The sequence below is a fragment of the Prionailurus viverrinus genome, chromosome A1, assembly GCF_022837055.1.
Source record: "Prionailurus viverrinus isolate Anna chromosome A1, UM_Priviv_1.0, whole genome shotgun sequence".
Lineage (NCBI taxonomy): Eukaryota > Metazoa > Chordata > Mammalia > Carnivora > Felidae > Prionailurus > Prionailurus viverrinus.
The window spans coordinates 172260499-172332587 of NC_062561.1; the positions used below are offsets into that span (position 1 = coordinate 172260499).

A 72089-nucleotide genomic window follows, 5' to 3' on the forward strand; every position below is an offset into this window, starting at 1 on the left:
ACCACAAAGGTTCCATTAAAGGAAATTTTCTCTTTGCCACATCTGGAGATTTGTGGTCATATTAAGGGCAATGTGTTATATTAAGATTTGGAATAGGTGAAACTTATATCTTCATTTTTAGAATGTGGGGAAAGGGCTAATATGGATACAGACTGATTCTCAGTAGATCAATTTTAGTAAAAAGCATGATAGGTTTAGGGGATTTGGAAATTAATTCCCTTAGAACTATCCATGAGCATATACTCCTTGGAAACAACTTCACATGCCCTGAAGCACACATACCCTAGTTTAAAAATCATGAACTTATCAGACCCCTGTGTAGTCTAACCTGACCCAGTCCAATATTTTTTTTTTTTTTTTACCTTGGTCTTCTCAGTCACTGAGGCAGGGTCATCAGAAGTTTAAAAGAGGACCTGGGAGTGCAGATGGGATGGCAGCAGCCCCTGTTCTGGGAACAGTAAAGGGAAGCCTGTTCCCAGTCTGGTGTTCATATAGAACTGCATGCTCCTCAGCTACCAAACTAAAAGGTCTCAGAAGGTTCCCTGGCCCTTTGTTGGTGAATAAGCACATCACCGTTCCCTGAAACCAGGGATTTGTGTTGCAAACCCACAAGCCAACGGTGGCAGGCACGTAGTATAAGAAAAGAAGAGGTTATGAGCACTGGATCTTGGAGGGGTAGTGGCCAAGAGGGCCAGAGGTGGCCCTCCAACCCCTCTGTTGCCAGATCTTCCAGTTTTCAAGGGAAGACAAAAAGCTGCATTTTCACATAAAATCTTCCAATTTGTAAATACTGGCAATTTAACGTTTTTATAAAACACCCAGCAGGCAAAACAAGTCTACAGGTCCTATCTGATCCATGGCTGTTGGTTAGCTATCTCTGCCCAAAGGTGACATGGTTGTTTGCCTCCAAAGAGAGAACAGAGTGGTTCCTAATCAGAGTTTGTGTTTCCCGCATGGACTCCAGCTAGAGCACTAGTTTTTTACCTCTGCCTCAGCAGTTATTAACCCTTAGCTTAGCAAGTCATAGCTGGGTCCCAAAGGTTTCAAGTGAAGCGAATCTTTCAAGCTTCATGGAGGCTGAGGGAGTTGTCATCAGCAAACTGAAGTCCACTGAGTTGAATAGAACTTTAGACGTCATTTATTCTAGCTTTCCTGTTTTTACAGTTTCCAATACATTCTCCAAATCTTCCCTTCGGGGGTGACAATACTAGTCTTAATAAATGGAGGCTACGCAACCCCAATATTACAGTTCTTGGATGCTATCCTTAGACACCTTCAATCTGGAAAGTTGAAACTTCTCTCTGGAACTCTGAAGACTGTAAAAACCTCTTCAGTGAAAGTAGCTATGATTCTATTTCAACCTTCTCACTTGCAGCCCCTGGCTTACAATTACCCTGAGTGCTTTAACTTCAGATGGTATGCTGCTTTTAAAATGTGGCCATAAACTCTTCAATATTTTTCTCCTTAGGAGGTAGAGCATAATTTCCTCCCTGTGATTGTGGGCTATATTTAGTGACTTGCTTCTAATGAATAGAATATGATAGATGATAGTGACTTCTGAGAATAGGTCACAGGCATTGTGGCTCGCTCCCAGCTCTCGAATTACTTGCTCTAGGGGAAGCCAGAGGTCATGAGGACACTTAAGTAGCCTTGTGTGGAGGCCCGTGAGTGGAGGAACAGAGTTCTCCTGCCAACAGAGGATTCTCCAGCCCTAGTCAAGCCTTCAGACGACTGCAGCTTGGTAACATCTTGATGGCAAGCTCATGAGATCCTGAGCCGGAAGCACTGGCTAAATTGTTCCTGACTAGACTAGAATCTGTGAGGTGAGAAAAGTTTGTTGTTCCAGGATGCAGGGTGTGGATGTCATGTGTTACGTGGCAATAGATAACTAATAGAGATGGGCATAAAGCAGCCTGGGCCGTACCCCCTCCACGGCCGGCCTCATCACTTCTGTTTCCCCTTTAGCAAGGGCAGGGAGACAAGATGGATCCCCTCCCAGCTGTGATAACATACAGGTGATGGGAAGCTGTTGGGCAAGGAAAATGGCAGTTGTTTATAAGGTGGAAGGTAATTAAGTTTAAGGAGGACTTCTCTTATGTTCAGAAATAGGAACCTCTGGACGGAATTACCAAAAAAGGTAGTGGTAGCTCCGTTTTAAGACTTTTCTTTCAGATTGGACAAATTCTGAGTACATGGAAGGCAGCTGGGATTTAGTTCTGCCCTAAGGCTCCTTTATCTTAATAAAAGTTGAGGGTAAATAGGACACTTCACCAAAATCTGAGATGTGCATTAATTTCAAAAGTAACTCCCCAGTGTAAAAGTCCTTCCTGACACACACATGTCAAGACTTGAGATTTCTCAGAGAGCATCGGATTGCCTCTCCAGAAACTGATCACCCAGTTTGGGGCAAGGTCACCTTCTGCCCCTCTCCCTTCTCTCTGGCCTTTATCTCAGAGGCCTGTTCCTTAGCCTCTGTTCAGGTGAAACTCAAGTGTCTGAACCCAGCCCGCCACTTTCACACCTTGTGGTGAGGCAATGAAGTTTCACTGTCATTGGAAGGAGGAGAGCAGCTGTGTTTCTCATACAGGGAGAGGATGAACCCCCTGAATTTCTGGGTTTCAGGGTCACAGGAGACCTCCAGGAGTTGTGATGCCATTTTACCATGTGCTAGATTCCAGGTAGCTGGACCTCTATGAATTAGTGACTTAAAATCGTGTCTCAAATTTGTATCTTCTTCCAAGCATAAGCCTTTTATCTGTGTATTAAGTGCAAATATGCCATGAAGACGTGAGGGCTGGTATCTTTGGGATAAAGAATGCCATAAGGTAGGTCTTAATGGCAAGGAGTAAGAAAGAGTAAGTTTTGAGGTGTGTGGGAGTACCCTGAAAGGGGAAAGAAAAAGTGTAGAAATAAAAAGGGTCTTGGTTTAATTCTTCTTTGTATCCAGAGGCAGCTCTCCAAAACCATCCCGACAAGCCACTGCCTCACCCCTCATCTCGTAAAACCTTCAGAAAGGAACGCACATGAAAGGCAGAGCAGATTCTATCTCTTTCCAGATTTGCCCTTCGGTCTACTTTCGGGGCTCTGAGAACACATGAATTAACATGAACCAGGGAAAGCATTCAAAAGTAGGCCTCTCCAATGATGAGCCAAGCCAGTTACCTTACAGCTTGCATATTTATTGAACAAAGACTACTAAAATAGCTAAAATACACTGGGTACTTGTGAGTGCATCAGTAAAGATCACATTGTTACAAAAGCCTGCATTTTCAGCAGCGCACAACTGCAACTCTACATAAATGCCACAGATGCAGAATACTGTTTTCTTGCTCTATTTACACAGCTGATATACCTATTCTAACAAAGGAGGGAAGAGGAAAATGCACAAGAAACTCAGGCCAGTGGGGGAGCAAGAAGAGAAAGAAGAAGTTACATGCATCATCTGTGTTAACAGTCAGAAGCATGACAGGGCGGGACAGAGCCTGCCTTGTCAAAGGAAGAGCTACAAGACAGTTATATAAAAATTAAGGTGGGCTTTCAGACTGGCTAACACAACAACAATCCATGAGAAGATGGTATTGTCTGATTTTATTTTTGTTTATCCATTTCATTGGGAGCAAGGACAAAAATGTAAAATCTACACCTTGCTTCTCAAAACTGCCGGAAAAGAGTGCTCTGCCTTTTAAAAAAAAATTTTTTTTATAGATAGGTTTTCCAACTTGACTTTTGGGAACGGTGTAATTTGCATATACCTACTTAGATGCCAGTGTTTTGGATTTTTTTCTGGAGGGCATGTATTTTAAAAGTTTGCCCTTCCCCACCCCCACCCCCCCATATCCTTTCAAACAAAAAGAACCAAAAGAGACACCTAAAAATGCCTGTCAAATTATTGCTTGTCTTTCTCTAAGCTAGGCAGGCGAGGCTACCGGAAAGAAGAGATTTGGTAAGTAAGTTACAGTTTTGTGATTGCTCCCGCTCCACTGACTGCATGTCCATGAGCGCCAGCCAATGAGACGTGAGTCTCTTACTCTCTCTGGTAGCATTCGCCAACCTACCACGCTGAAGAAGAAAGCCACACTGAAGACACGAGGAAAACAAGTCAATCCGGTCTAGAGAACAACATTCAGGGAAACAGAGTACCAACACCTTCTTAGAACATGGAAATAAAATATAACTCCGTCAGAGCTACCTCGCCAAGGAGCATGTTGAAAGTCCAAAATAGCACCATTCATCAGTGTCTCAGGTCCTGTGGCAGCATCTCGGTCACTTACCACAAGGAAACAATGAGTTTCAAACTACTTCTATACATCAAAAGAGTACATGGATAAAATATAGAGATATACAGACAATTGATGAACATAAACTACTAGGCTTGTTACATCTAAATGAAAAAAAAAATGGGGACTCTCAGCCTCTGCAAGAAGCAGTAGGGAGCTGTGTGAGTGAAAAGGCAGGAGTGGACCGGTTGTGTGACAGCAGAGGGAGTCTGAGTTGTGGAAGACATCGTCATCGAGAACCAGGCCTGAAGGCCCACCTGTAAGGGTTGTAAACGTGGATTCACAGTGTGAAATTCTGAGCGTTTTCACTTGAGTCAGAATGATTAAAAACTGGTTTGATGATACCTATTTGTCCACTGTAAATTCTCTAAAGCAAGGCTCAGAGTCCCATAGTTTCTTCTTATACTTGATGATTTACACAGAAAAAAATCCCATATATGATACCATGACCTCATCAATACCCATACACCATATGTAATACAAATGGAGGTGTTAACGATTAAAAAGAGTGGAGGTAACTGATGCCTGGGGAGTGGAGTTCACTGCTGCCAAGTGGAGTCAGGGAGGCAGCCTCAATCTTGTCATCCTTCTTGCGGTTCACCTCCTTGGGGACAGGAAGGCTTCCCTGAAAAGCAGGTGGACCCACACACAAACAGATGGACACACACACACACACACACACACACAAAAGGCACTTAGTCATGCTTGTGAAACCATTTGAAATTTTTTGCCTCTCCCTCCCGCCTTTTATCCTTGAACTCCCGATGTTTTGCAGAGTTTACATATTAAACACAGTTCACCTGAATGTAAATATTAGGTCTGTGGGGGCATGAAGTAATTAAACACTAGCTGCCTTGGCTTCAGTAGAATCAAGTGCTTCTCTGATGGCTGTGCCCAGCCATGTGGGAGGCAGCATTCCCCAGAGTCAGGTTTCTGAGGACAGTTTCTAGTATCAGACAGGGCCCAACATGAGGTTGGGTAAGAGGTGCTCATGAGCGTTAATACATTTTGCTTAAAGCATTCAATGGCTGTGGAGGTGGGTAATTGCCTGTTTGACAACATATAATAAAAAAATGTTTAAAAGAATATCACAGCTTGTACAGATGTAATTTATGTATGGTTCATTCTCTGAACATCTGGCCCAGTCCATGTGGGTCTGATAATCAGAATCACAAGCGGTACCAAAGGTGGGAGTGGGAAAGAGGGAGACAGTGTGAAACCCAGGCCAGGAGAGAGTGAGATCAGCGAGTTTGGCCTGGGGCTATTCTAAATCTGTCCTCACAAGCCTGATAAGTGAGGTGTTTGTGCTTCTGTCTAGAATAATCCAACTGCAGTGTGACTGATGCTCCATCAAGCACCCGCGAGGAGAAGCTCTCCATCATAACCAAACAGCAAGAGGGCAGGTCAAGGAAGCCCGTTTGCCCAAGGTGTAATTGAAAAATACAGGGCTAACCCCGTATGCCCCAATCAGATACGAAAATAGTGATTTGACAACAGTCTGTCAGCCAAACCATTAATTGCTGTAGTTGTCTCAGGTACATTATCCAATATGGTTTTAAGAGATTTTTTTTTCCCTTTTTGCTCAGGTGACATATTCCAATAGGACATTTATAACAAGCTATTTTGACTGGGTATGAGTAAAGTAATAATCTTGCTCTGAGGTCTGTAAATTATGGCATTTGAATTTCTTTTTAAGAAGAATTCAGAAGTCAGGGACTTTAAAACAACTTGAAATTGAATAAATGTTTTCAGCAGCCCCAGGATGAACTAAATGTAATAGATAATTTAGCTTTAATAAGTCTTATTTACTGTATAGATTTTTCATGTTAAACATCTGGTATGCCTAAATTTGGGTTTAAAAATTTCAGACTCTGCGAGCATACTACATTTCCGGATCTATAGAAAATCCACTCAGTATGTACTTCAGTGTTCCAGTCTTAGAGACTGTGATTTAGAAGTTGTTTTGGCACAACTAAATAGCAATAGGACAAAATCAGAAAATTGAATTAAAATATAATTACCACTCACACACAATTAAGGATCTAGGTAAGTTTCCAAAATCATTATATTGGGCAGTCTTTTACAGTTGTGAAAATAAATTTAATCATGACGTTTTGGCATACAACCCCAAGATTTTTTAAAAAAATCCACTATAATCCTGGTGCTTTTAAAATGTGTGTTCTTGCTCCTCTATCAGCCATCAGCACGTTTCAAGATATGGAAGACTTAGGTTTTGGATAAATGAAGAATTCAATGGGTGCTAATTATCACAGGCCAGGAAGGGAAATCAAAAGTTCTTAAGTGTTATTTCACTCAACTGCACTCTATACGTGACTGGCCTTAAAGTTGCTTACTTTAGTTCATACTTTGTTCGTTAATATAGAGTGAATATATAGAACATTTGTCTCTACGTAAGTCTCTGTCTTACTGATCTTTTACCTCCGTGGAAAATACACAGCGTTGGGTGGGATTCTGGGTAATTTGGGGAGAGGTCTTTCCAGACCAAAAAATACGAAGGAGATTATTTCAGATTTGAAAGTACCATTTTTACTGTTTTTTTCTCTTCTGAGCCCCTCCCCCCCGCAAACATTTATGTCTTCTTTAATTTTTCATGTTCTGAGTGCCTACTGTGGATTGAGTACTCAGATTTTAAGGCTACCAAGATTAAAACAGAGGCAGAAACAGTCCCTGTCCATCCTGCCCTTCGGCAACTTGCTATATAGGAGATACCCAAGTGACTGGACATTGCAAGGAAGTGGTGGTAAGCCATGCAGGCAGGTGTGCTAGCAAAGCACCCTGAGGGACCACAACCCAACAAGCCTAGGGGGAGAGAAGCTCCTGGGGAGAAAAAGTTCTGCACATCCTCCCTTTGGAGGCTGGAATTTACTAGATTTTAGCCCTTAATCCCTGTCCCTCATTTTTTGAAAAAAAGAATAAAGTCTGCACCCACTGAAGCAACTGTAGGCTTCTGCAGCAAGGGAAGACTACAATGTAGTCTTATTTCTCCAGAAGTTAGGCCTTCTAAGAATTCAGGCAAAACTAATTCTATCTTCCTCCATTATCCAGCACATAATGGCTCCCAAGGACTGAGGATCTTCAGCAATCTAGAAGGCTGGAGAAGCAGGAACAGATGTGTCCAGTGACTTCCACAGACCGGTGCTCCTGGACGCTCCTGTGGCTCATCTACCTCAAGCTGGGTGGCCTCTCTCTGCTGAGGACTGTTAGTGTATGAATCCCCCAATTACTCAGTCATGTGGCTCGGATCAAGTAAGTCAAAATTATTTTTCTCTATTATGCAAAGATATGCTTTTCTACAAAGAAAGTGCTTGGGAAGGACAAATATGCGTAAAGTACTCTTCACATATGAAGAGAGGAAAGAGATTAACAGAAGACCTGAATCTCAGGATTCATTGTGCCAACCTCCTGGAGGATGCCTCAATGGAGGCAAGGCCGATGACCTGGGCCTTCTAAGAAAAAGGGAGGCATTGTTGACCTCATTGAAGAACTTGCCTAGTCTTGTCACTCTGGTTGATGTCACCAGTATCAAGGACTTCTGGATGGCTGAATGGGACAGAAATAATGAAAACACTATACTCTCTTTACCCCTTCCATTATCATGTCTTACCCTCAGCTGCTTGGACGAATTATGCCCTGAGCTTCTCAGTAAAGGATGTCGAGAGTTACACTACTGCTGTTGGTAAGGTGACGGTGTGGCAGTGTGGTAGGGTTGCGTTGAGGCGGTATGGTGCAGGGGCTGTGCTAGGGGGATGGTTGAGTGGTAGGTGGTGGTGGGGAGGTAGTCTGGTGAGGTGGGGTGTGTGTGTGTCGTAAGTAAAGCTCCAGTACACTAGCTCACCTCCATCCCAGCTCTATAAGACAGCACAAGTGTAGCTAGAGCATGGCCAGAATCATTTTGTTCACCCACTTTCCTAATAGTGGTTTCACTCTGCACCGTCAGAAGTTCTCTGAAAGACTAAAAGTGATTTAGAACTGTTTTCTCTTAATGCAAACTGCCAGTTGACACAATCTCTTCAAGTTCTGCCTGTCAGTAAAAGGGAACTGCTGAAACCATTTAGTGTAAGTAAGAATTTCTCAAACATTAAAAAGTCAATAAGATCTGGGAAGGCCTCACCATTTGTCAATTACACTTATGAAACTTTTAAATGGAAATTTTATTTTCAGTGCACTTTTTCTTTCTTAATTGCAAAATCAACAGGTCAGTGGTAAAAAGTACAGTCCTCCTCAAGGTCAAATTGTTATTTACCTTAACAGGAAAGTCCAAAGGTATCTACCCTAAAAACTGTTGCTGTTGGAAATGGTGCTAAAATCCAAAATGTAAATTTGACAGATTTTCTTAAGGCAGAAAATTGCCATACCTAAGATGTCAGAACAATGAAAGCATGTTTGTAGAAAATATTTTTAGGCCTAAAAATTAGAAGAAAGAAAAATAATAGTTTTTTGCGTTCCTTCTGTTTTGTTTCTTGGGGAATTTCATCAGACATTTGGGCACTATTACCAGACAAAAGTGTCATCATCTTCTACCTTTAAGATATTTTTCAGTTTAATCACCATACAGGAGTTTATCTACCCAAGTATGGAACAAATTGAAAACCTGTAAAATGTACATTGGATAAATTGATTCCACTATTCTTATATGATATATATAAGAACCTTATATATATATATATATATATATATATATATACATACATATATATATACATACATATATATATATACATATACACACACACATATAATACATATACACACATATTAGTATATTTTATTTCCAAAGTTATAACAGTATCATGTCAATGGATTATTATTGTAGACTAGATGGATATTAAAAAAGACACTGATTTTTTTTAATTGCCTTGAAATTGAAAAAAAAAAAAATAACAAAATGGTAGGTAGGGATCTTACCTTAGGAAGCCTTCCCTCCATTTCCTTATTTGGAAATGGTTCTTGACTGACCCAGACAGAGAGCTCTGGGTAATAAACCTACAGAGACATAAAAGCACACACATTCAAATTAAAAACAGCATCCACTCTGAAACCACACGGGATCAACTTCATGAGCTCAATCCCCCTCAGTGTCACTTATTTCCTGATGGCACCTTGGAGCACTGGGGAAGCCCATCACCTCTTTCAGACTGTTGTGTGCTTCCAAATGTATACTGCACTCAGGAGAGTTCTGGCTCAGTGTCTCCCAGGACTAAGTCCCAACAGAACAAAGATGTCAATCAGTGTTACCTTTAGCATGCTAAATGGCAGCCTTATGACATGACTGGCTGAGCAAACTAAGGTACTGGGGAGGCCTAACTTTCAAAGCAACCTATGATAAGTATGCTTGCAAAACTCCGTGAGATAAATGTGCCACACACCCATAAAACACTGTTAGGGGTTATTCTGATAATTGATTATAAAGTTCAACATTATGCACAAAGCATGAGGGCAGGAACAAGTGGCCTGCATTCTCCCCAGGTCCATGTGGCCCCTGGCAACACTGTCCCGTGCCTGAAAGTAGCAAAGTGTCCAAGAGAGAGGCAGGGAGATGGGCAGCATCGCCATGAATGACTCAGAGTATAGCAGCTGATGAATCTGGGGGTGGGGGCAGAGCTGGGACAAGGTGGAGAGTGTGAGTCAAACTGAGTAATTCTTGTCTAAATATACAGAGGGTATTATCATAAGAAGGTTGCTGACCAGCTGTTCTCCATCTCTGGGAAAGACAGGAGTAGGGGGTTAGGAATTAAATTACAACATGGATTTAGGTCAGCTATAAGGAAGGACTTGGCATAAGAATTGTTAAATGACTGAAAGAATTTAAAGAAGAAAAACTGTGAAATTTCCTTCAAGAAATTTAGAAACAGAATCTAACAGCCATCTGCCAGAGTTAATTCACATTTGATATAGCCTGGCTTGAAGGGAGGGGAGAGGACGGGAGAAAATTAGATAAGATTCCCTCCAGATCTGATTCACTAAATGCTCTAAATAAGCCTCACATTTAATAAATAATATTGAGAATCACATCTCACTACTAGGTTAACAAGCAGAGGTAACATCTTTGGTTTTGGAAGCAGAGATGTGGTAGCCTAGTCACTGGGCTAAGTGTAATGTTTTCAGTGTCCCAGGTAATCCGCTTGGTCAGGGGGCCTGAGGTAGGAGCAGTGGATGGCTGTGTTGATTCTTTGGGGGTAGTTTAACAGTACCCATCTTTGCCATACTCCAGTAACGTTTATGGCACATCCCAGTTAGTTTTGCATATATCACCCTAATATATCCTGACAATAAACCTGTAAATAGGTCTTCTCATTTCAGAGATGAGAAAACAAAAACTCAAAAAGGTCATCCACTTGCCCAAAGCCACAAGTGAGTGGAGGATAGGACATGAACTAAAACTAGATTTCCAGATTCTAAACGTCAGTTCTTCCCACTACCCCGATGCCCTCAAATCACCCCAGAATGCAAATTGCCTATCACCTCTCTTATATCTTAAATATTTGAGAGCTCATCCTGCAAGAACTGGACCTATTTTCGTACTTTGGACAGGTCTGCTTTCTGGGCCACGTGGTTCCCCCAGCCTGAACCTCCTTTCTTTTGTTCAGCTTTCCCCTCCTGTGCTCAGATCCTTCTGGGAGAATTCTACCACCTACCTCATTTGGGACAGACAAGTCACCCCTGACACTCCCTCTAACCGGGAATGGGGGAAGACCACAAAATTGCAATCTAAAATATATAAGCTTTTTTTAGGGCTTAAAACAATGTCACAGCATACAAAGTACCAATTAGTGCTTAATTTAAGGAGATTCCCAACTGGAATCAACTGTAGATTCACTTAATATAAATATACAATGATAACATTTTTACATTACTACCTTTAAAAACAGGCTTTAAGTACAATTTCAAATATTACACATATAGCAAGAAATGAAGTTCCATTGCAAACCAAAAATGTTGACACAAATACATGTAAAAACTTAGGCACACGGACACTATGAGAAGTAATATCAAGTAAATGTTATGTCTCTGTTCTTGAGCTTTTCTGTGACACTCCATCTTAACAAAATGACACTGCTTCCGCATTTAACTTCCCAGGTTCAAAGCATCACTATGAAAGCCGCCCAAGTCCAATCTGCAGGGATAAATAGCTTGCCTCATAAATCATTTTGCTTGTTACTTTTACAATTTGTTTTTTCTAAGAACTTTCCTTTTTTTTTTAAATAAAAACAATGATTTTTTTTTTTTTTTTTTTTTTTTGCCAAAGAACTCAGGAACATGAGTATCTGATAGTAAAACCCACAACTAAGGAAACTTCCTCCCCTAACCCAAATTGGTCCTTTTGAAACATATTTAATTTAGACATGAATTGACCAAGGGCATTTTTTAGTGTTTGAATCATAAAGTAATCATTGTATTCTTTAGGAAAAAGAAATGTCACTTTGGCCTTGTGGTAAATTCTTCCAGTCTCCTTGAGACTCAGAACTTCAAGCCAAAAATGGCAGGGATAGAGAAATCTTAGTTACATTCTTAAAACTTGCTTGGTTGGTCTCTAAGAACTCAGCATACCCCTGGCTATAGCATCTAAAGTGGATATTTAACCTTTTTTGGATTTGGAAAAAGTTGGTAGATTACTGGAAATACACTACCTACATTACAGCTTGGTTCTTTTTCACACTAGTGGTGTTTTGAGACTCTAAAACAAAGGACTTAAGGGAAAAGATCTAGGACGACCATTACCCTTGCTTTCAAACACCTCAGAATGCCTTTGCCCATGCATGCATTCACTTCAAGTATGGGAAGCACCTGCAGTGTGCCAGGACACTGCTAAATTCTAGGGATTGCAAGAAGAGAAATACAGTTCCTGCCTCTTAGGAGCGCAAATCTAGTTGTGCCGGCTGTGGGGGGGTGGGCGGGTGGGGGGGCTTGATGACAGACCTTCAAAAAAGATCATTTCATAGAAGGGTGTTCTATGGGCCGAATTGTGCATCCCTCACGTACAAAATTCCTGTCAGAAACCTACCCCCCAGTTGGAATGTGGGTATGTTTGGAGATAGGGTTTTTAAAGAGGCAGTTAAGTTAAAATGAGTTCATCAGGGTGGGCCCTAACCCAATAAAACTGGTGTCTTTATCAGGAGGAAATGAGGACACGGACACACATAGAGGAAAGACCACGTGAGGACACAGGGAGATGATGACCATCGACAAGCCAAAGAAACAGCCTCAGAAGAAACCAGCCTTGCCGACAGGTTGACCTCAGAGTTCCAGACTCCAGAACTGTGGGAAAACAAACTTCTGTTGGTTAAGCCACCTAATCCTTGGTACTCTGTCTTGACAGCCCTAGCAAATTAATAGTGTGCTTTAAGTGCAATTAGCAAAAACGTATAGGTTATGTCAAATACAATAGTTGTTGGGACCCGTCTCCACAGGCTAAAGAAACAAAACCAACACTCAGCAAACCATCCAGTTGTGCTGTCATCAGAGGAAATGGGGATGGCAGTGAGCAGATCTGGGAGGAGATCCAACGGTTACCAGACGCAAGCCAAGGAAGATAGTGGGTTCAGGGTAAGGATGTAATGAGGTCCATGTGGGAAAGCACCCGATGGCCAGGAGGTCTCACTGCGGCTCTCAGTGGCCATAATAGCAATAGCACAAATGCAACCCCACAGGCTGCTGTACCCAGTCTTTTACCTGGTTCTGAATATCAGGTGCTGGTAATATATGGGTCAGAAAACAGAGGTAAGTTGATCTGTTTTCCTGAAGTCCATCTGTTCCTGCTGGACCCTAACCCTGTTCATTCTTTTTTGGTCCTGGTCAGCTGATGCTCCAAAGGTGGACACATGGCTTCAACTCATTCTATTCATTCAGTTTTCTGAATTCAAGTTCATGTTTTTCATGAAGGCCAATTAATCGAATTTTTTCTTTTTTAAACTTCATTGAGTTCTCTGTTGTTGGTAGTGGTTTACATCTCAGAAATGTAAGCGTTCTGAGTAATACACATGGCAGTACAAAACTATTGTTTTATTAAACAAGTAAACCAAAGCTTGCCATAATCTTCCCAATAGAAGACTGCGTTCTTTTATCAAGAAGATACATATTCTTTTAAATTATTCTATATATTCCATACCTATTCTTTTAAATTATTCTATATATTCCATATATAAAATAGTTGTTTGCTCTTGGTCAAGCAAAATCCTCAAAACCCTCTGGAATACTATTCTTCCAGAAGTCAGGAACCAGAGAAACAAGCCATATCCTCAACAATTAAGAAAACCTGAGTGTTTGAGAAAATACAGAGGCAAGGAAAATTTTACTGTTTTAAACTGGAGAACATACAAAAGTTTTGCTTGAATTCTGAGAAAGGCTGAGTGTTCATGCTTGTCACTGAATATATTATTACTTGGTATCCAGATTAGAAAAATAAAATGTGGGGGGAGTCAGAGACAACTCCTGCAAGGTCCTAAAACCACACAAACTAAATTATCATTTAAATTCTTTAAACCTCTCCTAAGCGTTTCATTTAAAATCTTGCAGCATGTTTTCCAATAGTATGGTCCACACGCAGAATCAAACAAATTGACATGTTTCCTGGCTCTAAATTTGTATTTTCCTCTCTTCACTTCTCTCTTTAGCAGTAGCTCTTTGAAGAGCCTGTTATAGGAGAATGACCCTCAAAGGAAGGTTCATGGCCATTTCAGAGCCTGAACATCACATATGTATATGGAACTTATTAATTGGTTAACATGCCTTCTTAGCAACCTGCTATGAAGATGTTGCATGGCTTGGTTGTTAATGACCACAATTATTCTATCCTTGGTGGAGTTCTGTGTGCTTAAGGAATGCACACACATGGCCCTTTTATGACTTAACAAGGACAGGTGCCCACCCGCTGCAATTAGGAAAACAGACCAGGGGAGCAGGTGTCCAACCTGCATAATTAATTCTTCAAACAGCAAAGTAGCATATTTCGTAATCTCTGCCAACTAAATAGTATGTGTGTGTGTCTGCGTGTGTACATGTTCTGTTCCGACTAATTGGCTGGGAGGTCATGAAAGCGGGTACTGTATTACAAGGAGAATTTATATGCATATACATGTACTTCATTTCTACAGATACCTTTTGAAGTGGTGCTGTTAAGAATCTCCCTCAAAAGCTAGTCTGCTCCCAGGTGTTGTTGGCCATGTGAGAGGGCAGGATGTAAACTGAAACCATAAATGAGTTACAAGGATCATTTTCTCTGAACAGCATTACATCAAAGATCAGATGGTGCCAAAAGATGATGCACTCAGCTCCCTCTCTCTAGAGACCTAGTCTTAGCGATCCGCCTAACCCTGCGAGTGCTGTCTGGAGATGGAGCACACCATGGAGGAAATGCCCTGCAACCAGAAGACAGATAAAAAGACAGAACACTGGGCCATTCAGATAACATATGTCACCTGTGCGCACTCTGGAAAGCAGAGTAAGTGTTAGTTGGTGCCCAAGTTGGCAAACATTCTTGTTTGGGAACTAAATGAAACATGCAGCCACCTAAATGCCACACACACACAGAAGCTGGCTGCGGTAACAATGGGTAATTACAGAGAAAGCATTGCAAACACCTGACTATTGCACTCAGCCATAAGTGCCGTCCTGCTAGAAAGGAAACCAGGACCTTTTAGGGCACTGCTGTATTATAGCACCTGCTGACACTCTCAGCTTTTCTGTGGCCCGACAAGTTCTTAACCTGTAGAAACAGGGGTAGAGGAGACAACTGGGTCTCAAGGAACAAGATGATGAGAGCTCACACTGGCTAAGCCCACTGGCATGAGCTTTGCTTTGGGTGCGTGTGTCCACTATGGGCACGGAAAACATCCACGTTTTATTCCCATGCAGCGTGTTACTACCTGTTACAGGCAGGCGAGAGATTTAGAGTTCTTTACTTTGTGAGTTGGGGTGTCTGAGACAAGCTGTGTAGACTTTCATAGTAGAATTCTTTAAATTCACTCTGCTCGTCATGAAGCCATCTTGAGAGGCCGCTGATGAATATGTGGGAACCTGACAGCTGTGGAATTTTATTTCTAGATTTCAAGGAGGCAGAGAAAGGAAAAGGAAATCTCCTCGCTGGCAACAAAACGAAAGTGTTTACATGTGAAATTAATCGTCAGCGCAAAGAGCTTTCCCAGTCACTCTGTTCCACAATATAATATGCTGCTTGTTTAGCTGCTGAGTCTTTAAAATTTTGATTTCTAAGAATAATAGCAAAGACTTTCGAGAGGAGCCACGAATCAAGTCGGGAGCAAGCCACAAAAGGTTAACACAATGATCCAACTTTGCTTTGCCACCACTATCTGAGACTGTTGTGTGATTTTTCAGGCTTTGATGGTGCGTGGTTTAAGGCAGGCTGCAGCGGCAGCTGGCTAATTTGAGCGTGGTGAACACCGAGGTCAGCTGCAAACGTGTGTTGCGCAAACTCCTCCTCTCACCCCTGCCTCATTCCTTTCCAACAGGAACATGCTCAGCACAAAGCAATCCACGTAAAGACTCCATAAATCCAAAAAAGGGAGTTACTGATCGAGGAATTCTCAGATTTCTGCCAAGGCACCCTCCCCTGGGCTGGAGGTCAGCCTGGTACAGTAATCCGAGCCAAACTGTGGACTGGACTCAAGGAATTAAGTTGAATGCTTCAAATCTTGACTTTTAATGGACGATTTTTCTTTTCGGTGATGAAGACAAAACAAAGTACAAACAGCTGATAACAGCCCAAAGTAAACCAGAAGAGTAAGTACGAGAACAAAGCTTGGACACAAATCTCAAAAGGGATATCTAAGGAGAGATTTTTCCAAACAAAGGGAAAAAATAAAGCAGCTTTTTAAAGCTCTGGTTTGAGATTAAGCAGTTTGTGAATGAACAATAAGAAAGTAAAGGCCACAAAACAAGATATTTGCTCTTTTCAGCAGAAAAAAAAAAATACTGGCCTTTGTTAACTAGCAGCAAAACAAAAAAAAAGGGGGCCCCTCAGGCATTTAAGCACAGCATAAGTTTTTCCTTGACCCCATGACCTCAACAAATATGTTAATAAAATCTTTTACCTCCCTGGAGTGGAACCAGACTAAATATTTACTTAACACATTGGGTTTCTAAGTCTGGACCACCTTATTCCTTCATACAAATTGGGTTTTACTTGTAATTAGAAACACTATATTTTGCAATGTTTCTCCTACTTTTAAGATGAAAGATGAGAAGGGAGGGGAAGAAGAAAAAGAAGGAAGGCCCCGGGGGTGAGGGGAGAAAGGGAGAAAAAGAAGAAAACTATACTGCGCTCACTATGACAAAGGGCACTTGTGAATTTCTGCATGGTATTTTCTGTCACAAACGAGGGTAATGCTGCTGATATGCTTTCCAATATCAGACATCTGGAGCTAGCAGGACTTTTTCCAAGCACATTCCAAGGTTAATAGGAAACATCTCGTCTTGCTTTTATTAGCTGGTTTAAGTAATGTTAGGTATGCTGAGTTTCACCTTCAAATAACTATAAGAAGTCTGATTTCTACTCACCAAGAATGCCATTTTTTCCTCTTGTCCCAAAGTATGTGCTACTCACGAAAACCTTATGAAAATTTTCACCAACATAAAAGTCCTCCAAAATCAGTTTCTTTTGTTAAAGGCTTCAAAGACTAGTATTTTTTTTTTTTTATCTAGACCTAAGAATTTTGGACTTTTCTTGCTCTAGGTGGATGATGAGATAGCCAGTTGCTTTTGAGGAGTTTGTGGAAATATCAAAGCATTCCTTTTGCTGACAAGTTCAAGACTGAGTTTTCCAGAAAGTGTGCATTTTGTCCCCAAGTGCTCATTCCCAAAGAAATCACTCACTCTTCCCATCAGTGTGCCCTCTTCTACTGGCAACTGCAAATAAATCCCCCAGCCTAAGCCACTCTGCAGCTTCACGCTTGCCCCGCACTGCCTTGGTCATTTAAAGACTGCTACCTCTTCAACAGCATCATAACAGATCACCAAATTTGGAGGGAAAAAGTCATTTCTATTGCAAGAGGCTATAACTAAAAGTAGTTTAAATCAGATGCTAGCTGATTGTCTTATAAGTTTGGCTTTTAAAAAAGGAAAAATACAGTCAGATCTGTACCCACATGCTGTAAGTGCTCAGGTCACAGAGAGGCCACTAAGAAGTTTCCATAACCTGTCCTCTGCAAAAACTGGCAAAAAACTAAAAGTACCAGAGGATAAGAGTAAGATTAGGATGGATGTGCCCCCGTGCACAACCTGGATTTTCAACCTCACTGGCAGGAGGCATGGTCTGATTTAGGAGGGATGAGGGCTCAGTCAGGCAGTACTGTGGGAAGCAAATAAGACCCAAAGGGGCAGCCACCCACCCAAATTGATGTAGGGTTTCAGGGCTGGGAGTCACCAAAGACACACATACATCAAGAGTGTGAAGGTAACTGCAAAAGGAAGAGGAATGCCAACTTGGGAGGCAAAATTACCTCACTTATATTCTAATGGACATGAAAAAGGTAGTATTAGAAACTCAAGGGGTGCCTGGGTGGCTCAGTAGGTTGAGCGTCCAACTTCAGCCCAGGTCATGATCTCAAGGTTTGTGAGTTCGAGTCCTGCATCATTCTCTGTGCTAACAGCTTAGAGCCTGCAGCCTGTTTCAGATTCTGTGTCTTCTTCTCTCTCAGCCCCTCCCAACTCATGCTCTGTCTCTCTCTCTCTCTCTCAAAAATAAACATTACCAAAAAAATTAAAACAAAACAAAGAAACTCAGGCCTTGATTCTAAGTCCTGACTACATTCTCCAACAACACAATACTTTGATCTCATGTTTTTGGTTTTTTTTTTCCCCCTCAGTCTCTCTTCCCTTGTAAACCAATCATTAAAACTTGACTTCTCCAAAGGAAGAGAACTATGAACAATACACAGGAGTTGCTGGAACCCACACAGGGAGAGTATGTAAATCTGGAGACCCCAGTTTTCTGTGGAAATGCACACACGGGTTCACTATAATGTCTTTAGGCATGTTTCCCAGGTGTGCTTATTTAATCCTCGGTGTGGTTCCAAGGATGAAATTCACCAATACATCACAGTGCCGCAACAGGTTGAGGCACACGCATAAGGGGATCTGGACTGGCTGCCATTTTCCATCATCCTCATTTTACAGATGAGAATACTGAGGGAGACACATCAGGGAGCCTGCCCACAGAACCCAGCAGTAGAGAAGGCAGGATGCAAACCCAGCCTCTCCTCTCATAGAATACTGTCTGTCGATATGGACCTCCTCTGCCAGTTCCCCAGGGCCACCTAGAGTGCCGGGGCCGGTTTTCAATACCCCAAGTACAGGAGGCGCTGAGCATCTCTGCTTCGTGCCCTAATGCTGAATTTCTGACACCTACTATCAAGAGGCATTTTCTCAAAAATATTTGTTGCTCTGCTGCCTGTGTTGCCCTTCAAAAATAACTTACCTTAAAACCAATTAGCACTGTCTGAGGGCAGAGAGGGTTTGCTCTCCAGTATCCATGTGTTGCCACAGTCCTTGAGGAAAGACTGCTTTTAGACCAGCAACTCTGGCTTGGTTACGTTAAGACTTTGGATCTAATTAAACCCAAGCTACACTGGTCATCACACTTTTGTCTTTTTTCAATTTTCCGTGGAAAGGAAATGTTTAGAACAAAACAAGTATCTAGCAATGGCTGCAGCTAATTACAAAGGGCATTTACTGAGAAACCAAATTGTTTTAATATGACCCCCAAATGAACTCTCAAACAACTTCGCAGAGGGCCTAGCAATGCACAGTCTAATTCAGAAGATCTTTCTTTCATCAAACGTATTTGAAATCATGTTCACTGTAACTTTGCTTTCCAATATTTCAATTTAAAAACAAACTGCTTAAAGAATTAAAACCTTATCTTTATCAATGATCTTCAAATATACAAACCATATATAGTTGACCCTTTAACAACATGGGGTTCAGAGGCACCAACGGCTTGTGCAAAAATCTGTGTGCAGTTTTTAACCCCCCCAAACTTAACAGCCATATTAACACATTTCATATGTCATATGTACTATATGCTGTATTCTTGCAATAAAGGAAGCTAGAGAAAAGGAAATGTTATTAAGAAAATAACAAGGAAAATACATTTACTGTCCTGTATCTATAAAAAATCTGCATGTAAGTGGACCGGCACAGTTCAAACCTGTGTTGTTCAAGGGTCAACTCTACTACATAAAAATATGAAATCATCCTAGTGGAGGAAGAAACACTCATTAGCCCAGAGAGACAGTGTATAAACTACTAAGAATGGTAATTCAAGAAAGAGAAACAAATTTAACCTGACTCCGTTTGGAAACATTTAATGCAGAAGAAATGCAGATATTCCTAAAGTCAGAAAAATGGAAAAACAGAGACGGGGTAACAAGCCAATTAGCTATTATCATCATGAAGGCACTAAAGACCAAATAACAAAGCAGGTGATCCTCAGATTACACTGATGCAATGTATTCCATCCCACTCAAAAATACAGCGTCCCTCTGGCTTTGTCTAAACAGTGTAAGAACAGCTGATAAAAATTCACAATAATCAGATGAATTGCTCTAGGATGCCAAAGAACAAATTTAATTGAATCCCTGATTGAATTGATTGTGACAGTGTAGACAGTTAAGCTTCATATAATAAAATTAAAACTTTAAAAGCAGTCATCATGAAAAAAAAAAGGAAAAAGAATATGCTTAATAAAGATGAAAAGATGTGGAGACTTGGCTCCCAGACCTTGATAACAAGATCAGAACAATTTAAGATTCTATTATCAAGAAGTGAGCAAAATATGCAAGGGCCTGGGGCATTCCATGATGTATGATTAGACCCAAGTCTCCACAGGGCAGCATGAAATGGACACTCAGTTATGGTCCAGAGCATCCAGGCTTCAGAAACAGTCAAATCCACTTAAGGAAGGATCAAAATTATGAACATGAGGACTCAGAAAAGATGTGGGCAGAATTTCTGATGCTGTATTAACTGAATTGGTTGGGTATATAATCTCAATTATCCAACCAATTAATCAAAAAATATTTGCTGTGTCCTTAATTTTGGTGAGGTATTCACTATTTGGTAGGTAGCTTTCAATCCTATAGAATGAACATCTTACCAAGAGTACATCCCATTACTTTGGGCTGGAAGTGCCAAAGCAGCAAGCACATTTCTTCAAAAGAGTTTTTTTTTTTTTTCCCTTGGAACTAAGCCATCAAATCCTGGGGTGTCTGTGCAGGAAAGGACTGGACTTGTAATTAAGTCCTGTTTTCAAAACTGAATTCTCTGAACCATACAACAACTGGAAGTCCCTGATAGTGGCATGTTTCAAAGAGTGGTTCCTTTCCCGGCCCACTCTTCATTCCTTCAGCCAGCATTCACCGAGTCCCCCACAATGCAGCAGGCACTGGGCTAAGTGTTCAGCCATGTGCTGCCAAACCCACACAGCACACTGACAGGCTAAGATTCAGCAAATGCCTGGCAAAACAAGAACAGACTTTCAGATCATGATCCCAGTAAGCCTTCTGGGTAACTTTCACTACCATCATTTAATGAAGGGCATGAAACAGTACTTCTTGGAAAAGTACTTAGTAGCAATCCCTTACTTGGGTCATGTTTATTACTATCTTAGTAAGTTTTATCCATCTGACTACCAACTCTAGCTTTTCCTTGACAGTTCTGAATGTCGGTTGCCTAAGATGCAGTATCTTCTCCTAATTTCTCTTCTTTCCTGTCCAAGAACAGGTTTTCCATCCGACACTGACTTTATCCAACAAAAGCGTCCTCAAAATGCCTGGACCCACTTTAAACACAACAACTTTTGTAGATTTCTCCCTGTTCAGCCACCAGACTGCAGTACTTTTCCCCGCTGGAATTGTATCAAACGCAGTTCAGACAGGAAGGCTGTTACCTGCCCCAGTAATCAAAGGACAGTGGCGTGTGATGGTGATCTGAGTACCGGTTGGAGTGGAGAAGGGAGAGGAGCTAGAAATGGACAACCACACCAGAACTTCTGTGCACATTATGAATCTCCCTCTTGTTTTAATTACTTTTTGGTAGGAGTCTTTGGCTCATATTATTACTGGCAATGACTGCTGAGCTATTCTCCCTTTCTTTCCAATCAATGGCTCTGGTTCCCAATTTCAGCTTAAAAGGGGCAAACAGACCTTCCTTTCATTGGCCACGTTCTCTTATGTATCTTCTCTTTCTCCTTTTCAAACACGAGTCCCATTTGTATTTTTGTCTATGAAAGTAAGGATGAATGCTGAACAAGCACAGCCTAAAGTCAAGGGCTTCAAAACATCTCCAGCTAGATAATCCTAACACTTTTAAGGCACAACGTTAAAATGGGAGCCACTCGAAGGTAATAATAGGCCATGATTATATTTATGAAGATTTCATTACTTTGTGAAACCAAAGCTGATTATGCTTTACCATCATGACCGCCTCAGTCAGGTTGCTGAGACACAAACTGTGGGCCTGCTAGAAAAACAGCATTAATAACCCAGCACATAATGGATCTCCACAGCAATGTTGCAGATGAGACGGGTGACTCTACCCTGAGAGGAGATTCCTCTTTCAGCAGGCCATTCCAAGTGAACTTTTTGGACTCTTTTAGGACCTCTTCCGTCAAAAGAAGTATAAAAGAAAGCACCAAATGTAGGAGTTGTTCCTGTACTGTGTGTAGGTTTCACTTAGCTATCCCCCTACCTCCCTACCACCAAGCTACCTTTAATGATTATTGCGAGGGGCTTTTCAGTAGTAAATTCAAAATCTACCTGTGCTCATCTCATTTCCTGGGCCATAAATTTTACAACCTGAGCTGTCACAATTCTGCAGAGTATTAGGCTGTTACTAGCTATAAATCTCAAGGTGAGTCGCCTGGTTCTGCCCAGAAATAACAGATCTCCATGTTTCCCCAACTACTGACTCATTCATTTATTCCACAGACATTTATTGATCACTAAGGATGTGCCAGATCCTGGATAGGTACTGAAGCAACAATCAGACTGGTTCAGAGACATGGGATCTGTTCCAACGTCCCATTAGGACATGTCAATGAAAGTTAGGGTTTCCTTCCACTGTGCAGAAAGAGAATGCCAGTCAACTTCACTAGCTGTTCTAGAGTTCCCTCTCAGTGATGAAACTTTTCCACATCTGAATTCACCATCCTGACTAGAGAGGAAAAGGAAACAAAATAAAACAAAACACAAGGCATCACAGTCTCAACTGCTACCAAAGAGAGAGGTGATCATGCCCATGTACTAGTGGTCAGTGTTCTTGTTTCAAGTTTACAGACCTGGAGGGTAGAAAAACAGATGGGCAGAAATAAACCAGCCAATAAGTAGAATGTTGTGTGATGACTGTATAGAGAAAGCATGAGATTATTCCTACTGGATATGCAGGGGTGAGTTTCGTAGAGGAGCTGTTATTTAAACTCAGTCTTGAAGAATGGCTTTATTCTGTCAGAAGGAGCCTTCTTTCTAGGATTGAGTAAGCAAAGGCACAGAGGGACTCCTGGGGTATGTTTAGAGTAACAAGTGCCTGGTTCCTCTAGGAAAATATATTCCATTGTGGCCAGAAATAAGATTTGTTTACATGGTTCCTGACATGACTGCCCACTGACAGAAACTAAATTTATGAAGGTCTAAACACAGAAATTAAAAAATAAATTATTTAAAAGTATGAGGTGAGAGTAGGCATAAAGAATTCAAGGAATGACGTTTACCTATGTTACTTTTACCAAGAGAATCAGGTAAGTCCAGCCTCATCTGAAGGGACTAAAAGAGTTAGTGAAATCATTTCACATTGAAAATCTTGAAGCTGATGTAGTCTAAGCTATGAGTCTAGGCTGTAACCAGAAGAAATTCAAGGAAAATCCTTCTCAGTCTTGGCTTTCCCCAACTTCTGTGTGTCATGTGATGAGATTCCCTTCAAATGGTCACTAGACTATTGACCAACTTAGTAACAGCCTGTAGGCCTCAAACTGTAAACAATTTTATGATGATGATGTCAGTGTTGGCTTGAATTTTGAGTAAGTGTGTCTGACTAATCAGGAAGAAGTGGAAAGAGGGAACCAACCGGGTACATGTGGTTACAACTGATTAGCACGTGGCTCCACCCAGTTAGCCTCATGAAGGGAAGTGTGGTGCCTCCTCTCAGGCAGCAGTAACGCCCTCTCCAGGCACATGTGCGCTAATGAACCTGCTGTAATTGGCCAGTGGAAGTGGTGCTACCTTCTCAATAGAAAGGGGTTAACAGTGCTCCCTTCTTCTTTCCCAATTCCTTGTAGCTAGGGGCCAGCCTTCTCTCCACCACTCCACCCCAGCCTGAGGACAGGGAGATGCAACAACAAAATAAGCTACCATCTAGCCAGGAGTATATAGAAGTGTGTGTTCCTTTCTGTTGGGCACAATCAAAAGGCAAAGAAGCGGACAGGTTGGAACCCGAGTGATGGCCTTGGGCCAACTCTAAGATGCTGGCTTGGTGGCTTCCTATAGCTTAGCACATCAAGTCCTTGGCTTCTAGATCTAGTTTGTGCGGTCTGTGCTTGATGGCACAGAGGCCCTAAACAGGACAGTCTCTACTGTGTACAAATGCATCGTGCTTACTCTTGCAAGCATATGTTTCTAATGTATTCCCTTCATCTGGAATACACTTCTCTCTCATCTAAATCTATCCAAATATTCTTAGTTCTTCATTCACTTAATAATTATTAAGGACTAGTGTTAAGCCCTAGGGATAAAAGCTTAAGAAGGCATGACACCTGCTGTCAAGGAGCAAATAGTCCACTCCTAGGTTTTCAGTTGAGTGCCAACTCCAACCAATTATTAACGGAACTCTATACTGAGGATTCTGAAATCCGATTCAGGCTGAATAATAATAATGGGTATATCAAGCTTGATTAGCAATGTCTGCCACATGGGTAGCAGGAGTTCGTGATGGCATGCATGCCATATACTTGCCATCTCTGGGTCTGGCTTAATTTCCACCTCCTAAAAAAAAAATTTCCCCTACAATCCCCATTCCCCAGTGTTCAATAGTATCACTCTTCTGCATCTTACAATTTAGAACTAGATTCTATTGCATTACATTAATTTTGTCACACATGTTAGCCTTCTTTCCACAACTAAAATCTAAGCTGACTGAGGGCACAGGTCAAGTGTGCATCTTCTGTAACGCAAAGAACCAAGCACAAATAAAATGCTCAAAAAATACTTGTTCAGTTGACATGGGAATAGATGCACAATCGCACCAAGAACTTTTCTCATTTTCTTCAGTACTCTCTAGTCATGGCACCTTTGTGTTCTTGAGGTCATTTCCATAATATCACAGAATCTGATTATAAAGTGGGGGATTTAAAGTTCCAGTACTGGGATCAAAGCTCCTCCTGGATCCTAGAAGGGATTTTTATGGCTACAGGAAAAGTTACTGTTAGCTCTAAGTTACCACAGCTGGATCAAACCTAGCATATCACCAGGTTGATCAGAGTGTGGCTCCAAAGCTGGTAAATGTGAGCAATTGCAAGCCACTCTCTTTTGGCAAGTGGCTTTCTGGACTAACCACAATTTTTTTCTCTTGTTAGTAAATAATAGAAAATGACTGTGAAAACTAAAATTATATTCACTTCAACTTCCTACCTCTTAAGAAGAAGGTAAGGGTACAAGTTACTTCCAGATCACCAAAACTAAACATGATTAAGTCTTAAGGATGAATTTTTAAAAGTCCAACCCAATATTTATTGAACTTCTAACAGATATTTAAAACTTTATTAAGCGCTCTATGTGAAATTTATAAACCCTCTGGGAGCCTGTAATTTATTTGGTTAATGAAAGAAATGGGTATGATCCAACCAACCAATAATGCAGGAGAGTATAATCTAGTGTTACACCCAGGTTAACACCATGTCATGGCTACTAATAACTGAATTGATATTTAGAATTTAGTTGAGAGCCATGTTAATGCTTAAATCCCAAACCATTAGAGCTGCTAAACCATTAGCTGCTGCTAATCATGCCCTCACAGATCAATTTCAGGGTCACTGCTATTTTTTAAACCAGTAAGATAGAAATCTTTGAAGCTGTCCCTACCTGCAAAATATGTCTAGAAATACCCATTTCAGATAAATTTAGACCCAATAAATGGTATTTTTAGCAACCATGATTTCTACAGATGTGGGCTGAGATTTATGGTTAATCTGTTTTCCAGTTCAAAGCAAAGGAGCAGTTTAAAATTGGAATCTTTTAATATATCGTGATCAACCAAGATGACATAGTCCAAGTACATTCAATACATTTTCCTCTGGTATATTCAAATTGGATTTGCGGATATGATTTCCTTATCCCTAGTCTTTTCCCGTAGAACAAAGGAATTACACAGATAATTCAGGCAAATCCTTCCCACTCCTACATCACTCCAGGAACATTCTGAATAACCAAGATGAATCAGATGAAATCAAGCTTTTTGTTTTGTTTTAAGCGTAATTATTCTGATAACTATGTCAGTGCTCCATTTCACTTTGGCTGTGAGGATAAGACCTTAGGAGACTTTTCAGCCAGGAACAGCACTAAGGAAAAACATATGGAAGACCAAGGGAGCCGGTATTTCACCCCAGGGCTCCCCATCCCCAGTGTGGATGAATACTTAACATATAACGCTTGTAATCTAGAGGTTCCTCATCTAATTTAGTGAAGTATTCACATTTTAGAAGTTTATTTTTCTACTTCAGAAGTACTCATTTCAGGATTTCAAATAAAATGAATGTCTTTAGTATTTGATGATGATCTGCTTTACATACAAGTTTTTAAGAATTCCATCAGGTTAAAATAGAGTGAGACTCTAAATAACTGTTTATTCAAAGATTTCTGCTCAAATGCCTTCTACCTGAATTATCTATATAACTCAAGATGAAGCTGGGCTGGGGTTAAAGCCGGATAGATCATCCCTACTGTCCTAATTCCCCAAACAATCCCCAATCTCCCCCTTACAGTGCGCTGGAAGGCCTTGTGTAAACTAGCACCAGATAAAATTACCCTCCTAGGTACTCTTCAGCAACTCCACAATCAACTGAGCAACCTATAAATTTACATTCCAAAGCCCAATGGCACAGCGACCAATAGTACCTCATTCCTCCTCAATCTTTGTCTTTCTCCTTTAAATAAGAAAACCTTATGTTAATGGGGAGATTATTGAAAGAGTCTCCTTGTAAGCCATGAATGCCACTTCACAGACTGTACAAAAAGCAGAGCTCTATGAACAGTACAATAGAGTCAACTCATCTTTGTGAAAAGCTCAGCATCAGCCTTACAGAGAACTTAAATAGTTCCAATTCCTAGATCTCTATTAAAACATAATGAGTCCATGCTTATGCCACTGTGAGTCCACGCACACACATACGCAAAGGCAAGTTTACTGCACAGAGGGTAGTCATATTGTAAATCGGGACTTAACCTTGACATTGGATTACATTATTTTTTCAAGCTATTCAAGATCATCTGCTCATTCTGAATTATTTTCTTCTCATTGATGTATCTGAAGCAAGTACCTTTAAAATAAAACACCTAAATACCAAAAACCCATACAAAATATATCTTAGATATTCAAATTTAGCAAAAAGCCAAATATAAATTACCGAAAATCTCTGCAGACTTGCAATATCTTGTTAATTGCAAAAATAAATAAATAAATAAATAAATCAAACAAAACAAAACAAAACAGGCAACTGGAAAAAAATGCACATGTACCAGATAACCTAAAAAGTTTGGGAAGGAGTTATTGAAAAGAACACTCTGGTCAACTAAGACACAGCAAAGTAAACTCAAAATTGCACCTTTGACAGTACTCCTGAGTTGTATAACAATATATTTTAACTATGTAAATGGTGCCCCCAGAATTGCCCTCAGAGAGTCCCCTACACAGAATACACTGTGATCAGTGCCTGGGAGAGTTAACAAAGTGGTTGTATTTTTCTGGTAATGCAAAGACACTCTAGGAGTCTTGAGTGTCTTGAAATTATTGTTGTGAAATATCATCATTTTAGGGTATATGTAAAATGTCCAGATACTGGATCGTTCTGTTTTGAATTCTGAAGTCTACCTGTAATTTTGTACCCTGGAATGAGCTGATTATAAATTTGTATTTGGCATAAGCCCTTAACTAAACCAGATAAATACACTGAAATTAGATCCTCTTTAGTGTTTTAAATTATGTAAATGGAAATACATGTTTAACAGAAAAGGCATGTGCATATATTTTGTAGAGGTGGCCAGGTATTAAATCTGCTGCTTCCCTAGAAGAAGTTTCCATTGTACGTAGGCTAAGTCTTCATGTAAGCTAGTTACAGAGATCAGCAAAGTAATTCCAGTTCTAATCAAGGAAAGAAAATAACTCCATTTTGCCAAAAAGGATAAAAGGAGGTACAAGATGCCTCTAAAAGAATATAATGAAACTTTTTTTTTTTTTAACATTAATAGGTGCAGAGACTTTGAAGGGCTCAGGCTTCCCAGAATAAGCAAATTGTTAGAAAGTTACTTGGAATCACCCACAGACAATAACTGTCGGTGGTTTCATTTCAGGCAATGGGCTTGTGCCAAAAGGGACTGACATCTTGATGAAAGGGTCACCAAAAAGTTGTGAGAATCTTTCCATGAGTAAAAATCCTTCCAAGAGCAACACACTGTGATTTCTCATTCTGCCACCATACATAAAGGACAACTGTAAGAAATTAACAACATGTAATAATAATTCAGATTTACTCTTCTGCACTCAAATTGTTCCAACTTTCATTCTCGGCTTTGGCACACACGCTTGCCTTTCACGAAGCTCATTCCACTCACTAATACAGAAACACGGTATTTACTCTTTGAGCCTGACCTATAGTCAGTTTTTGACCTACAGTCAGGTCTGCTAGTTTTGGCAGAGTCAGTGGTCAAATTTATGTTTAACCAAACTGGTCACCTGACATATTACAGCATATGTGAACCTTTGTGGTCTGTCCACCTATGGTGGTACAGAGGGTAAGACTCTGGATAAAAAGCGACAAGACAAAGTGATGCGGCCAGTCTCAGTAAAAGAAAAATAAACAAAAATACTGTGCCGCGGTTCATTTTATTACCATCCTAGCACTCTATGACAGTGGCTAATTGGAACTTAATAGGAAGTTGGGAACCATTTGCACAAAACCTGCTGATCGGTTTACTTTTCTGTTCATCCCTTTTGCCCGTCCACCTCAAGTTCCTTAATTTGGTCACTATCCGCTAAGTCCGAGCAAGAGCTACTTTCCACAAGGCTTTGCCACCCACCTGTTGAACTGACAGGTACACACAAAAAATAGAGAGCTTACTTGCTAATAGGATTCAAACTGAACTCATTTAATTGCTCTGATTCATTCTTCTCCCTGGAAGCTTATACTTGGGTTGTTCTCAAAGAAAACACCAAGTATATCAGATTTAATTTTGATTCATTAAATTCCACCCTCGATTAAAAAAAAAATAAAACCTGAAACTAAATTTGGAAATCACACATTCTGAGTGGCAGAAAGGTGTTTTAAACAGTGTAGACATCTGCAGTAGGACATGTACTTAAAAGTTGCCTGACATTTCGATTATTTTCTTCGCAGTCCAATCTTATTTCCAAGGAGGAAATTTTTCATAGAAGATCAGTATACTTATTCAGCTGTTTTTAATGTGTATTTCATCTGTTTCGCTCTTTCCACAGTCATTCAAAATGAAACTGCCTTCTGTGTGTATCACAATGCTTGTCACAAATAGTCACCCTTTCATTCAGAGGTAATGTGCTTGACTTCTGAAACGGAGCAGATGCCGCTGAGAAGTGAAGTTATACATCAACAAAAAGTATCAAGGCTAATTATATCTGAGATACAATAGGCAGGGTATATGAAGGTAAAATAAAGTCCAAGCTCTTCACATATATTGCTCTTAAGGAGAGCAGACTGTCCAGGTGTTTGATGAGCAGGACACGGACCCCTACTCTGAGGGTGACTTCTGGTGAGCTCTAAAATAGGATCCATTGCTTTGTTTGAGCCCTACGACTGCCACCTCCCTCCATGCATGTCACAACACACCGCTCTTCTTAAAGAACAGAACGGTTTCTGTTGTTCAAGTTAAATAAATCTTTGCTTCTGAAAGAGGAATTTCAGTTTCTGTTCAAAATGACTGCAAATCAAAAAGATCTAATTCACCACATCCAAATCATATCAATTGCTGCACTGCAAAGCTTCCACATGCCAGACGGATAAAGACCCCTTGAAAGGTCAAATGGGGTAGGAACAATAAGGGGTTGAGGCGGGATGAAGGCGTGTGGTTGATATTTATATGAAATCAAGACACGAGAACCTACTGAGAATTGCCTCTGATGACCCATTCTTACCATTTTGAGAATCGTAACAGTCTTGGCCTTGCACCCTCCCTCTCTTCAGTCCAGGGAGATCAACCTGCAAAATATGTTTAAATACAGAAGACAAATCGCCTCACCGCAGGTCAGGAAATGAAAAATGCCGGTTTAGAGGTTACAGACAAATAACCATTTTCTGTGGTTAAGATAAGTTACATGCAAATTATTGTAACCACTGGGGCTTCTCAGAGAGCTTTCCAAGGGTCTATAGGCTTAAATAGGGGACAAAGAAATTCCTGGTACCTGGCTCTGCAGAGTCCTGGGCTATTCTTAGTGTTTGGTTCCTCTTTAAATTGCGGGAGTTCAAAAGGTTTAGTAACTTAAAAGTAGAACCAAGCGATAAAAATAGATTGTTTTCTGGCTGCTCTTTGTTCCCAGACATACTACTGGCAGTATATTTGCAATCAAGACAGCAGAATAGGAATCAGCCTTCCACCGTGTAGTGTAATGCCTCAGAGTGGGTATTTTTGGAAATGGCACTGCATTACATAACCTTCCGTGTCTTAAAAAAAAAAAAAAAAAAACTACACTGGCGGGGGGGGGGGGGGGGGGAGTCAGGAATATACACCATTATGCCCTTCTCTTTATACCAAATAAACATTAATGTACATGCTGCAGTGATTTTCCTCTCCACCTTTATGTCGTCAGAACACGGTTCTTTTGTTAACATAAGTTATGGCAAAAATTAAGATGAATGGAAAAACTAAAAGTTCTCCAACAGGGTATCATAAGCTCTTAGAGTTTTCCTATAATGTTATTATAGATACACATAAATGCAAATCAGATTGTTATCATCATCATCCAGCAAAAAGCAGTCATGTATTTTTAAACCCTCCCTCCCCCAAAGTTCAACTGCTTTATAAGAAAATGCAGAAAAAGTGTTGCAAGATCGAATGCCTGAGAAGACCCTTGGCGGCGGCAGCAGCGCTGAGAGAGTAATAAAGTGGATGGAGGGATACAAATTCATTTAATAAAGGGGGTGGGGGTGCATGCACCAAAGTGCATCTAATGCAAAGAAACAAACCAGTCCCTAAGAATGCTATATGAGCAAGAAGAACAAAAATTAACCATACCAACAAGCAAAAAACCCCACCCCTTCCCAAAAGAATTCTCCCTCTCAACTTGTGCATTAAAAAAAAAAAAAAAGCTCAAGTTAAATTCCAGCCTTAATGCACCAGGACCAAAATGCCAGAATTTCTTCAAGGTACACGCTTCAGCTCTTTAAAATTTAGAGGGAAGAAGCATGAACTCTGCAGGGTTGAAGGGTCCAGCTAAGAGCAATGGCAAGAAACCGACACAAAAGAGAAAGCAGCGCTCCCGGCCGGGGATGGGAAGGCATATACTTACAGACAAAAGCCCCGCTCCCTGTTCACTCTCTCCTCTCTACACCTGAAACACAAATGTGGATGAAAAAGGGCATCATGCTAGAAAGACAGCTGGGAGGGGGAGGGGGAGGGGAGGGGGAGGGGACAGGGGTGGAGGAAGAGGAGAGAGGAGGGGGAAGGGAAACAAAACCCAGACCAGCTTCACTTCCAAGAAGTACAGCCGTGGAAAAAGGAGGGGAAGGTCTCCCTGCCTCGCGCGCTCTCTCTCCAAGAGTGTGTGTGTGTGTGTGTGTGTGTGTCTTTCTCTAAGAGTCTCAGTCTCTCTCTCTCCTCTCTCTCTCTCTCCCGCTCTCCGCTGCCAGTGTGCTAGTGAACAATGAGCTAATTCTGATGGGGCTGGCGCTGCGCCAGCGCCCCAGCCTTGCTGCCACTGTGCGGCCGCAGCGGAGCCAGACTGCTTACTCTGCAGGAATCGGCGACTCGGGGCCCCGTCGGCGAGCGGCCAGCAAGCGCGCCCCGGCACCCCGCACCCGAGCACCCCGCCGCCCCTACTGCTCCTGCCGGGCCCCTGGGGGACAAAAGGGCCCGCAGACCGGCGCGCCGCCCCGGCCCCGCCCCGGAGCACGGCGCACACACACCCCGGCCCAGCCTCTCCCGCCCCCCGGCGGGCTTCTCCGCCTCGACGTGCGGTTGCTTTTCAGACAAATAAGGAGGCGGAGGAGGCGGTTTGGGGGCGCGCCAGGCGTGAAGGCGGCCAGGGCGCTGCACAGCCCGGCAGGCCGCCAGGCCGCGGGGAGAGGCGGCGCGGCCCGTACTGTAATAATAAACCTGCAGCAGAGGGCATCTGAGGGAAAGAGGACGGCGACGGGGCGGCAGCCGCCTTCCCTTTTATGTGCCTGTCCCGAGCGAAGCAGAAAATGGTGCCCGCGGAGGCGCGCGCGCGCACACGCGCGCGCACACACACACACACACACACACACACACACACACACAGAGCGGCGCAGCATGCATTTGCGCACGCCCCCCAGGTCTACCCCGCAGCCCCGCCAGGGCAGCGTGCCCGCCCCAGCCCGCAGGAAGCCCGGGGTCGGAAGCACCCCCAAGGCCCGGCCCAGAGGCCCCAGTGGCTGCGCGCGCACACTCGGGCACACACACGTGTGCACACGGCCATAGGTGCGCGGACAGCCGTGAGCCGCGCGACCTGGTGTGATCGGCCCGAGACACACTCCCCTCTTGCTCCCTTTTCCTTGCAGGATTTAGCCTATTCCCGCTGCTCCTCGCCCTAAAATTATACTTTTTAAAATTGGAGATTGCTTTTTTAAAAAGTGCTTTGTGTTTCTGATTTTTTTAAAAAAAATTGGTTTATTTAAAATCTGTCTTCATAGTAGTGTAACAGCTCAAAATTTTGCTACAACTTGGTTTTGTTGCCAACAAAACAGGATATCATTTTATGGTAAATGTCAGATGTTAGAGGGAAAGATTATTTCCTAATTAAATTGCTTTGCCAAGAAAAAAAGATATAAAAGATCATAACGTCTTCTAAATTTACCATCCACATTTTACTTCTAATCACTGAAAGCAATGTTTTCCCATCATAGCAGTCAGGAAAGGTGAGGGGGGAAGGGGAGAGGGAGAATTTACAAAAACATGTTTATAGATTGTCTTAAATCAAAAAAGTAAGTTTTTGGGGGGTACAGAAATAGCATACCTTAAAAAGCAATATTTTACACTATTATAAAGAAAAAATTCTCTATAAGCTTGTTGCCAGCACTATAGATCTCCTTTCACACTACAAAAACCACTGCAGCAACAAATATTTCTTGATCTGACAGTGGGTGTAACATTTAAGGGGCCAGCTACGAGTTTTCCTGAATTAATCTAAAACCGTCACATTTTTTCCTGCAAAAAACTTACCTTGGAGCCATTGCTAGGAACAAAGGCAAGACACAAAACTCAACAAACTTCCCTAAATGCCTTCAGGGCCAGTGTTCACCAGGGAGATGGTCTGAAGAGTAAGTGGGGAGGTGAGAGTGGGCAGAAACCTGGGGGCTGCTTCTGTAGGTCCGAGCCCCAAGAGGCTAGTCAAGGGCACCTCAACATTGAGATCTTTGACCTCAGAGTCAGGTTCAAAAAGAAATCCAAGAAGACATTGCCACATCAACCAAAAATCTATCCCAGAGAGATATGTTCAAAAGTTATTTCTTCAAGAAAACATATACACACACACATACATACACACTGACTTTTGTATTTATACAAAGCTTCCCTAAGATGGCCTTTAAAAACACAGGGAAATTTGGGATTTATAATGTGTTAATTTTTCTTCATTGTAGCCACAAATATTTGGGTGACATAGTTTTTTGTGTGTGTTTGTTTTTCTGTTTTTTTAAGAAATAAGAACACTGGGTCAGAATCATAGTCTATTTACTGTGTTCCAGAAAATGGTTATAATCCAACTATCCAAGAAACATTCTTGAGTCCTTCTGGGTAGAGGAGACTGTACTAACCACTAGGGACATAAAGGGACTCACAGCATGCCACCTCATACAGGCAATGTAGCATTCAGGAAATGGCTTAGTGCTCCAGGGGAGCACCCTCTGCCCTGCTCCCATCTGCCCTACAGGTTGTAGGGTAGACCCACTCTCCTGAAATATCTTTCTAATCATCGTACCCCCTTGCTCCATTATAGGATAAAGACCACACTTTAGCCTTCTACTCAACTCTCACCACAATGTGACCACAATCCAACTTTCTAGCTTTATCATCCTCATCTGTCTCTTTCCCAGTTATAGGAGTCCTTTGATTCAGTCTGATTACTTAGGGCATTTATTTATCCCTAGGTCATTCAGGAAGCAAAGTCACACAAAGACTGACTTAAACCAGGGTGTCTCCACCTCAGTGCTATTGACTTCTGGTGCTGCATAATTTTTTGATGGGGCCAAGGTGCAAGGTGGAGGAAGTAGGGATATCCTGTTCCTTGTAGGATGTTCAGTGGCATCTCTGGCCTCCACCAATCAGATGCCAGTAGTGTGACAACTGAATTTGTGTCCAGACATTGTCAAATGTTCCTTGAAGGGGCAAAGTTCCCCTTGTTGAGAACCATTGTCTCAAATGATCAAATCCATGGGTTGAGATGGGAGAGGTGGCCTCCCCTGAGTCACGTGGACTACATGCAAAAGAGACAGAGACCTGAACAAAAGCAAGGTTCTCTTAGGAAAGAGGAAAAAGAAGTAGGCAATGTCCTTATCTTCATGGAATCTATGGTCTGGGGTGAGGGGTGGAGACACAACCACAGCCAAACTTACAGTGCAGTGTAATAAGGACAATTGCAGAGCTCTGCACCAGGGTACACTGTGAGAATGAATAAAGTCTCCTTTCTCAATCAGACTGGGGTTTAAAAGAAAGTTTTGTAACGGAGGTGATGCTTAAACTGAACTTGTAAAGAATGAATAAAAGCCAGCAAACTCAAGAAGGGGGAAAGGGACATTTGGAGTAGAGGCAGGGGCACATTGTGAGCTAAGGAATTTGATCAGTGCCTGGTGACAGCCAGGTGATACCAGAAAATAAGAATCCCGGGTCAGAAGCTGACCCTTGTGTTTTGTCCCTTACATGAATGTGAATGCCAAAGAAGAGTCCATCCATCAGAGGATTTGGTCAAAAGGAGAAGGTACTTTAGATACAGGGTCTTTCTTCCACCTCCCTTAGATAGACAAAATATATCTTCATATTTTCAAATGTAACTCAAATATATATTCTGGCAATTTTATTTTCAGTCTGTGTCATTCACTGCTTCTGGTAACAAGTTCCATGAATCTGAGCTCTGTGCAAAAGGCTGAATGTAAAGTGGTTAGAAAAACAAGTGGTTAGAGCCAGCTCTAGGTGACCCTGAAGAAGTTATTTAACCTTTTAGTCTCTGTTTCTTCATTCTTCAACTGCAATTTATATGGTAGTACCAGAGTGCCGTGTTATGTGAAACTGCATACTGTACTAGGTAGCCTTACACACATGGAAGTAATGGGTATTATAGGTAACTTTCTAGAATAAAACTTATGCACCATATCTTCTCTGAGCTTCACCTCCAGTCCCCCTCTGCTCAGCCTCAATGATGTGTGGCTCCCCAGTGAGTGATTCTACAGCATGACTCTTGGACTTTTTCACTTGCTGTTCTGCCACCACAATGCCCCTTTCCCTTTCTTCAACATTTCCTGCTCCTTCTTCATAAATGTAGGTTATGTATCACTTCTTTTAGGAAACTTGCTTGGAACCACTGGCCCAATTTAGAAAGGAGTCTTTGTGCTCAGAGCTCTCCATGGCCTTTATCACACTGCTGTAACTTTGGCTTTATTTTCCTGTCTTCACCACCAGACTGTAAATTCCATGAAGGAACAGACTGTAGTAGACGTTTTTGGTTACTTGCCTAACATGCATTGTCTCTTTCCTTCTCCTTTTTTTTTTCTTTCAAGTTTTTATTTAAATTCTAGTTACTTGACGTATAGCATAATGTTGGTTTTAGGAATAGAATTTAGTGATTCATCACTTACATATGACACCCAGTGCTCATCACAACAAGTGCCTTCCTTAATGCTCATCACCCATTTAACCCATCCCCCACCCATCTCCCTTCATCAACCCTCTGTTTGTTTTCTATAGTTAAGAATCTCTTATGGTTTGCTTCCTTCTTTTTTCTTCCTTCCCCTATCTCTATCTATTTTGTTTCTTAAATCCCACATGTGAGGGAAATCATATGGTATTTATCTTTCTCTTTATTCTAGCTTACCATAATATACTCTAGCTCCATCTATATCATTGCAAATGGCAAGATTTCACTCTTCTTGATGGCTGAGTAATATTCCTTTAGGTATATATGTGTGTCTGTGTGTGTGTGTGTGTGTGTGTACTACATACTACATCTTCTTTATATGCATCAGTTGATGGACAGTTGGATTCTCTCCATAGTTTGGCTATTGTTGATAATGCTGCTATAAACATCGGGGTGCATGTGTCTCTTCCAATCAGTATTTTTGTATCCTTTGGGTAAATACCTAGTAGTGCAATTGCTGGGTTGTAGGGTAGTTCTATTTTTAACTTTTTGAGGAACCTCCATACTGTTTTCCAGAGTAACTGTACCAGTTTGCATTCCCAACAACAGTGTTAGAAGTTTCCTCTTTCTCCACAACCTCACCAACATCTGCTGCTTCCTGTGTTAATTTTAGCCATTCTGACAGGTGTGAGGTGCTATCTCATTGTAATCTTGATTTGTATGTCCCTGATGATGAGTGATGTTGAATATCTTTTCAAGTGTTTGTTAGCCATGCAGGTGCCTTCTTTGGAAAAATGTCTATTCATATCTTCTGTCCATTTATTAACTAGATTATTTGTTCTTTGGGTCCTCTTCCTCTTTGTTAATGAAATCCTGCCTTGTCCTAGTCTCCATCCTTTCTACCTTAGAGCCCTCAAGTTCCAGGGAAGGTGATCCTGAGGAGTAGATCCTAATTATTTTAGCCCATTACTGAATTAAGTTGTTTGGCTCTGATAATGGGCTAGAGATGAGCATGTGACCTAAGTTCAACCAATCATACTGAAAGGAAAGAATTATAGTACATGCTTGAACTAAGAAATTTGAATCCTATGCTTAAAGCAATATACAACTATTGAACACATTTAATCTGAACATGACGTGAACAGGTATTTTTTTTCCTAGAAAGATTATTCTTAGAGCAATTCAGAGGATGTATTTGGGTATGAAGAAGGTAAAGAATTGAAGTGAGATCAATTAGGAAACTATTATAGTAATCTAGGTGAGTAATCATGAATGGCTCATGGGAAAGAAGAAGAGAGAAGGAGTCAAGTTACATTATGGAGGTAGGGTTACATTATGAATTGCAGGGGTCCTTGGGGGCTTGATGGAGTACTACAGATTAACTGGAGAAAAGAGTCTAAGGTGATCCCAGACTTCTGACTCTGTGATTGCTTGGATGATCGTGCTTCTTCCTAAAACAGAAAATACTAGAAGAAGAGTGGATTTGGGAGGAGAAGGGGGTGATAATGAGCTCAGTTTTATATCTGCTGAATGTAGAACCCACACAGTCAATTTTCCAACAGCAAGCCTTGAGTAATTTTCTTATCATTTCCCTTTTCTTCGTGCTTCCTTCCTAGGATGGGTTGAATTGTGTCCCCTCTATGTTGAAGTCATAATGCCCAGCACCTCAGAATGTGACTGTATTTGGGGACAGGGTCTTGAAATAGGTAGTTAGGGTAAAATGAAGTCATAAGGGGAGCCCTAATCCAATGTGACTTGTGTCCTGTAAGAAGAGGAGATGAGGACATAGACACACATGGGGAAGACCCTGTGAAAACATAGGGAGAAGACAGCCATCTACCAGCCAGGGAGAGAGGCCTCAAAAGAAACCAGCCTTGCTGACACCCTAATCTCTAGAACTGTGAGAAAATAAATTTCTGTTGTTTCAGCCACCCACTCTGTAGTACTTTGCTATGGCAGCCCTAGCAAACTAATACACCTTCCCTGGACTGAACATTCAGAAGGGTAGAGGATTCATAATATTTCTATTCGTTACGAGATTTAGGGTATTGTAAGATGTAAAGTCCAAGAAATATGTTGAAGCTGAAGAAGTAATATGTCTCCAAAGGCAAGGCTGTGTCTAAATCTAGAAAGTCACATTAAATAGGTATCTGAAAGTTGCCATTGTGGAGGCTCCTCTGAAATTCAGGGTCCGTGGTTCTCAGATCAGCATTCCAAAACGCATAAGGAAACCTATTTACAATTTCAACCCTGTCTGCTTGCAAGTTTCCAGCTGTATTTACACAGCTGCTGAAGGCAGCGCAGATGAGAAGGATTCTCCACTTCACCACTTAGAAACCCACACTGAGAATAGTTCAGAAAACGCCTTCATATTTGAGAATTCACTAAGTCTCAGGAAGGAACACAAAACATCAAGAATTAAGCCACTGACATGGGGACTTTGGCAATGAAAGGAGGAAAAATAGTGTAAATTTAGCAAAGTATGAAATACAAACTTAAAAGTGAATACAGGATGACTTTTAACCTATGTCACTCTATAAAACATAACAATGAACATAGTATTTAAAAGATAAAGGACAAGGACACCTGGGTGGCTGAGTTAGTTAAGCATCTGACTCTTGATTTCAGCACAAGTCATGATCTCATAGTCGTGAGATCAACCCCCGCATTGGGCTCTGCACTGGGCATGGAGGCTGCTTAAGAGACTCTCTCTCCCTCTCCCTCTGCCCCTCTCCCCAGCTCTCTCGCTCTCTCTCTCTCTCAATTAAAAAATAAAAAAATAAAGGACAAACATAGGAGGTGAGGATCTTCTGAAAACCATGGCACCCTCAATCTTGTATTTTGTCCAACATCTGGAAATAATTGAAAATCCCTGGAAAAGTCAAGTGAGCCCTCCTGGAGGTGAGGAACAAGCTAGCTGTTGCAGAAACAAAGAGATAAATGGAAGGAATGTCTCAAAGGAAGATTTATCCAGATTATCCTACCAGGCAAAACAGACCATATGAAACACATTTTAAAAATTAGCCTTCTGCTTGCCTTAAAAGTTATCTGAATGGTGATGCAAAACTTTAAAAATAATACCGGTGGTGAATGCTGTTCCAAAACAAGTAAAAGGAAACTATTTTAAAATCCCAATGTGTGTGCACCCGTGTGTGTGTGTGTGTGTGTGTGTGTGTGTGTGTGTGTGTTAGCTAATTACCCTTAACAAAGAAGAATGTTTTTTTTCCGTGGGAAATTCTGAATTTTAAAACTGATTAAAGTAATCAACGAGTATTCTCCACAGCACTAGGGAAGTACAGAATTGTGCTCTAAGAAACTGACAAACTATATACTATTACATGATATGAAGGTGGTGTTTATCATTCAAGAGGTAGAGTAACAAAATGTCCCTAGATGTAAATATCCCTTGATCTTGTGCTGTGTTTACAACATTCTGTACATACTAGCTCTCATTTTGAAATTAACTCAAGCACCTTGTGAGCTGAGCAAAATTCTGTCCCATTCTCCAGACTTTAATAGAGCCTGAGATACCCAGGATTAGAGTTTAGGGCACCCTCACTGAGGCACCTTCCTCACCTGACAACTCACTGGAGACGAAAGGAGGAGACTGACCAAAGAGAGAAACAGCTGATTGGAAGACAGAAGACTCTTTGCCTTTAGAATGAACTTCTGCTTTTCAAAATTTGGGGTAATGTACCTCTTCTCCTTGTGGATGCAGTCAAGAAGGTAAGCCCTTGTCAGAAGCTTCAGATACAGATTCCCCTGGAATTCATAGAAATACACATGCAAAGAATAATGAAGGTGCTTAGGCTTAACTAATAATATCACATATATTTGTTGTACTTTTAAAACATATATACATAAGATTGGGGAACAGGTAGCAAAAACAAAGGGAGTCACTTAGGATCACAGCTCAGTTAGCAACATTGATTAACCTGTCTAAATCATGACTAGATTGCATTACTTTTCGCTGAAAGCCCACCGTTTTACAGAACATAGCATTTGAAACAAGCATAGCTCATGTGCAGGCAGTTGGCTTATGTAGTCCTTATATCGATTCTGTGACATTCTCATCTCACAGATGAAAAACTGAGGTACAGAGAGGGTAAGCCCTCCGCTCAGCACAGTGTAAATAGTACAGCTGGGACTTGAACCCAGATCCGATGGACACTGGTTAGTCCTTCACTCTTCGACTTCCCCTAATTTCTTGGCCATACTCTCTGGCTTCCTCTCTCATGTTTTCACAGACACGTCTTCCTTCTTCTACCCCATACATTTTTGTGATTTACAGAAATGAGATGGTTCTTCAGGCAGAACAGTTTGTTGAAATGGCACCTAAACTGTCTCTAAAACAGTTTGTGATCCTCTGAGGTGATCAATTTATTTCAAAAATGGTTTTGAATGACACCATGTGCTAGTTACTCCACTCCATACTGGTAATGACAAACTGTCAGGAAACACCCCTGAAAAACCAAGATTCTCTTCCCCCCTTCCACACACATGTATTCATTTACATACACACCTATTATTATAGCTCCTTTTAAAAGTGCACACATATCATGACTTCATGCTCACCTTGGTTTTGGCCTTGTATGTAGCCCTTTCGTTCTAAATTCAACACCTTACTGGAGTTAGAAAATGTGTCCTAATCATTTCTTTTAAACCGTGTAAAGTTTTATTTTTGTAGATCCTCAAAGGCATTATAATAAAATAGTGAGAATTTGACTCTGTGATTAGGAAAGCCCATGAGACTTCCCTGAGAATTCTGAGAATGTGCACTTGAGAAGCTGAAATCAGGACAGTTCCAGGACAAATTGCCAGGTTTTCTTTTGCATGGACTTGCCTAAGTTTGCACCAAAAGGTCAGCGCCTTAAAGCACTGTAATGTCTCAACTGTACCCTGAAGAACTGAAAGGGTAAGACACCTCAGCTCCTCACTATAGAGAGAAATCTTCAGGCAATCGAGAACACAAGTGTAGAAGGGCGTGCAAGGTGGTGCTCTGTTATCCTCCCCAACACTGAATCCGCCCAGGACAGACATCTGAAAACTTCTCTTCTTGGGTCTGCCTCCCTCATTGTCTACTGGGTATTTTCAGCCTTGTCTCTCCCCCTGGACTTCTGTTGCTTCTTTCCCAAAACCTCAAGTTCAAATGAGCAGCCCATTGATTTCTCCTCCATGGAGTTGGGTGCTTTTCTAGTTTGAATGGGAGACAAGAGCCAAAGGCCCAGGAAAGGGGTGAATAAGTGCCTTTTCCTGGAAGAGTCTGATGAGGGGCAGAGGTTACATTTCTTTCTGTCATAAATCCTTTGGGTGGTAATTCTTCACTGGTTGTTAAGTTCAGAAACTTTTTCATTCCTCTGTCAACAAATTTACAGTTTTGCAGTTTTAAATGTCCTGAATTCTTTCTGTCCACTTTCCACAAATTGCAATTTACTTTAACATCTACCCTACTCCAGGGATTTAAGGATACACAGGAACAGAGCCTCTGTTGGTGATATACCATCACATCCTTGGGAATCTAAGCAGTCAACAATTTTGATGCTTCAACTTGAGTTAGGCTACACAGAGATTAGACAGAACTGTATTTTTGTAACATATATGAAAGGAAGATTTTATGAGACAAATTAATGAGATAAAGATTTAACCTTCCAAAAGCCTAGCTCACTGTTTTAAAGACTAGCTTCAGCACATTTTCCATAATTTTCATAAAATGTGCTGTAAATTATAAAAAAAGAACTTATTTATTAAAGTAGTCCCTGAAGGATCTATGCTTAGGAGTAGTTAGCACACTGGCAACTCTCTTGGTGGCCTCACAAGGTAAAAAGTAGCAGAAATCTCCATCTCCTATACAGACCTAGCTCTTTTGACTAAGTGTCCCTGACGCATCCCTACCTGAATGTCCCATGGGCATCATAAACTCACCTTATCCCAACCTGAAATTATCATTTTCTTCAAAGTCTTTGAATAGCTTCAGTTCTCTGTTTATGCAAATGGTCACAGCTCCATGCATTCACTCACTCTAGGTGGAAACCTTCTTCAACTCACTGTTCTGATCAGTCTCTGGTTGGTGTTAATCCTTTATCTTAAACAGCACCCTTCAAGCCTCAAGTAAAACATGACCTCCTGTGTGGAGCTTCCCTGATGGTGCCTGTGATACCTCATGGCACTGTTCATTTGACTAAGTATTTGTTGAGCACCTTCTTATTGGGCACAAAGGAAAGTGCTAAGCACTGGAGCTAGAACAGTGAACAAGACAGACCCTGGCACTGTCCTAATGGAACTTAATTCTACAGTCACAATCACAATTCATGATGCAAATCAACAAATTATAAGATAAAGAAAAAAATGTTTTAAATGATGTGCCAAAGAATGGCTGGGGGCAGGATGGGGGAAAGGATATTTAGGGAAGGTGTCTTGGAGCTGACACTTGAGCTATAAGACCTGCAAAATGAGATGGAGCCAGTAACTGAAAGACATAGATGGTGAGCATTCTATCAGAGGGGAGGAAGGCAAGTGCAAAGGTACTGTGGCATCAATCTATGGGGTATTTAAGGCATAAGAAGAGTGTGATTGAGATCATATGGCTGGAGTGTAATGAGTAAGAGAAAAGAGTAGTGAAGATGAAATCAGAAAGGCAGGCATTCTTCTAGTTTAGCACATATCACATTGTATTGCCCCTCCCCCACTCATGCTCTGTCTCTGTCTCAGAAATAAACATTAAAAAAAAATTTTTTTAAATACAGTTTCAAGAGTCTAATAAGTTCACAATAACGAAGTTTTACTAAATGTTCCATCATCAATATTCAACTTCAAAGATGCACAGAATTTGTGGAGAATTATACAAACTATGATTTCCCTCCTTAGGTTATCAAGGCATATCTTAACTTTAAATTTTTTAAATGTTTTATTTATTTTTGAGAGAGAGAGAGAGAGAGAGAGAGAGAGAGAGAGAGAGAGAGAGAGACAGGCCATGAGTGAGGGAGGGGCAGAGAGAGAGGGAGACACAGAATCCGAAACAGGCTTCAGGCTCTGAGCTGTCAGCACAGAGCCCTACATGGGACTTGAACTCACAAATTGTGAAGATCATGATCTGAGCCAAACGTGGGTGCCCAACCAACTGAGCCACCCAGTCACCCCAAGGCATGCTTAACTTTAGAATTTATTTGAGGCATTATAATTATTTTTTTAATCCTTAACCATACCAAACTCAAGTATGATTTAGTGCCAAAGTTGAAGTTGAGTTGATGCTAATCTGACTGAATGTCAGGAAGAAAAGATAATGAATTATTCCCAATCCCCTCTCCCTGGGCAAGCAAGAGAAAAAAGTGGGACAGCTTGACTTGAATGACTTCTTTCAAAATATTTTCCAAAGCTCACGCACAGAACCATTTTTCTCCCAGGAAAGAAACATTCAATACGGAAAATTTTGGTTTCGCTTGAAGAACAAAAAAGTCTTCAAACTTCTATCTCTCATCCATGTTAATGCCTTGTTTTCTTTTCCTCTAGCTGTTAGGGGAATAGCACCGATGCTTCATTTAGAAAGAATGAAATGATGCAGACTGCATGTAAGCAGTAGGTAAAGACGCATGAGGGGGGACCTAAGTCATAAGAGGGGCAGCTACTAATGTATATGTTTTTAGAGGTTCTGTGTTAGCACATTCACCTGCATAATCTCCCTTAAACTTCCACAAATTCTTTGAGTTAGACATTCTTTAACTGATTCTAACAGATTTTAATACATTTTAACAGATACAGGATTACTGAGTAAACAATTTGCCTGAGAGCACACACAGTTACTAAATGACAAGAGACAGGATTTGAAAGCAGGACTGACTGGCCAGAAGCTTCATTCTCTTTTACACACAACTTTTATACACACAAACATGCATACATATGCATGCACAAGTGAATATATATTCCTTACATAGCTATATCTGCCACCGGAAAATTTAGAAGCAGGGTTTTATCGTGCCATCAAAATTTAGTATTTCCCCATCCTTCTAATGTAAACCAAAAATTACACCCCAGTCCCTAAGAACATGCTGTACGACTTCAGTTTTAACTCAACAGTTGAAGCAAACGAACCAGGATTACAGAATGATTTAAAAATATCTATCTGTTGTTACAATAGCTTAGTTATGAAGGCCACTGTAAAATGTCACCATTAAAGGATAGGTTTTAGGGGAAATGGAATTATTAGGAATTCCATGGTCTGTAAGACAAGGAGTTTGGACTAGAAGTGTCTCCAAATCCCTTCTGGTTCTAACATTGTAAAAATCCTATGACTTTAAAGCTTGGAATGGAATGGTTGCGTGAAAATTTACAAATGGGATCTCCTGCTTAAATGCATTTCTTTAGTTGCCCTCCAACTGTGCTGACTTGTAAAATTATCATCTCACTTGCACTCTACTTGGTCAAGGGTCTCTCTTTTGCACTCCTGGTAAATAGTCAGAGGTGATGGATGGAGAGTGAGCCTACTTGGTCTGGCTCCACATCTAGGAAAAGGTAAAAAGCCTCAGTGTTAGCAACCAAGTCATCTCTTCCAGCTTCTCACTGAACACGGGGACAAGGATGCCTCTGGGTCTTTATGGGAACTGGAAATGCAGCTTTGACCGTGGGGCAGTATGTTTTCCATAAAGAACATAACTGGAATCACCTTAGATTCAGCACCTGAAAGATGTTATTTTCCTGAAATGTTCCTTTTCATGAATCCTCCTTACTACGTATTATTAATCAGCTTAGCATAAATGATGCTGAATTTCACAGCATGAAGGTTTAGATGAGGTAGTTACCTTGTTACTAATGGTTACTGCTGCTTAGTTTCTCTTAAATAGCAGAATGTTGATATTCAAATGATTTATTTTAGATTCTATGTTCAGCTGTATTCAACTAAAGTCAACATAGTATTGATAATTCCAGAATTTTCCTCTATATAAACACACTTTCTGTCAACTACTAAGCAGGTTCATACATTATCTGTATGTCCTCAGTTGCAGGTTACAACAGACAGTAAAGCGGGCAAATTATAGTGCGTATAATTTTCATTTGATTCTATCAGTATTTATTTAAAAACAATTTAGGAAGCTACCATACGCCCAGCACTGTACCATGCTCTTAGATTCAAGATGAATCCTTTGCTCAAGAAAGGTGCAGCCTAGTCGGGTGGACAGAATTATAAACATACATAAAGACACTAGTCAGTATCTACTTCTCTAAAACAAGTGTAACAAATGGTATTTGGAGGTTACTCATTAGTCCTTGACCACACAAAAAACGGTAATGATGTATTATTTTTATTTCATTCAGATCAAGAAGTGGGAGCTGAAGTATTAGTCAAAAGCTCTTTGCTCAAGATATTTGGGAATAACTATTCCACTGAGAATATTTAACATAATATCTTCAGTGAATTTATTCGGAAAGGGTGAGAGTCTGTCCTTTTCAGTTTTCCAACAAAGATCAATAAGAATTTGCCTCTGGGTAAATTGTGATCAAAATTATCATGCCAAGATGTCTCTTTGCTCTTTACCAAGAAGACCCATAACCAAAGATAAGGTTAGAAATGATCTAAAGTTCTTCCCCTATCACAAGAGGATATCTCTTTGTTCAAAAATATGTTGCCTTCTGGGGCGCCTGGGTGGCGCAGTCGGTTAAGCGTCCGACTTCAGCCAGGTCACGATCTCGCGGTCCGTGAGTTTGAGCCCCGCGTCGGGCTCTGGACTGATGGCTCAGAGCCTGGAGCCTGTTTCCGATTCTGTGTCTGCCTCTCTCTCTGCCCCTCCCCCGTTCATGCTCTGTCTCTCTCTGTCCCAAAAATAAATAAACGTTGAAAAAAAAAAATTTAAAAAAAAAAAAAAAAATATGTTGCCTTCTACAGAGTGCTTAATATTCTTTTCTGTTTTTCTAAAAACCCTGGTGAGTCCAAATTTGGCTTATGTCATCATGGAGCCCTGCATGGCACAGCAACCCTGAAGTGCTTGGGGCAACCCCAAAGGTGAGCTTAGACCAAAAGACATAGAACCACACTCCTGAACCAGGCAGGCCCTTCACCTCTAGGCCATAGGGAAAAGGTGATGAAGAGCCCCTTGTGTTTTTTTCTACTCTGTTCTTCTAGGAAACAAGTTCTTGATTCAGTATATATTCCTGGAATTTACTCTGAAGCCTCAAAGATGAAGAGCTCTAAAAACATCATTCAACTAACCAGTATTCAGTTAGTTCTCCTTGCACTGCGTGCCTAAAATTGTGCTAGATGCTATGGATGAGAGGGAGGGAGAGGGAAAGAGAGAAGAGGACTAGGAGGAGGAGGAGGAGGAGGAGGAGGAGGAGGAGGAAGTACAGAGGAAAAGAATAAACCAGAGGGTAGATTAATGGTCCCCCAAAGATGTCTATGTCCTATCCCCACAACCTCTGAATATATGACCTTACATGGGAAAGGGGACTCTGCAGATGTAATTAAAGTTATAGACCCTAAAAGAGGAAGATTATCCTAGATTATTCAGTTGTGCCCACCTAATCACATGTGCCTATAAAAGCAAAGAAACTCCTCCAGGTGCGGCAAAAAGGGATGCCACAGAAGGGGGCATTCTGAGAGACTGAAAATGTGACAAGTCAATGTACTGTGGTGGGCTTGAAGAAGGAGGGGCAATAATGCAGGAGTGCAGGTGGCCTCAAGATGCTGAGAGATGCTTCCGGCTGACAGCCAACATGGAAACAAGGGCCTCAGTTCTATGAACTCAAAGAAGTGAATCTGCCAACAACCTGGAAAGCCTGGAGATGGATTCACCCGCAGAGCCTTCAGAAAGGAACACAGCCTACTGACATCCTGGTTTGTGTCTTACAAGAATCCAATCAGAGGATTCAGCTGAGCTGTGATGATCTGGACTTCTAACCCATAGAACGTTGAGATAAAAGAATGAGTGTCCTTATAACTGCTAAATTTGTGATAATTTGTAATGGCACCAATGGAAAACTGATACAAATAATAAATGGTTCCCAGCTGCAAAGAATCTGATGGGGGAGAAAGTGAGTAAATGTCAAGCTTATAATACTATGATTTTAATAGAAGGGGTCAGTGAATAAGGCAAAATCATCCTTATGAATGAGATCAATAGTTTTGAGCATCTCTGTGATATCACCTTAGGTCTCTGTCTATATACCAGTCCTCATTTTGAGGGCATTTTATGAGATCCTCTAAGCAGATCAAGTCTTTGGGCATAGTGGTTAGTGCCTACCAATCTATCTGTGACTTATAGGCTGTCCTAGGGTTGTGTGAGCAATCTGATCATCACATATAAAACATTTCAGGGGCGCCTGGGTGGCTCAGTAGGTTCATCATCTGACTTTGGATCAGGTCATGATGCCATGGTTCATGAGTTCGAGCCCTGCATCAGGCCCTGTGCTGACAGCTCAGAGCCTAGAGCCTGCTTCAGATTCTGTTTCCCTCTCTCTCTGCCCCCTCCCCTGCCCACACTCTCCCTCCCTCCCTCTGTCTCTCTCTCTCACAAAAATCAATAAACATTAAAAATTTTTTTGAACACATCAAAGTTGAACAAATGACTCTAACATAGAATATTACTAAGAATGTAACTTGCCTTTTGCTTTCTTGAAAAAACTAAGATAGCAACCATACTTATGTTTTATATGCAGGCTTCCTTTTAATTCTCTAGAGTGTGCATTAGGGCAAGATTATTTTTAATAATCCAGAGAGTGAATTTACAGCATAAATTATTGACTAATAATGATCAAGACACATCTTGTGGGTGGTGAAAGAAAAAGTAGACAAGGGCTTTGTAAAATATGCTTTGGAAACCTGGTGTAAAGAAAACATCCCAAATTATTCTCTCAATTATTAATAGAGATAGAAGACTAGCAACAATCTGGGGGAAATATTCTCATATCACAGAGAAAGGTCTCATTTTTTTTTATTATCCAAAGAGCTCCCATAAATCAACAAAGGACCAACAACTCTATAAAATAATAGATTAGGTATATTAAAAGAGAAAATCTGGAAAAGGAAATACAAATGCTTTTAAACTTTTGAGAAGAGACTCAAAGACTCTCAAATTAAGACTACAAAGAAACATGATTTATAAATATTGGACAGACATGTTCAAACATTTGCTGATTTACTGTGGCCATGCGTATGAGGTGAAACAGTGTCAGATTTTGCCAGAGGTGCACATGCTAGTTGAAAACACTTTGGAGACAAATCACTTCTGGACCTTTTGGCTACGATCAAGTGGAGACAATTTATTCATATCCACTAGAGATTTCTCTAATGTTTACTTATTTGAGAGAGAGAGAGAGAGAGAGAGAGAGAGAGAGAGAGAACGCATGCATGTGCACAAGTGGGGGAGGGACAGAGAGAGGGAGACAGAGGATCCCAAGTGGGCTTTGTGCTGACAGCAGCGAGCCCAATGCAAGGCTCAAACTCATGAACCTTGAGATCATGACCTGAGCCAAAGTTGGACACTTAACCAACTGAGCCACCTAGGCACCCCTATTCATATTTACCAACGTTAATAATGCACATATCCCTCTGTCCAGCAACTTTACTTCTTACACTTCTTACACTTGTATACGTGAAAAGTGATCTATGCACAAGGATAATATTTGGGACACACTTTATAAAAGCGAATGTTTGGAAACAACTTACATTTCTGTTATCAGTGGGCTAGTTTAAATAAATCATGGAAAATCCACTGAATACTGTACAGCAGTTAAAGAGAATGAACAAACTTGGAATAAGCATTTTGTAAAACTGTTTGGCTATGTTTCCTAAAGCTAATGAAAGGGCAACCTCATAACCCAGTCTGCACTTAAACACCCAAGATAAATGAATACCTGTATCCACTAAAAGATATGCATAAGTCTGTCTATAGCAGCTTTAATCAAAATAATCCCAAACTAAAAACAATCCAGGTGTCCATCAACAGGAGAATGAGTAAATAAATAGTGATCTATTCATATAATGGTATAATACTCAGCAATAAAAATAAATTGATACATATGACAACATGGAAAATCTTTCCAACATGTTGAGGGAAAGAAGGAAAATACAGATATGGTTTCATGTATATGAAGTTTCAAAACAGGCAAAACTAATTGTAATGATAGAAGTTAGAGTAGAAGTTGCCTCTGGTGGCATGGGGGAGCATTCTAAAATGATGGGAATGTTCTGTATCATGATCTGAATTGTGGTTGCATGAATGTATACATAAAATTCTTCCTGATGCACACTTAAGACTGATGCACTTTATACACTTTCTGATTTATGTTTCACTTCAATAAAAACCTAAAAGAGGAAGAATAGGGAAAAACATGAGGATGAGTAAGAGGACAGCATACTTATACATATCTGTGTATTTATACGCTAGATTATTTAGTGAAAGCATTTCTCAACTAGAGTTCCTCATCTGAACCACAACACATAGATGAGTCTTTATAACTTTTTCCTCAAATCTCCCAAGTATGGTACATAATACTGTTCCTGAGGCCTAGGAGAAATGTTAATTTATTACATGCCATGGATACCTTCATGTGCCAGAACTTAACTTTCTCAAGGAATCCTAGCTGGGAATGTTTACATATGCTACATTTTGTGTTGTTTTTAAAAAATATATGTTTATCACAAAAAACAAATAGTGATTGTCTGGGGCAGGAACTAGGTAGGTCATTTCTAGCTATTATGACCAATTGTACAATTTGAATTGTGTACTATGTGCATGTAAACACACAGATTTCTAGATGGGGCCGTTGGAGTGTAAGAGAGCTGGGATACTTAGGAATAAATGTATGGTTGTATGTTAACAAAGAAATATATGCTAGCCACATTTTGCAGCAAAAAATGTTTTAGGCTCGAGTTTTAAATCGAAAATGCTGTTTTTATTACTTTGAATAATCTAAGAAAGAAAAAATAAGAATTTTGATGGCAAAGTGTATGATTGAAGATTTCCAAACTTCCAGAAATTGTAGATGTAGAGGAAAAAAAGAAATTTTTCAGGGGCATAATTAAAGTATGGCAAGGTTCCAGTAATATTCTACTAGCAGTTTGGGTCTCTTCTTCCCACCTAGCCCAACTGTCATCTGATAGCCTGTGTGATGACTTATGTGAAATAGTTGATGATTGAGATAAATAGGGGAGGGGAGGCTCAGCAATTTGACTGTTTTCCTGGTAATTTTATTTTATTTTATTTTATTTTATTTATTATTTTTTTTTATGAAATTTATTGACAAATTGGTTTCCATACAACACCCAGTGCTCATCCCAAAAAGTGCCCTCCTCAATACCCATCACCCACCCTCTCCTCCCTCCCACCCCCCCATCAACCCTCAGTTTGTTCTCAGTTTTTAACAGTATGCTTTGGCTCTCTCCCATTCTAACCTCTTTTTTTTTTTTTCCTTCCCCTCCCCCATGGATCCTGTTAAGTTTCTCAGGATCCACATAAGAGTGAAACCATATGGTATCTGTCTTTCTCTGTATAGCTTTTTTTTTTTTTAATTTTTTTTTCAACATTTTTTATTTATTTTTGGGACAGAGAGAGACAGAGCATGAACAGGGGAGGGGCAGAGAGAGAGGGAGACACAGAATCGGAAACAGGCTACAGGCTCCGAGCCATCAGCCCAGAGCCTGACGCGGGGCTCGAACTCACGGACCGCGAGATCGTGACCTGGCTGAAGTCGGACGCTTAACTGACTGCGCCACCCAGGCGCCCCTGTATGGCTTATTTCACTTAGCATCACACTCTCCAGTTCCATCCACGTTGCTACAAAAGGCCATATTTCATTTTTTCTCATTGCCATGTAATATTCCATTGTGTATATAAACCACAATTTCTTTATCCATTCATCAGTTGATGGACATTTAGGCTCTTGCCATAATTTGGCTATTGTTGAGAGTGCTGCTATGAACATTGGGGTACAAGTGGCCCTATGCATCAGTACTCCTGTATCCCTTGGGTAAATTCCTAGCAGTGCTATTGCTGGGTCATAGGGTAGGTCTATTTTTAATTTTCTGAGGAACCTCCACACTGCTTTCCAGAGCGGCTGCACCAATTTGCATTCCCACCAACAGTGCAAGAGGGTTCCCGTTTCTCCACATCCTCGCCAGCATCTATAGTCTCCTGATTTGTTCATTTTGGCCACTCTGACTGGCGTGAGGTGATACCTGAGTGTGGTTTTGATTTGTATTTCCCTGATAAGGAGCGACGCTGAACATCTTTTCATGTGCCTGTTGGCCATCCGGATGTCTTCTTTAGAGAAGTGTCTATTCATGTTTTCTGCCCATTTCTTCACTGGGTTATTTGTTTTTCGGGTGTGGAGTTTGGTGAGCTCTTTATAGATTTTGGATACTAGCCCTTTGTCCGATATATCATTTGCGAATATCTTTTCCCATTCCGTTGGTTGCCTTTTAGTTTTGTTGGTTGTTTCCTTTGCTGTGCAGAAGCTTTTTATCTTCATAAGGTCCCAGTAATTCACTTTTGCTTTTAATTCCCTTGCCTTTGGGGATGTGTCGAGTAAGAGATTGCTACGGCTGAGGTCAGAGAGGTCTTTTCCTGCTTTCTCCTCTAAGGTTTTGATGGTTTCCTGTCTCACATTTAGGTCCTTTATCCATTTTGAGTTTATTTTTGTGAATGGTGTGAGAAAGTGGTCTAGTTTCAACCTTCTGCATGTTGCTGTCCAGTTCTCCCAGCACCATTTGTTAAAGAGGCTGTCTTTTTTCCATTGGATGTTCTTTCCTGCTTTGTCAAAGATGAGTTGGCCATACGTTTGTGGGTCTAGTTCTGGGGTTTCTATTCTATTCCATTGGTCTATGTGTCTGTTTTGGTGCCAATACCATGCTGTCTTGATGATGACAGCTTTGTAGTAGAGGCTAAAGTCTGGGATTCTGATGCCTCCTGCTTTGGTCTTCTTCTTCAAAATTCCTTTGGCTATTCGGGGCCTTTTGTGGTTCCATATGAATTTTAGGATGGCTTGTTCTAGTTTCGAGAAGAATGCTGGTGCAATTTTGATTGGGATTGCATTGAATGTGTAGATAGCTTTGGGTAGTATTGACATTTTGACAATATTTATTCTTCCAATCCATGAGCAGGGAATGTCTTTCCATTTCTTTAAGTCTTCTTCAATTTCCTTCATAAGCTTTCTATAGTTTTCAGCATACAGATCCTTTACATCTTTGGTTAGATTTATTCCTAGGTATTTTATGCTTCTTGGTGCAATTGTGAATGGGATCAGTTTCTTTATTTGTCTTTCTGTTGCTTCATTGTTAGTGTATAAGAATGCAACTGATTTCTGTACATTGATTTTGTATCCTGCAACTTTGCTGAATTCCTGTATCAGTTCTAGCAGACTTTTGGTGGAGTCTATCGGATTTTCCATGTATAATATCATGTCATCTGCAAAAAGCGAAAGCCTGACTTCATCTTTGCCAATTTTGATACCTTTGATTTCCTTTTGTTGTCTGATTGCTGATGCTAGAACTTCCAGCACTATGTTAAACAGCAGCGGTGAGAGTGGGCATCCTGTCGTGTTCCTGATCTCAGGGAAAAAGCTCTCAGTTTTTCCCCGTTGAGGATGATGTTAGCTGTGGGCTTTTCATAAATGGCTTTTATGATCTTTAAGTATGTTCCTTCTATCCCGACTTTCTCAAGGGTTTTTATTAAGAAAGGGTGCTGGATTTTGTTGAAGGCCTTTTCTGCATCGATTGACAGGATCATATGGTTCTTCTCTTTTTTTTTGTTAATGTGATGTATCACGTTGATTGATTTGTGAATGTTGAACCAGCCCTGCATCCCAGGAATGAATCCCACTTGATCATGGTGAATAATTCTTTTTATATGCCATTGAATTCGATTTGCTAGTATCTTATTGAGAATTTTTGCATCCATATTCATCAGGGATATTGGCCTGTAGTTCTCTTTGTTTACTGGGTCTCTGTCTGGTTTAGGAATCAAAGTAATACTGGCTTCATAGAATGAGTCTGGGAGTTTTCCTTCCCTTTCTATTTCTTGGAATAGCTTGAGAAGGATAGGTATTATCTCTGCTTGAAACGTCTGGTAGAACTCCCCTGGGAAGCCATCTGGTCCTGGACTCTTATTTGTTGGGAGATTTTTGATAACCGATTCAATTTCTTCGCTGGTTATGGGTCTGTTCAAGCTTTCTATTTCCTCCTGATTGAGTTTTGGAAGAGTGTGGGTGTTCAGGAATTTGTCCATTTCTTCCAGGTTGTCCAATTTGTTGGCATATAATTTTTCATAGTATTCCCTGATAATTGTTTGTATCTCTGAGGGATTGGTTGTAATAATTCCATTTTCATTCATGATTTTATCTATTTGGGTCATCTCCCTTTTCTTTTTGAGAAGCCTGGCTAGAGGTTTGTCAATTTTGTTTATTTTTTCAAAAAACCAACTCTTGGTTTCGTTGATCTGCTCTACAGTTTTTTTAGATTCTATATTGTTTATTTCTGCTCTGATCTTTATTATTTCTCTTCTTCTGCTGGGTTTAGGCTGCCTTTGCTGTTCTGCTTCTAGTTCCTTTAGGTGTGCTGTTAGATTTTGTATTTGGGATTTTTCTTGTTTCTTGAGATAGGCCTGGATTGCAATGTATTTTCCTCTCAGGACTGCCTTTGCTGCGTCCCAAAGCATTTGGATTGTTGTATTTTCATTTTCATTTGTTTCCATATATTTTTTAATTTCTTCTCTAATTGCCTGGTTGACCCACTCATTCGTTAGTAGGGTGTTCTTTAACCTCCATGCTTTTGGAGGTTTTCCAGACTTTTTTCTGTGGTTGATTTCAAGCTTCATAGCATTGTGGTCTGAAAGTAAGCATGGTATATGTTTTCCTGGTAATTTTAAAGGCTAGACAGCAAAATATCAAAATAGCTCCTGGTTTGCTGGTGGGTCAAGGTAAGTAAAGCCAAAGAAAGACAAAGAAACTGAAGCCTGATGGCAAACAGTATTGGATTTTCTAGAGACCAATTTAACACGCATGTGCGCGCACATACATTCACATACACCAGAAATGGGAGTGGTCTTGGTGAGCAGAAGCAAGTCATGTTCCAGTCTCCAGCCAACACATCAGGCTCTTGATATACCAGGAAAGTCGCACCAGAATTCCCAGATACATTTGTAATAATGGAGATAACAGTAACTACTATAGAATAAGAACTATGAGATTTATTGAGCACATCAAGGCATGTGCCAAGTGCTTCAGGTACACTATATTGTTAAACCCTCAGAGCATCCCATTGCAGTAATGATGCTGTTATCCTCTTACTACAAATGAGGAAACAGACTCAATGAGTTTAAGTAGCTTGCTTAATAGTTGAGTGTGGAACCTACTTCCTTTTCCCCGAGCCATATCCTGTTTGTGTATTACATGGCTCAGCATCAGTCAGTTCTCTGAGTTCCTTATGTCAAGAATTACGCATGCAGCTTTACACAGAGCCCAACTCCTTATTTATTTCATCATGATGTAGGTTTTTTCCACAATCCATTACATTTCTTAATTTGCTAATGCATTTGACCCCATTTCTCGAAATGGGCACTAATTTCTTAGAAATACTTTACAAATTTGTTTTTATTTGTTTGCCTGTTTGTTTTGCTGTGACACTCATCCTCAGGAGCAGATAGAGATTTCTTGAAAAAGGCTGACAAGTAGCATATTCTTTAGCATCTTGCAAAGCCCTGTGATGGAGCCCTCTCAAATAAAGTTTGTTGTTCGAGTGTTAATAAATGTAAAATACCTTCAGAGCTACTTCAATAGCGTATTGTTTCTGGAGAAAGCTCTTTGATTATCTAGGATAAGTTCACAATGGCAACATCTCCTTCAGTATTAAAATATGTTTTTATCCTTTTAATGGTCCTAGACTATCAGGGAGGAACATCATTTACACTATATGGAAACTCCTTGGTTTAAAATCCTTCACTGCTTACAGCATATATGTCCAGAAAATATTAGGTAAGTAAATTAATGAAAAGAGGGATATCTTTCCATTTTCTTTCTCAGATTCTGTGTAGAATAATCTCTGTTCGCTTGGTTGCAAAGTGGTTGAATAGGGTCAGTTTATTGTTTCGTTGTGGTATCTCTCAGCCAGCCCAGGGGCAAGAGGAGTAATCAGACTTCTCAAGGACCTGGAAGCAGGAACTAGACGGCTTTGGGGAACCAGATTTCTTTCTCTAGTTCTGGAAGCTAAATAGATTGCATCCGCGTCAAATCTTTTAGCATCTACTTTGGGCTTCTGCCTCAGCTGACAGGTTTGCTCTGCCTTGCTCAGATTTTTTGAGCTATTATCTTTTAGTCCTGTCCCATTGTTCTGCAGAAACCATCTGATTGCATTAGTCCAAGCCAGTGGGCACCATGATCCATTCAGCTGCAGGCAGGTGTGTGGGATGACAGGGTACCCACCCTCTCAGCAGGGCTGTGGGAGTGGAGAGGAGTGAGCCCAGGGAGACTTGCTAAGAGGATCAGGGGAGCAGTGAGGACCTGACTGTGGTGAAAAGAGTTACAATTTGTAATATAGCTGCCATGTGGGAAGCAATATTCTTCCAGAATCTGCCTATTTAGGGACGATGCAGAGAGCATCTTTATCATATTTAGATGTTTCCATAAAGGCCTCTCTTGAGTCAATCTATTTCTGAAAGTTCACAGGATTTAAGGATAGGCTTTGGGATTGGGCTATAGGAGAGAGGACAAAAGTGGGATTTACCTATTTGATTTAGATTTTAATGGAGACTTGAAGGCTTCTAGATTGTAGGAAGATTTTTGCCTCAGAAGCTCTGTGCTTAGGCATATTTATAATGTCTGAGGCTGGAGCTCTCCCTGAATGTTTTGGAAATCAGAAATGGAAAACTTAAGTGGATAGTGCTGGCTGCAATTCAATGCATGCTAGTGCAATGCAGAGGGGGGAATGTTATTTAAAACCACAACTGAATGTAGCAACTTCTGCCTTTTCCATGGAGAAGACAGGGGTGGGAATAGGGAATAATTCATACAGCTGAAGGATTGAATCTCTTCACTGCTCCTTCCCCTCACACAAGGAGGTGGAGGAGGGAGAAAAGGTGAGGCTGAGATTTAGACGGCCTGTGTGGTTTAGCAGAATACATTAGTGGGTTTTTGCACAGACAGAGAGAGTCTATCTCCTGAGTGCAGGGTATGGAGATTCAGTGCAGCCAAGGTGAAATACTACTTTTTATGAGAAAATGGAAGGTATTTCAAAGTTTTTACTCCTGAGAGGGAAGAGGCAGACAAAGAAACAGGGAAATAGGGAGAGAGGAAAGCCCTGGAACACAGCAAAGGATCCATAGAGCTTTTCAAATTAGGGGTTTCCAATGTTCTATTTTGAGCAATTTGTTTGGCTACAGTGAAAATCCCATCCATTACTGCAAGTGTCAGTCAAGTCAGCTACATGGAGAAGACTATGAGTGTTTTTATTTGTGAGAGTTTGGTGGGGTGTATTTCTTTGTGTGTGTATATCATGGAGGGAGGCTGGATTTCAAGTCTTCTAAGTGGTAGAGAATAGGAGAGAGCATATAAAACAGACTATTCACTAATGGAACTAACTCAGTAAAAGCAAGAGCTAAGGGTCATCAGTGATGGAAAGCTTTTCAATACCTCACTATTGCTTCCTGTAGGAACCTTTACTGTGCAAAGAAGCCCACACCAGTGTATCGCCTTTTTTTTTTTTTTTTTACAATGTGACACTGACACATCGCCATCAAGGATAGAGCCTATGATTCTTCTCCCTGAATCTGCTGGATCCTCATGAGTACCTCAATCAATAAATAAGGTGGAAGTGATGCTGCATGACTTCTGAGGCTAGGTCAAAGAAGGCAATGCAGCTTCCACCCGTCTCTTGCTTTCTCTCAGGATGCCTGCCCTTGGAACCACACCTCCATATGTGAGGAAGCCTATGCATTATAGAAAGACCATGTGTGTATATTCTAACCAGCAGCTCAGCTATGCACCCAACCAACTTCAACTCCTAAAAATGTAGGCAAACAAGCCTCTGATGATTCCTGTTCTCAGTCTTCAAGTTTTCCAGCTTTAAAGCCCATACATTGTGCAGCAGTGGTAAGCCATCTCTGTTATATCCTACTCAGGAGCTATAAGAAATAATCAATAATTATTGTTTTAAGCCACTAAGTTTTAGGGAAATTTGTTATGCTACATTAGATAAATAATATATCCTCACTCCCAGAATCCCCAGAAGAAAACTTACAAGTTTGTGATGAAATTTGGACTAATTCTACTTGAAGCTGAAAGAATTGGGTCATATCTGTTTTCATAGCACTTGCTAGATCTCAAGTACTATTCTTTGCACTTCAAGAGTCCTGTACCCTGAAATAAAAAGGATATCAGGGCATAAAAGGGATGATCTGAATGTTTGACTCCCCACAAAATTCATTTTTTGAAATCCTAACCTCTAAAGTTAATGGTATTAGGAGGTGGGGCCTTTGGGAAGTACTTAAGTCATGAGGGTGGAGCCATCACAAATGGGATTAGTGTCTCATACAACAGGCTTTGGAGAGATCCCTGGCGCCTTCTACCACACTGCAACAAGAAGTCTGCAAACCAGAAGAGAGCTCTCACGCAACCATGCTGGCGTCCTGATCTCAGACTTTCAGCCCCCAGGACGGTGAGAAATAAATTCCTGTTGTGTATAAGCCACCCTGTCTGTGGTATTTTGTTATAGCAGCCTGAACATACTAAGACAGGAGGGGAGTTATTTCATCTTTTAGGAATAAAAAGGCACACTCCAAAAATGGTCAAGGAGAAAACAAGTGGCTCAATACACTAAAGAATTAATTCCTCCAGTTTCAGCTACTTACTAACCATGTTACTGGAAAACTACTTTGGTTTTTGTCTCATTTTCTTCACCTGTAAATCCAGCTAATCCATGTTTATAATTATAAGGATTTCTAGAGAATATGCATACAGTGTTTAGCATAGCATCTGATACAGAATAAGCAATCTATAAATACTAGCTATTGTTATTAGTAATATGCTTAGCATAGTACCTAACACTAGGTAATGGCTTAATAAATGGTAGATGCAATTATTGTAGTACTCCAAATACTTGGAGCTAATGCTACTCCATATCACTAAATTCTGCCTTCCTATTTCCATGGCTATATCCCTGGAATTTCCATATGAAGAGGACAGAAAGTTCCGTAGTATATTGAATGAACTATACCAGTATGATTAGTAAGCACACAATAAAATTGAACTCATTCAAAGTGTCCTAACCTAAAGCAATTTGTTTGTTAACTACCAGCCTAAAAAGGCATTGAGTCATCTCTACATGTGTTGGAGTATAAATGGCAATCCTTAGAGATGTGATCATATATTGTGCCAACCTTGGAACATATTCATAACTTGGAGAATCTGTGTTTCAAATTAGACTCTTACATTTTGAGTAGTTAATTCCATTTACGCTTAACTATATGAAACTTTTGACTCTTCTGCAAAATAGAGCTGAAAATAGCTTCTCTGGGCATCTGATAGTTCTAAATTAACTCTATAAATAACATTTTGATGAGTAAAGCAGAGAAAAGCCAGAAATTTTCCATAATATACACAACAAGTGGAAAATTCAACTAAGTGGGTGTAGGAAAACAAAGAACCACATGGTATTTTTTTAATAGAGACCTTTTTTCAGACTTTGGGTGAACTCACAGTAGGAAGGCCTCATTGTTCTACAGTATCAGCAGGAAACAACCCCCAAACTGTAGGTGACAGACACTTCAACACACTTACCAACTACATAACTGGTCATAATTTCTCCACCTAAAATCTTCATGCTAATTGTTTCCCCTTGAGATGGAGCAGAGAAGATGCACTGACTCCCTGAGGCAACTCAGCTATATTGTGTAAATTCTTATTTTATTTTGCAATATGGAATTTCAATTTCCTTAAGAGGTTAAAAATCTTTCCAAGATAACTTTATATATTCTTCAAGTTGGGGGAAAATATACAGTAGGAGATGACTTAGCTCAAATATTCAAACCAATTTGTTGTTGTTTACCTTAACTTTACCAGCCAGGCGGCTACAACAAAATTAAAGAATTAGCTAAGATGTCTGTTGGAGGTGCAATCAGTTTTGCCAAAAAAATGTCTCAATGTGTACAAATTCGTACAGATTTTTCACAAAGCCTAACAAATAAGTTTTGAAATGCATGAGGTTGACTAAGGTAGAAAATTGTCAAGCTAAACTTTTTCATTTTTAAAATTGTTTCAACTTACCTAGTATAATTGAAGTACATTAAAGTGCACATATGTAAAGTGTACAATTTGAATCTTAGCATATATAGGTACCTGTGAAATCATCACCAGAATCAGGATAATCATCATCTCCATCACCCCTAAAAGTTAACCTGTGGCCCTTTGTAAAGCTTCCCTCCTTCTACTCCCATCCACAAACAACCACAGATCTCCTTTCTGTCACTACAGATTATTTTGCATTGTTTAGAATTCTATTTAAATGGAATCCTAGGGTATGTGCTCTTTTCTCCCTGCCTTCTTTTACTCAGCATGATTTTGAGATTCATCCATATTGTTAGATACATCAACAGTTCTTTCCTTTTTATTACTGAGTAATAAATATTACATTATGTAAATAAAACACAATTAGATTATTCATTTACCTTTTGGTAGACATTAGGATTGTTTCCGGTTTGGGGCAATTACAAATTGAGCTGCTTTGAGTATCTGTGTACAAGTCTTTGTGTAGACATAGGTTTTGTTTTTCCTGGGTGAATACTAAGGATTAGAAGTGCTGGGTCATAGGGTAGATGGAAGTTTAACTCTTTAACAAACTGAGGGTTGATGGAGGGAGGTGGATATGGGATGGGCTAAATGCGTGATGGGCATTGAGAGTACTTGTTGTGAGGAACACTGGGTATTATATGTAAGTGATGAATCAATAAATTCAGTTCCTGAAACCAATATTACATTATATGTTAACTAACTAGAATTTAAATCAGAATTTGGAAGAAAAAAAAAAACTAAACCTGGAGTACTGGAAAGCTCCAGCTGCTCCACATCTTTGTCAACACTTGGTATGATTAAAGTTTTAAAAATTTTACCCGTTCGGGGTGCCTGGGTGGCGCAGTCGGTTAAGCGTCCGACTTCAGCCAGGTCACGATCTCGCAGTCGGTGAGTTCGAGCCCCGCGTCAGGCTCTGGGCTGATGGCTCAGAGCCTGGAGCCTGTTTCCGATTCTGTGTCTCCCTCTCTCTCTGCCCCTCCCCCGTTCATGCTCTGTCTCTCTCTGTCCCAAAAATAAATAAACGTTGAAAAAAAATTTTTTTTAAAAAAAAGAAAAAAAAATTTTACCCGTTCTAATGGGTGTGTAGTGGTACCCATTGTATTTGCATTTCATTGATGGCTAATAATGTTCAGCATCTTTTCATATGCTTATTGGTCATTCCTATATCTTCTTTTGTGATCAAATCTTTCGATCCATTTTCTTACTAGGTTGTTTGTTTTCTTGTTTTAGGCTTAATAGTCTTTAGATATATAGAGCAAGTCCCTTGTCTGATATATCTGTGGCAAACGTTTTCTCTCAGTCTTTTCCTTTTCAACTTAAGAAGATCAAAAATGTTTTTTATTTTGGTGAAGTCCAATATATATTTTTTCATTTATGGTTTATAATTTTTGGATTCAATCTAAGAAAACTTTGCCTACTCCAAGGTCACAAAGATTTTCTTCTAGAAGTTTTATAGTTTAAGGTTTTACATATTGGTCTATGATATATTTTGTTTTAATTTTTGTGTATAGAATAAGGTAAAGATCAATGCCTCCACACCCACTGCCCAAACGTTAACAAGCACAATTTCTTGAATGGACATTTGTTTCTTCATCAAACTGCCTTGGTTTCTTTGTCAAATATCAATGACCATATATATATAAGTCTACTCTGGACCCTTTCTATTTATCTCTATTGTCAGTACTTTCACCAATACAAAAATGTCTTTATTACTATAGCTTTAGAATGAGTCCTTAAATCTGGTAGGATAAGTCTTCCAACTTTACCTTTATTATTTTTTTTAATGCTTTATTTATTTTTGAGAGAGAGAGAGAGCGAGCATGAGTCGGGGAGGGTCAGAGAAAGAGGAACAGAGGATCTAAAGCAGGCTCTGGGCTGAGAGCAGGGAGCCTGTTGCGGAGTTTGAACTCATGAACCAACCATGAGATCATAACCTGGGCTGAGATCAGATGCTCAACCAACTGAACCACTCAGGCGCCCTATCAAATTTACCTTTAAAAAAATTTGAAGGGGCACCTGGGTGGCTCAGTTGGTTAAGCATCAAATTTACCTTTAAAAAAATTTGCATTTGTTATTCTGGTCTTTTGCATTTCCACATGAATTTTAGAATCAGTTTGTCTATCTCTACAAAATTAAACTGCTGGAATTTTCACTTGACTACATTAAATCTATACATTCATTTGGTTAAAATTGCAAATTGAGTCTTTTGATGCATGAACGTGGTATATCTTTCCATTCATTTATGTTGTCTTTAATTTCTCTCAGTGACATTTTCTAGTTTTCAGTGTTTAAATATTAGACTTTTTTTGTTCAGTTTATTCCTAAAAATAAATTTCTGCTGAAAAGTTTGGTTTTCCTATTGTTTGCAGATGGCACATAAGAATACAATTCATTTTTTTTGTATATTTACCTTGCATCCTGAGATCTTGGTGAATTAATTAGTTCTAATTCTAGCCAGTTTTCAGGTTCCCTAGGGTTTTTTGTAGCAATCATTTCTATCGATAGGGATACTTTTAAATCTTCCTTTCTGACCTTTATGCATTTTGTGTATTTTTCTTGCCTTAATTCACTGGATAAGACATCCAGAACTGTGCTTTACAGAAATGATGAAAAGTAGGCACCCTTGCATTGTTTCTGATGTCAAGGGGGAAACAATCAGTTCTTCAACATTTAAGTATGACACTAGCTGTAATTTGTTTGTTTCTTTCATGGATATTCTTTATCCATTTGAGGAAATTCCTTACTATTCCTAGTTTGCTGAACATTTTTTATGCTGACTGGGTGTTGAATTTTGCCAAGCATACAAACATCTATTAAATTGATATATGGGTTTTCTCCTTCATTCTAGTAATATAACCACTTGGAGGAATTTCCAAATTTTGTGATTTCATTTGTATAAATATCTGTTTACCTTTAGATGGAGGCTGTAATTTAGTCATATTTATATTCTTAAACTTAGCACCTTGTGCATGACCAATAAATTGTTTGTTGAATGGCTGAATAAATGAATTAATGACACTAGACATATCAAGTAGGTGTTGGCTTATATTTCTGTTTAGCAATGATAAAATCTTCCTATCCAAGTAGCGGTGAACTCAGTAATCTTCCTGGCCAACATAAGTTTAAGATAAGGCAATATTTTTTTTCTCATGTAAAATCCAATTGATATGTATGTGCGGTGGGGGGTAGATGACAGAAGGGAGGGCTCTGCTCCACAAAAAATTCAGGAACTCAAACCGATAGAAGGTTTGCCATCTTCAACATGTGGCTCTCAATGCTCTCCTGAGCAATATACCCAGCCGGTAGGCTGGGGAAGTAGGAAAGAATGTCACATTGGGTGTGTGTGTGTTTGTTTGTTTTTTACAAGCTATGCCTATAAGTGCTATGTTTAATTTTTATTCATATTTCACTGGTCAGAACTCTGTATGTGAGCTCACATAGGTGCAAGGGAGGTTGGGAATGTAGTTTGTTTCCCTGCAACATTACAGTAAAGAAGAGCAGCATGAATTTTTGGTGGACAGTTAGTTACTCCTGCCTTGAGAAACAAACAAAAAAAAAAGTTGTATTTATTAAGCACCCATTTAAGGTCAGGTAGCAGGCTACATACCTGTACACTACACTACCTTTTGTTTACTATAATGTAGCATTCCTCAGACTGTGTCCAACAGGGCAGTGAAGTCTTGCTCCACTGATATTCTTTGAAAGAAAGGTTTTTCGTGGTCGAATAAGTTGAGGAAATGTTAAGTCAAACATGTTGAAACAAGTTCCTTCCTGCAGGACTTCTCAGAACCTTCAATATACTGATATACATTTTGTCTCTCCAAGAATGCACAGAATGTGAAGCATTTCCAAAGCCTTATTTGGTTGTAAATTACCTATGAAGACAATGGGACTTGGTTTGAGAAATATTAAGGCAATGGTATATAATAATAATAAAATAAGTGATAATAAAATAAAAAGTTATATTTTTCAGTATTCCTGTCACTCATTCCACTCATTTTTATAAAGAATGTACAATGATATCTGGCACAAAATTATTTTCCACAAAGTCAGGCTGGGTGTGCCTGGGAAAAGGAGAAACTGTTCCATCCAAGAGAAAGCTTGTATACACGGGGCTCCTCTGGTGCCATCATCGGGTTTGGAGTTACAAAGTCACTGAGTGTCTTGCCTAGAGAGGACATCAGATCTGTATATGAACTACAACCAGAATCTGTGTTCCATTTTCCTGGAGGGAAAGAAGAGCACGTGTTCTCAGCTAGTAATCCATCACTGGGACCTTGTTTCATTTCTTCCTTTAATATAGATTCTTTGGACCGCAAAATATCCATTATGATTTTCTTCATTAACAAGAAACATGGCATTGTTAAACAGAGAGACGTTGATCTCAGACATGACTCATTTCTATCTTAAAGTGAATAATCGTTACTCCAAGTTTTGCAAGCTACTGTTGGTAAAAAACACATGCATGCCATGGTAACTTCACAATTTATATGTAAGAAGTGGCTTGGAGTAGTGAGTTGGTGGGAGAAGAAAGAGGTCTTGAAGCTGTGTTTGTCTAGCACATTTTATCAGATAGGGGAAAATATCAATTATCAACAGCAGTGAATGGGAGGTGAGGGGAATGAGAGAGGCAACTCTGGGGCAGGAATGAGGTTTGAAGCATTCCTACATCTTCCTGAGTCCTTATAGTTTATAAATAAGCTATTAGAAGGAGATAGGTAGAGGGAAGAAGATGCAGAGAGAGGGTGAGGGCAGGGCAAAAGCTAGAGAGAAAAATGAAGGAAGATCACTATTTTTCATCGAGTTATGTAGGAGCCAGAAAAGGCCACCTTGTCCAATTTCCTCTAAAACAGCCCCATCTTTCATTAATGTTCATTCAGCTTCTGATTGTTTACTTCTAACAACAAGGTGCTTATGTTAACTGTTCTCAAAGCAGCTCATTTGATTTTAAACAATTCTAATCCTTAGAGGGTCCTTTCTTATTTGCTAAATTATCTGTCCTCTGTGGTTACTTTCATTTATTGGTTCTAGCTCTGCTCCCCTCCTGGCCTCCTAAATGTATGGAAAGCAATTTGACAATAAATTTCATATATTGAAAAAATAAATAAATAAAATAACTTTTTAAGAAAAGTCTTTAACATGATTGCCTTAAACATTTAAAGATCCTTGGTACCAACTTACTGTTGTCCTCAAATACCACCAAGTCTGTCACATGTTCCTCAGGTACAATGATTTGGGAAACCTTCTTTGTTCTTGTCACTTCCCTCTGCATACATGTCAGGTTTCAATGCCTTTCTTAAAATCCAGTATGAAGTAAAGAAAATCAATGTACAATGCAGAACTAATGCCATTGCATCTAAAGGTGGCACTTTCAGGGAACTAGGATTTTTAAAGACTTGACAAATGCTAATCTCCCTAGCAGGGGGAAATGATCAGAATTTTGCATATTAGAGTGGACTACATGGAGCCAGCAGCAGCCGTTAGACCTGTCAGTTTAGGAAATGTCTCTGTCTTATATTCTCAGCCCTGCTGGATATGTCCTCACCGGGCTTACTCCCAAGTCCCAGCCAGTAGTATCCTCTGCTCTAGGTCCCCACGACCACTCCTCACCTGACACTGGTATTCCTCAGTGGTCTTAGTAAAAAACATTCTGAAGCCACACATATACTTCAGCTCCAATGCCCAATAGTGCGCGCATGTGTGTGTGTGACAAAGAGACAGAGAGCACGAATTATTATTACTACACAAATAATTTGCTTTAGACCAAGGTGTGAAGAAACTACTTGTTTCTCTGGACAAATATATTAATTTTTAATTGACAATAAGAAATTCACATTTAATTGATTGCTTAGAGCCCATTCTATGACCCAGGTTTTGTAATTATATAAGCTCTTATGGCCAGCATGAATGCATCCTTACCTGCCTCCTGATAGTCTCATTCTCCTAGTCAAACTTTTTATTTTTTAATTTCTATTGTCTTGTTTAGAGTCTGATATACTGCCAGATATCCTGCTAGAATCAGATAGACCATAATTAAATAACCAACTAACCCAGTTGTTTAATATTTTTGGAAAAAGTTTAACATATATGTTGTTACCAACATCTTAGAATTAAAAGAAAACTATTATAAAATTGTGTAAATTAAACTTGGGTATACAATAAAAAAAATAAATGGCCTGATTTCCCACAAAAGGTCCTCACAGGCCAGATAACAATTGGATTCTACTCTTACAGCACCCACATGGAAAAAGGGCAAAGCAGTTTTCTCTGAGATACTTCACTTATATAAATACTGTCTATCGTATTCTGAAAAGAGAGATGACTAGATGTGACAGAACCAGTAGAAAACACATTCTGGCAATCTTTCAGCATGTGTGTAAGAGAAAGAAGAGAGGAGAAAAGACCAAAGAAAGGAGAAAATAGGAAGAAATTATTTGAATGCAATGAATATACAAAATTCAGTTCTACTGGTGATTCAACCATAACTTAGTTTTCTGTGTGTTATTTATACAGTGGATGGCAATTGACTCAATTGGCATATATTAAAGCCACATCAGAATGTGAACATTCCTTTGTGATAATGTTTCTTGTTATATCTAGTTTTTCTAGCTCTTCCAAGTTGAACATTACCATACAAAGAATACAAACAGGTCTTTGGAAAGGAAAGGGGCCATGTTGTACTGATTAACAATTATAACCAGGCATGTGAAATGACAGACCTCTCCCCAAGCCACTCACTCAAGTTGAGTGCTATGAATTCAAATAAAATATGGGCGGTTCCCAAATGAATTCTCTTTTTCCTTATTTTGAGAAGTGTCGGGTTTTAGGAACTCTCCTCATTCTTTTGTGTAATGCTTTATACTTAATGAATGCTAAGGAAAGTTGATGAGTGAATGTCTACTGTAAAAAGCTTCTAAGATCTAAGTGTAATCTATAGCCTCTTTAATAAACAGAAAAGAATTAATGTTTTCATTAGCCAGCTTAAGTATCTTTGATTAAAGTAGTATAATAATGACTTCTATAAGGAGACACTGATATTTTACTGTGTTGTGTCTCTATTTTGCTCTTCTTAAATCTTTCTACTTTGTATAAGTAGATGGGGAAGTACAGATGGATGATTACTAAATGAATACACAAAAATAAATAAAATGAAGATGTCAGTGGCCAGGGAGTGGACTGGCTACCTCATGGTTATATTCTATGCATGACTGCTGATTCCTGTAAGAAACTTCAAGGTGATTTTGCTGACACTGCTTCACAAGGAAGCCCTGCACGGCAGAATGTAGTGGAAACTTGGCCTTCATTTGGCAAATTCAAGCTGTGTGGACAATCAATCTGAATTATTCTGAACCATTTCCCTTGACACCAAAATTTTTCCACGGTTGCTTGAATCACCCTTTTGATTAGGTTTTGCCTCTTTTTTATAGTCTGTGAATTTAAAAAAAATGTATTTAATTTGTCCAAATTACATAGGAAGTAAAATTTCTATTACTATTAATAATCAAATCAGAGAATTTATATCCTTTAACCCTGAAATCTAGCCACTTATGTATTTAAGAAACTATTCATGCATTAAAATATACCAAGTACTTTGAGAATACATTGCTTTTGTAAAATTTAGCTAATTCGTCCAGGAATAACTAATTAAATAGGTAAACAATATACAAATGACAGTCATAACAGGTATTTTAAAATCAACTGAAAACATGTAGAACATATGGAATAAATGGATATTTATTAATCTCCAAGCATAGCTTAGCAAACAACTTATGAGGAATATGCTTTCATTGTTCCCATGTTGGAGGTAGAACTACTGAAGCAAAGCCAGGTGTTTAAACAGGAAAGCCCGAATTAACCACCATGTTAGTTTCCTATTGCAGCTGTAATAAATTACCACAAACTTAAAACCATACAAATATATTATCTCACAGTTCTGGAAATCAGAAGCCCAACAAGACTTTCACTGGGCTAAGATCAAGGCTTGCATTCCTTTTGGAGTCTGTAAGGGAGAGTGTGTTTTCCTGCCATTTCTAGCTTTTATTTTTTTTTAAGTTTATTTATTTACTGAGTGAGTGAGAGACAGAGAGAGAGGGAGAGAGAGAGAGAATGAGCAGGGGAAGGGCAGAGAAGACAGAGAGAGAGAGAGAGAGAGAGAGAGAGAGAGAGAGAGAGAGGATCCCAATTAGGCTCCAAGCTGTCAACACAGAGCCTGACGCAGGGCTCCAACTCAAGAACTGTGAGATCATGACCTGAGGTGAAATCAAGAGTTGGCCACTTAATCGACTGAGCCACCCAGGTGCCCCTGCCCTTTCTAGCTCTTAGAAGTCTGCGTTCCTTGGGTCACGGCCTCTTCCTCTATCTTCAAAGCCTCAGCATAGTATCTTCAAGTTTTTCTTTCTCTCTCCCTCCTTCTCTCTCACCTCTAGCTTTTGTCCTCACATCTCTTTTCTCAGATTCTTCTGCCTCCTTCTTTCATCTTCTGGGGACTCATGTGATTATTATGAGTCCACATGATAACCCAGAATCATCTCCCTATCTTAAAATCCTTAAGTCCTACTTTTGCATGTAAAGTGACATATTCACAGGTTCTGGGAATTAGGATATGGACATCTTTGAGGGACATTTATTCTACCACAAGTGCTGTATTGGTTGGCATCCCAAAGTCACTGAACCAAGAAGGAAGAGCCAAGACTCAGGTCTTCTGCTTCTTTACATAATTCTTATTTTTCATCAAATTGTGAAACAGACATTACAAGGACAGTCATGACAAAGGGAAAATATTTTTAAAGAAACGTCTGCTTGAAGCTTTCACTGGTGTCACAGTCTGGCTCAGTAAATATTTAGTGAATGAATGAATAACTGCTAAGAGCTGACTCACTTGACTTAGTCAATCAAACAGTCAGGATATAATGACCACTTATTAATCACCTAATATTTGTATATAACCTGTAGGTAACACAAAGGGACTTGTGGCATTTTTCCTGCTCTCAAGAAGCTTAAAATCACATTGTGGAGACACTTTTACCTTGCGCAAAACCATTAAACAACTACCAAGCCAGTAAATGAGATCTAAATTGTATTTAGGGTTGCTGTTCCTGCTGTAAAAATGGGTAATAGAAGGCAAATGTGAAGAATTCATAGTACCCATACTGCTAAGAGGAATAGTAGAGTCTTGGGAATGAAAATAAAACATGACTGTAGTGTACACAAATACAAACAAATAAAAGTAAACAACTTACTAGTGGAAAATACACGTGGCCTGTGGGACAAATTAGAGAAGAAAATTGAGATTCAACAATTCATCCATTCAACAAATATTTATTGAGTAACTATTATGTGCCAGGAATGATGCAAGTGCTAGAGAAAAAATACTGAAAACTTACAGCTTGCATTTACACTGTGGCATTTCCTTTTCTTGCAATTGCCTTTTCTGCTTATGCCTTAAAATTGATGGAGGAATACTGGCCCCATCACTAGCCTATAAGAAATATGAACACTTTTAGGATCAGGCTTAGATATACCAGAATTTAGAGAAGAAAAGACAATTTGAACAACAGACCAGACCTTACAGGTATCATGTTCTGCATGGGCTGTCTTCCCTTGAATTTATGGAGTCCATCATTTATGCACTTTCTGATACTAAATATAAAGCTGATAATCTTGCTGGAGTTGTAGAGTCTCTGGAGCTAAACTGGGAAGGCCAGCAGACAGGGTTGCTGGGTTGCAGGGTCTCACATGTCAAATGATTCAAAAGTGTGCCAGTTTTATCTTCAAATGAAATGAGTCCACTAAATGAGATAATTGAAATGTGAGAACTGGGAGCGGCCTCAAAGAATCAGAAAAGCCTTCCAACTGCAAAGGCCCTGATGAGGATGGTGTTTTTATCCTCTATAGAAAAACTGGTTTTCTTTGAAAACTGAGTATACCAGCATGAAGTAAGTTTTAGACAATTCAATAGAACACATTTATGGAAGAAGGAGAGTAGACTTTAAGTAAGAGGAAAACAAATGTGTAGAAAGTACAGAATGCAAAAACTGTTAGGAAAGACCACCAAGTCTACAAGAACCAAGAACTCATTCATATTTCAGCCCTCACACATTGTTATTATTTGGGACTTTATACTAAGCACAGATTACTGGGAATTAATTAGATAATTATACCATTTCCCACCTTAAATTTAGTGACCTAACCTGGATATTTTGACCTAAAAATTATCATTATAATCGTTATTGGAAAAGGATACTATACTTCCTTTGGTAGAGCTGGAGTTTGAGTGACAGGTCAAATTTAATTTTAACAAACATGATTAAAGTAAACTCCTGCTTTTTTAAGACCATAGAGAAATAGGCAATTAAATTGTTTAAGCCATAGACTTTCTAGAAATGAAATAAAAAATCTTTGAAAATGGATTATATAATTCCATACCTTGGTCAATATAGAGTTCTATAGCTATTTTAACATTTCCTAGGAGATTTGGCATTATCATTGTTAAATTCCATGTGGGATTGATGGGTGTTAAAGAAGACTTTTTGCCCTGAGATGGTTGATTCTATTATACAATCCCTTTAACATCTTTCTTCGTTTCCTCCCTCTGTTGTAGTCTTGCTGTTTATATGGCCTACATTTCTCATATGCTCCTAATCTACTCTTGTAATGTATATATAAATGTTTGCAACAAAGTCTGAGATTGGTTCCATTTCCCCCATTAAGGAACAAAATACTTGGATTTAATACCAGTTATTTCTGACTTATGGTTGTCCAAGACTATAGTCACATATCTCTGGTTATATAAACTCTGAACCAGGTAAAGGATGATGTTATTTACTTGGAAAATTATTTGTAAATAAAATGTTTCTAAGACTTAGCCAGAAGTCCACTTCTCTAGGGTAAAGGTAGATATGATGAAATTTAGAAGAATTTTGTCTTTTTCTTAGAACTTGTTGGTAATGGAATTTTATATTTAATGAAATATAATTTAAAAAGTAATAAGCATGCAGAAAAATTACGGGCATTTTCATTGTTTAAGGTATTTTATTAGAACTGAGGATCAATGGTTTGGATAGTATTTGCTGTAAGCCAGTGATTGTTAATTAGGGGTCCATATTAGAATCACCAACAGGGCAGGCTTCCTAGACATACCACCTCTGCAGACCCACAGGATCACCTGAACTTAAAAGGGCCCCACACTTGGTTTAATGTTCTGCTAATGCCGTCTTGAAATTTTTTTTAATTTATTCATTTTGAGAGAGAAAGAGAGAGAGAGACAGAGACAGAGAATCCCAAGTAGGCTCTGCAATGTCAATGCAGAGCTTGCCATGGGGCTTGATCTCATCAACCATAAGATCATGACCTGAGCTGAAACCGAGTTGGATGCTTAACTGACTGAACCACCCCAAGCGCCCCACCATCTTGAAATTCTTAATAATTCCATCTTACAACCTGTGTTTTGTAAATGAAGTCCTATGGAACAACAGAGCATGTGCATGACATGCATATCTACAGTCATCCCTTGCTTCCCCTTTCACCTACAACGTTCACTGTGGCCCAAGAGCATAGAATTCTGGAGTTCATGGAAGTTCAGAAGGCTCAAAGTAGATATTCCTGGGGAGATATATTTAGACAAAATCTCCTTCCAACCCAGGCAACCTTTCCACAAAGGTAGATGAGGAAAAAAACATTTTCATTATTGAATAAGCATTCAACCATAATGTGATCTGTATCACAGGCAATCTACTGAAGAGATTGTGAAGACAGAAATTTCACTCTTTTATAGAGCCAAGCAGAGATAACTCATTATCACACGTGTTCTCAAGATAAACAATAACTAGTCCTCAAGTAAGAGGACTTCACAGTACCATTTGTCACACATGGCTCATCCTAAATGCACCTGGAAATTGGGGTGACCATTTTGCTAGCTAAATGGCTTTATCCAAAGGAAAAATAAACTTCTCATATCCTTACCAAAGGAGGTAGTTTTTGATTGATTCCGGGTTCCTACCCTCCCATAGAAACTGGGATATACGGGCATTACCTTCCCTGATGACTACATTGCAATTGACGGTTTTCAGGTCTGTGAGAAAGACATTCCTGGGGTCCTTAAGCTAGCAAAGGAATTACTTAGTTTTTAAAGATTTACATACATTTGAGACAGAAAGAACTCTCAATTATAATATTTCTAAAGTAAATGCTCTAAGAAAAGAGGGGAGAGGAGACTCTCTTTCCATATTTTCAACAGGGAAATTCAAGCCTCCTATTTTTGAATGTGCATTTGCCTTCACACTATGACTGAGGTGAGGGTGCTAGGGTGATGAAAGCCCCCAGAGACTACTTTTGTGTTCATCCCCACACTTGCTTTTAATGCAGAAAGAAGGCCATGGTGACCAAGGAATCATACCATTTCCTCTCTTACTTGTGTTACTTCCCTGAACTCACCAAACACTTACTCAAAATAATGACAGAAAAGGAAAAAGAGAAGGCTTCTCCTAAGTGCTTTTCCTTCTGACTTTTCTTTACTCTTGAATAAGTGGAAGGTAGAGAGACTTGGTAGAATGTGGGCATACCAGAACTGAAATAAAAACAGTTCAGTTAGCCTGTGAGTTTTCCACTGTTCTGATAAGAAAAGAACATAAGCATGCATGAGCTACGGAGTATGAATTGCATAATTTCAGTGGTATCACATAGCACTTAAATCATCTTATATATGCACTTAAAACCGGCACTGTACAATATAAAGATGAACAATAAAATTCATCCTAAAAACTCAAAATTTTACTCTGTTAAAAATAACAACACTAAATGGCAAGTACAAAATATCATGACAAGTTGAATGGGATATAATGGAAGGAGAGAGAAAAGGCTTTTTTCCCCACTGCTTTTTGAGCAAGGGGCCCTGCATTTCTCTTTTGTATAGGATCCCGCCAATCATGCAGCTAGCTCTGATCACTGGTGGAGCTTGAAAAAATAAAGTTCTCTGATTATGTATTCAGACCTATGGAATCAAAATCTCCAGGCAGAGGGCCCAGACATTTGTGTTTTTTTAATTTAAATGTAAAATAGAGGATTCTGGTGAGTATCTCTGATTAAGAACCACTACTATAGGCTTTAAGGAGAGATGGTGCTGCCTGGAGTAGTCAGAAAAGGCTTAATGAAGAATAATTTGAAAAGAACCTTGAAGGAAAAATAAGATTTAGTTGAGTGTAAGTTTAAGTAGGATGCTATTAAGGCTAAGAACACAATGAACAAAAAACATTAAAGATGTGT

The 72089-nt window shown here is 39.9% G+C and overlaps 1 protein-coding gene across 2 annotated transcripts; it reads right to left on the reverse strand.

The window, feature by feature from the left end:
- Nucleotides 1–4312: 4312 nt before the first annotated feature.
- On the reverse strand, nucleotides 4313–31617 carry NREP (neuronal regeneration related protein). Of its 2 annotated transcripts, none has more exons than XM_047866974.1 (5): nucleotides 31490–31617; nucleotides 31050–31091; nucleotides 29679–29742; nucleotides 9204–9281; nucleotides 4313–4902 (listed from the first exon to the last, which is right to left on the reverse strand). In XM_047866974.1, the coding sequence occupies exons 3-5, from the start codon at nucleotides 29679–29681 to the stop codon at nucleotides 4777–4779; spliced, it is 207 nt and encodes a 68-aa protein (XP_047722930.1). In that variant the 5' UTR covers nucleotides 29682–29742; nucleotides 31050–31091; nucleotides 31490–31617; the 3' UTR covers nucleotides 4313–4776. The 2 variants fall into 2 exon arrangements, with proteins under 2 accessions (XP_047722930.1, XP_047722938.1); XM_047866982.1 differs by lacking the exon at nucleotides 31490–31617 and adding an exon at nucleotides 31224–31428.
- Between the last annotated feature and the right edge of the window lie 40472 nt (nucleotides 31618–72089).

What these genes read in the sequence shown, in the direction of transcription:
- NREP (XM_047866974.1), bottom strand. An exon ending in TGGAGGGAAGGCTTCCTAAG is followed by an intron (nt 4,903 to 9,203) that starts GTAAGATCCCTA and finishes CCTGCTTTTCAG; the next exon opens with GGAAGCCTTCCTGTCCCCAA.